Source organism: Brachyistius frenatus, unplaced genomic scaffold (assembly GCF_029030835.1).
Source record: "Brachyistius frenatus isolate BFR_SWC_R1_liver_20210118 unplaced genomic scaffold, ASM2903083v1 Contig_141, whole genome shotgun sequence".
Classification (NCBI taxonomy): domain Eukaryota; kingdom Metazoa; phylum Chordata; class Actinopteri; family Embiotocidae; genus Brachyistius; species Brachyistius frenatus.
The window spans coordinates 310,141-382,229 of record NW_027210740.1 but is presented as its reverse complement, the minus strand read 5'-3'; the positions used below and the strand labels follow the sequence as shown (position 1 = coordinate 382,229).

At 39.4% G+C, this 72,089-nt stretch overlaps 1 protein-coding gene across 1 annotated transcript; it reads left to right on the top strand.

Moving 5' to 3' along the window:
* The first annotated feature begins 39,821 nt into the window (after window positions 1-39,821).
* Window positions 39,822-67,778, top strand: rspo4 (R-spondin 4). Its single transcript, XM_069715302.1, has 5 exons — window positions 39,822-39,900; window positions 49,665-49,853; window positions 51,087-51,224; window positions 53,362-53,571; window positions 66,826-67,778. The coding sequence occupies exons 1-5, from the start codon at window positions 39,822-39,824 to the stop codon at window positions 66,957-66,959; spliced, it is 750 nt and encodes a 249-aa protein (XP_069571403.1). The 3' UTR covers window positions 66,960-67,778.
* The last annotated feature ends 4,311 nt before the right edge of the window (window positions 67,779-72,089 follow it).

Below are 72,089 nucleotides of genomic sequence, written 5' to 3'. Positions count from 1 at the left end.
CTCAATTGAATCTCTTCTTGGCTTTACTAGGTAACACTGCCCACCCATCCCCCCCCCCCCACACAATGCTTCGTACCTGCTTTTCTAGTAAATACACATTCCTGGACACACACAAACAAAAAGAAACTGAATTACAGTTGGAGGGGAGAAAATGATTACGAAAGGCTTTTCATTTTATTTTTTCCTCTCTCCACTCTTCGCCTGCGTTTCTTTTCTTTTTTTCTTTTCCAAGATGAGCTGTGAGAAGCGACCGTCGCAGCGATATTGCTCCTCTTTGCTTAAACGGATATCGGGGAGGAATCAGATAAAAATGCTATTTATTTCTCATCTCCGGCCGCTTTGCTGTTGACTTTTACGAAAGAGACTCACAAGCAAAACAAATGTACAAACACACACACACACACACACACACACACACACAAGAGATAAATACACAGAAAAAACATACAAGCACACGATGCAGCACTGGGCATTTACACACACAAAAAAAAATAAACGTGTACACAGATTATTTGCTGTGTACATTTTTACACACAATTTCACAAGTGCTTTGTTTTTTTGTATTTTTTTCATGAGAGACAGAGTTGCACCGTGATGCAAGTAGCAAATGTTTGACTGCTAAAACTCTCTCATAGGCTCTTGGGTCAAGCTCTGCTGGATGTCTGTTGACCAGTGTGGCGTGGCTTGGTAAGGTCAATCCGTTTAAGCGGTCATCATGCGAGGGACACAACACACACAGACACAAACGCTTAGTTCTCAACACACCTGCGTAACACCTGTCGAGACGGAGATTCACCTGTCATATCAAATTATGGCACAAAAAGGGTAAAAAAAAAAAAAAAACACAAATAAAAACAAAACAACAGTAATACTACGAGCGGACAAGAAGTGAAGCGACAGATTGTCCAGCTCATTGTTGTAGACTCTGACCCCGTTCACCTGGCTGGAGGTGTCAATCCATTTAGTAGTGGCTTAGTGTCACCGGCAGTCCAGAGAGAAGTCACCCATGACTGCCGTGGAAGCCCAGAGGAAGCGATGTCCTAATCACATACTGGCTGTTACCTTTCCATTTGAAGGACACATACACTGTGCAGCATGAATATACGATTCAGAACGGCGCACAAAGGCTCGTTCTACAGCTATCTGCCACTGCTGATGTTAGATCTTGAAAACATGAGCAAAATTGTGAAGGAAAAGGGTCAGAGCAAAGAAGAAGTGACTTGGTGGCGAGTAAATCAAAGGGTTGAAAAATCACCTCGAAGAGATGTAAAAGAAGAAACGACGACGGAAAAAATCACGACAAATACTTCAAAGAGAGGCAAAATTACCGTAAAGACAATAAAAACAACCAGAAGGAGATAACAACTACCTCAAAAGAGATTTAAAAAAAAACAAGCAGTAGGAGATATAAAACAACCTCAAAGGGACTAAAAATAACCAGTAGGAGATAAAAAAAAAAAAATTAAAAAACAAAAACAGATACAAAAAAAAAAAAAAAAAACAAGCAGTAGGAGATATAAAACAACCTCAAAGAGACTAAAAACAACCAGAATGTTTAAAACAACTTCAAAGAGACTAAAAATGACAGAAAAGAGATTAAAAAAAATAATTCAAAAGCGCAAAATGAGAAAGAGGGCTCAAAATTACTTCAAATAATGTTCCTGCTTTTAGTTTGAGTATCTTACTTCTATGAGGTTAATGGGGGGGGGGAGGTTGACATTTATGCCCAGGGGCCAATTGTCTCATAATCCATCCATACATTAAATAAAAGGAGTTTAGTCTTAACAGTCTGTGTATCCTGACCTGTTTTCAGGCCTCCTAGCTGTTCATGCAGGTTTAACCGAGACAGATCTGTTCAAGTTGCTGTTGCAGATTTCCTACAAACTTATAAGAGCCACTCTGAGAAGACATGAAGGCCCAATGGAAATATCTCAACATCATCATCAAGGTTGCAAGAACAAACTTTCGTTCTGGTTATTTCTGTCTAAATTTACCACTTTGGATTTGAAGAGGGGAAAAAAAAACATGTCTTTTAATCATACCAGCTGTTTTTTAAGCAGATCCACCAAATGTTGTCTAACCACAGATTTTTGGGGGGTTTTCTTTTGAAATATTAAGCCTACAAGCTTTGAAGCCTTTTTTGTCCTTTAAATAAGGGTTGCAGAAAAAAAAATTAACTAAAATGAAAATAATGAAATAAAAAAAAGGGGCCCAAAAAATGAAAAGCACAATGCCAAAGTGCAGCTGCATCTGCTGGGGAAAAAAGAAAAATGACGACCTGTGATCAATAAACATGGCATTTATAAAATAAATAAATAAATAAAAAAAATTCTCAGATGACATCCGGAGATCACTTTCCCACAGGGACACTTAGCCAACCCGGAGGTCAGCGGGGCCGTTTTCACCGGTATTACAGCCACGCCACAAAAAAACCCACGAATGCAAACAAAGAACGGTTTTAATGTATTGACCATCTCGTATGAGACGGAACGGAGAAATGAGTGTGCTCTTTGCCTGACTCCACTGACACAGTGAGGATGATATACATAGCTGGAGGCTAATGGGGGTCAGGTGCTGCTTGTTGTCTCATTGGGGGGAGGAAGGGGGAGGAAGTTCCTCATCTCTACAGCCATTCTGACCAACGCTCACCTCCAATCCGCGAGACAACACGCTCAATAACATACTCCATCTCTGAGGAATGTTTTTAATAATGTTTTCCGCCAACTGTCACCGAGAAGGAAAATGAAAGAGTTTCTTTCCGAAGTGAGATAGCGATTGACCTTTTAAATCAAAGTAAAGCGGCACAATGCTACGAGATTGAGATGAGAAGCATCTCGGCACTCTTGCCAGCTTCATTTTTTAAAAGGGACGAGTGCACACTTGTTTCCACAAAATGACCATAAAATATTGAATATAAACTGTAATGTTTGAAACCTTTAATCGCCGCTTGTGTTAATGATAACTGCCGCCCGAAGAGGAATGAAACGAGCAAGAGAAAAAACAAGTTTTAGAACTTACCGTCTTCAATGTCCTGTCGGGATTGTTTGTGTCTTGTCTTTTGTTTGTTGGCCTCCAACTCCACACAGGCCTGTGTCACCAACTGTGAAAAGAAATTGCAATGAAGAAGGGTGAGGAAGGCCATGGGCAGACATTTTCTAGTAAGAATAAAGGAAAAAGAAAAAATATGGAGTAATTTTTATTTTAAAAGTCTTTCAGCAGCAATGCAGTGTTGCTGGTTCCTTTTAAAACACCTCCATTTTGTATATGTGAGCCCCGCCCCCATTCTGCTCCTATATATAAAGTGAAAACCTGCATTCCCACTTTGAACTTGTTTATGGCTCAATTCTCAAGTCTCCACCTGATTGGCTTTTTTTTTTTTTTTAATCTTTTTACTATTTATCTTTTTGCTTCCTCACACAACCTCCATCCAATCAAATCTGAGATCTCGCCTCCCCATGCTCACACAGAGGTCGTTCTGTTGGGGTGCACTTCCTCTTGAAGCACAAGTAAACAGTTTTTCAAATTTAAGTAACACCAAATTTGTATTCATCATAATTTCTGTTTTTATAATTTGAATAATTACTGATTTCTTAAAATAATACACCACTTCTGTCCAAATGTATCTTTAGGACTTGACTTTTGTTCATGTATTCTCCTTTTGCTTGTTGTGAGGTTGTGTTGTGTTTTATAAATGTTTTTTTTTTCTAAATGGATATGTCAAGAAACACACAGAGAGCGAACATGAAAAGTGGTCTCATTCCATCATAGAGGAACCGTAAGGCTGCAACCATCAATAAGTTTCCGTCTAAATACATGACATTATTTATCAATTCATTATTTTTCACTGTAGAAAACACAGATGATATATTCTCATTGGTTTTGGTGTCCGACCAGCTGTCGAATACTCAAAGGTTACATTTTGTAGAAAACTGAAAAAAAAAAAAATAGCAAATACTCACCCACAAAGGCTGAAAACAGATTTTTTTTTTTTTTTTTTTTTTTTTTGTATAATCTCAATCTCAATATTTTTACCGATGATTTAATAACAACTCGATAAACAAGAATTGTGGGCAGTTAATTTTCTGCCCAATGGCTAATTATTGACTCAAATAATCTTATATAAAAAATAATATATATACTTATAATATATATAAATAATGACTGCCATGTAGAGTGGAAACCATGAAAGACCCTTAGGAGGTTAAACCGGCCTTCTTATAAGAACTGTAATACGGGCATGACAGAAGATGACCTCTTTCCTCTCGGCAGGTTTTTCTAAACAAAGTGGTTTCCCACCTGTGTCAAAAACAGAATGAACAAAACTATATAACATGTTGTTCGTTGGGGAGTCGGTGCTTCACTTCCACACTGCATCATGTTTGTTATCCCATAAATAATCCACAGCTTTGGAGCCCCAAAAAAAAGAAAAAAGGCTCTGAACTTTTGACTTTTCGCCCAACATTGACTGACCTGAAAAGACATTCAGTACGGAAAAACAAAAACACAGCCTGAGGATCCGTCCAATACAGCTGCACTTCTTACTGGCTGCGGATTCTGCACCGGTGGCCGGAGCCAGTTCTGGTCATTAGGGTCAACACAGAGAGGTCAGAAAGTCTCTTTAACTGCAGAAATCTCTGGAGCCGACATGTAAACTCATCCGTGGGTCCGACATTCATTTCCTCCGGCACATTGAGGATGTACTGCAGTTTAAAGTATCAAAACGTGTTAAATCTGGGGTTTGGTGTCTGGGAAAGTTTTATTTTCTATCCCCCGTTGGAGCTTCTTGTTAAATTGGAAGGCTTCAGTCAAAAAAATAAATGTCTGTGGTTTAAAGTTTGAAAGTTTGAGGTCTGTTTTGAGTGTGTCTATTTTCACTAAACTTTGCCTTTTCTTTTTTTTTTTTTTATAATTTTGCGCTGCAGGGATTATTTCTAACTCATTTTAGGGCTCTAATATTAAATTGGAAATACTGTTATGTTTAGACCAGAGGTTGGTAGACATGCAAGTGATAGAAATGTAATTTACATGCCCAAATTCTCCAGACAGTTGCATTCACATAAAAGGCTCAATCGGACATTACCTGAACTTCATGCCAGGGAACTTACAGGGTAAAAGGTTGTTTTATTGTTTATTGGACACGTGCATCTTTTTACATACACCTCCTTTCGGTTATACCAACATGAGTTCAGGGTTGCAGTAAAACAAAAAAAATATGTGAAAGCAGCTTTCAGCATTAATCCAGTCGACCACTGGTGACTTCATCAGTCGGTCTGGTGTTATTTGTCCAACCAATGGTGTAACTCAATCAGCCATTCACTCACTAGTTCCCTCACTTCTCTCAGTGAATGATATTCATGTTTTATAGAACCAGCCCCCCCCCCCCCCAAAAAAAAAAAAAAACCTACCATTTACTAAATAGAAGGGGAAAAAAAGCCACAGATTGCACTTTTAAGGCAGCTGCCAATGAGCAGACTGGTAATCATTATGCAATGAGGCATTATTTCTGAAAGGAGTCTGACCCATTCTGTCCATGTCAGAGGCAGGTCAATCTCATTAACACCTGGTGACGTAATCTTACTGACAGTTCGCTCCACGTTCAGCAGCTGAAACATGAAAAACCAAAAAGGTCCACAGGGCTTCTGATTCAGTCAAAATCTGCCTTTGACATTTATATTTCCACTTTTTGTCGAAACCATTTCTGGTGTCGATATTAGATTGTGTCTTTACTTTGTCTTTTGATGTATTGGCTGGCACTATAAATGCAAATGTACATCTCTGAGCAAGTGACTAACTGAGAGATAAACTTACATTACTAGTTGGCTGAATGCCTGATGAAGTCACCACTGGTTTTTCCCACGAATGCTTCAACTTCCTGAATCCATTTCAAATTAAAAGTTCTCATTTCAAATTAAAAAGTCCTCCAGATGACGTAATTTTGTTTGTAATTCGGAGTTGTACGCTGTGTATTGTATTGGCCAAAGGATTCAGCCAGCGTGTTGTAAATAAACTTAACCGTGTTGAAGTCTGTGGCGGCCAGTCCATTAAGCCTGTACTGTTTAGTCAATTCCACGGCCTGGTGTGGCCAAGTCAATCCGTTTTTGGTGATCTGTGACTTGGAGTCAATGAAAAGCTCTTACACAGAGGGATAATTAAAGCCGAACACACACTAAACACAGCGCATGCCATTTAATTATTAACTGAAATGAAGAGACTTTTTCCAAAATATTGAAATAAACAATAAATGCTCTGTAAAATGTCCTTATATTATATATATGTCTCATACAAACCTTCAAATGTGTAAAAATGGATTTTCTTGTTGTGTTTTAAAGCATCTTGTGACTATTAACTGCTTCAAAAACATACTAAACATAATACTACAATACAAGTTAACATCACTTTTTCAGGTTTAAACTCTAACTGAAAGTATTCACACATTTAAGCTTTTAGCGTTTCGACGACGCTTTTTATCCGTAACAGATATGTTGAATCAAACTTACTGCCTGAAAGCAGTTTGCAATAAGGAGGGAGCATCAGGGTCCGACCTGCACATGGCAAACTCGTGCTTTAGTGCTCCCAAATGTCACTGAGAGGTAATTGAGCTGGTGTTTGTTTTTTCTTGTTTCAAGGACTTCACAAAAATTACACCATTCAAATCGATAGTGAATTTTAACAATGCTGCAGTGAAATTTACCCCAAAATGTTTTTGATAACCAAAACTCAACACGTCATCAACTCTTGAGTTACGAAACATTTTCAAGTGACTGATTTTTGTCATTGAATGTGATGCAGCTCATAATTGGTGCGTTTGTGAATTTACGTCACATGAATGAGTAACGTCATTGTCAGTTTTACTGATTTTCACAACCTACCCGACCAGCATTAAAGTAATAACAGTAAAAACACATAATCTGTGCGTATTGTATTTCATTTGACGATTACAAATACCACCACTAGGGCTAATAAACGAACTGTTTAGATTTGGTTTTTTTTAAAACACTACGAGTGGTTCCCAAGCGCCCGAAAAATTACATCATTTGCTTCCATGTTTAAGCAGGTTCCAGTAATTACATTGTAGGTTAATCTCTTTAATGGCTAGAGATTTACCGACAGCTTTAACACTCCTCGTTCGCTCAATTCTCCTCCCTGAGGTTAAGAAATGGTCTGTTAAGTGTTCGGCTACAGATCTGCTGAAATGTTCAGATTGCGGTCACATCGAGGGCCTTGTTTGATTTTCGGGGTGACATTTGCATAAAAACACAATTTTGATTAACGCCGAGCTTGTTCATTGGATAGTTTTGTTGCTTTGCCAGATAAGGGATTTGGCAGCGTGGGGTGTGTGTTGTGTGTGAAAAACAAGTCTAATTTCAGTCCCTCTAACTTTAGAGAGCTTAATGAACGTCTGACATCTCGCCGTGCCAATGAATGAATGAATGAAGAAATAAATGAATGAATAGCGGCACATTAAGAAGCGCATCCCGAAAACCTTTTTTCCCCCTTTTCCTCAGTCGGTTGAAATTAAGATTCTCACTTAATAATACATTTTCAACAATTTTCAACATTTTCAAGGTGTCGAAGTGCAAACACTTGGTGCTTAGCGGTATAAATGGCATTGTCTGGAGCCTGAAACCGCTCCAAATGTGCTTGTTGTGAAATTGCTCTCGGCCAGGACGCTCTGGCTGACGGGGTGGGGGAGGAGGGTGGAGGGAGAGGTAGGGGGAATTGCACTTGTCAGCTTTCCATTACACAACAGTCTCCATGACCACTGGGCCAGCTTTGTCCATTACCATTATGTTTGTTCATTTTACTGCTTCATTTTTTGGCACGCAGGTCTCAGCAACTTACAATGAGCAAGCTGGCAGTGAGTTTGATTTTTTTTTTTTCCCCCTCGGAGTCTTTGAACACACAGGCTGTTTTCCAGAGGTCAGATCTGTGACTTTTTTTTGGGGGGGGGGGGGGGGGGGGAGACAAAATGAAATGCTCTTTATTACATTGACTTGAGAGCCTGCAATGGATCAATTCTTTCAAAAATAAGTCCACCACACCAACGTACAGGATTACATTCAACACAACTTCTGTGGTTTTTTTTTTTTTTTTTTTAAAGAACGCTCCGCTCGACTCCGATTTGTTCCGGTTTCCGAGCCTTGCGGAGGAGGGCGGGGGGGGGGGATCCTTTTTAGTCGCTGCTGAGAGCCCTTACACCAAGAAGTATACGCAACATGTCGGGAGTCTGAAGTTAAAGCCAGAGGAGGATCAGAAGGTGTCTAAACCTGTTAACCGCACCAGGACGCGTGCCAGCGCTTTACATAAGCTATCATGACAGCTAAGCGTACAGCTCCAAAAGAATGACGAGTAGAAACAAAACAGAGGAGGACAGCGGCTTTTAATCTTTGTTTCTTTCTCCTTTTTTTTACCACTAATTAGCTGATCTTTTTAGGTGCTGTAGACTATTAAAGAATGAATGGTATGTTTTTGGAATTTATTTTTACAGATATATATATGTATGTGGGAAAGATGCTACATTTTAGAAAGCAGAAAAGATGAAGAGATGACATGGATAAGAGGAGATAAAAAGTATGTAATAAACAGAAGGAAAAAAAAAAGAACCTAAAAAGAGATCTTGTGTTTACAAGGTTGGGACCAAAGGCTGTATATAAAAGTAGACGTAGCTTCCGTCTCTGAAGGCGGAAGTGACTTCAGCTGCAATACCACCGAGTTCCACAAGAGGTCGGCTCCAAAAAGCCTCCATAGACTCCCATTCAACATAAAATTCTCAGTCAATAATATTTCTTTACAAGTTTCCTGTACGTCATTTGCTGAATTCACTCTTCCAGATTAGTTTATAAAAATCCCGTCATTAATGATAACCCCCCCCCCCCCCCAGCTTGCCCAAATATGGTCACTTCCTGCTCCAAACATAGCAAGATGGTGCCGGCCAAAATTGCGAACTCGAGGCTTCATAATGGCCGTTCGCAAACCAACGGGTGACGTCACTGCCGGATATAGAGGCCATTTAGCAGAGGAGATGTTGAGAGGATGTAGTGGAGAATGAGGGAAAAGTTTTTACACACAGGAAGAGACAAAAGCAGAAGAATTATCAACCAGAGGGAGGCGAGGGGGAGGCGAGGGGGAGTTGAGGGGGAGGTGAGGCGAGGTAAAGGAAGGGAAGCGACAGTGGTTGTCTGGGAAGGAGGCAAAGGTGAGGAAGGTGACGGTGGACATGAGGAAAGAAAGTTTTGCAGGTAGAAAAAAAAGGAAAAAGGAAAAGAGGAGGGAAGAGGAGGAAGAGATTGGGAGGAAGAAGGAGGAAAGGGCTGCAGACAGACTTCTGCAGGTGCAGAAGAAGAAGAGGAGTGTGGAGGTGGCACAGATTGGAGGAAGATGTTCAAAGAGTGTGTCTAAGTGAGCTTCCCATGGTTGGGTTTTTCTTCCCTCTTTATCGTCTGGCACTCTAAGACCTCTTCACCGCTGCAGATGGAAAAGAGAGAGAGAGAGAGGAGCACTTACAGAGACAGGCAGCGAGGCAGGCAGTCCTTCGAACTGGATAATCCTCTCCACTAATACTAATCCCTGCTCCCTCACTCACACATACACTTCACGGTTTTCCCACCTCGCCGCTTGACGTTTGCGGGTTGTTTTTTTCTCCCCGCGTTTTGTGTTGACACGCGCAAACAAATACGCCCAGATTTAAAGATACCTTCCTAAACCTTTGTCCGTTCACCTCTTCGATCGTGTATCAAGGTTATGCAAAAGTCAGCTCATGTTATATAAGAAAAGACTTTAAAAAAAAAAAAACACAAACGATAGGTTAAAGACAAGCACGCAAACTAGCGAGTATTCTGAGAGGTCATTTATAGGTCACCGAACTTAAAGGTCCCGCGTACAGGTCCCAGATCAGATATTTTTTTTAATTTTTTTTTATTATAAAGCACGTGTAGGTGCATTCAGACGACGGAGAAACAAACACGGCCCCGCTTTCAGCGACATGTGCCGTTTGGACTTTGGCAGGTTTGTGATGTCACAAGCTCCTGTTAAATGTCTCAGCACAGTCCACTGAAAAACCTTTTATGGGAAAGAAAACTGAGCCAGCAAACTACAAGAGGAAAGAAAAACTTGTGGTTGTGGCCTCGGGCATGTGTCACTACAGAAATTAGCCAATCAGAAGAGAGGGGTCATTGATAGTAAAGGGCCTTAAAGGTACGGACACAAAATAGCCTGTTCTTCGCAGAGCTCCGGAAACAAGCTTAACATACAACATAGATTTAAAGGGTACTTGAAACCACAAAAGAATATCCTTCTATCGATAACGACTTGCAAATAAACCTCCAAAAGAAAAGTATACAAAAGGGGACCTTTAAAATTAAATCTGTGGAACCAACAAAGACCAATAATACAGAAAACAAAGAAAAACCTTCAAATTAACAAGAGCCGATAAAAAAACGTAAAAACAAGAAAAACTCACCAAAAATAAAACGCAAACTCACACTGTACCTGTCAAAACAAAACAGAATATTACATTTAATTATATTTTCAAAATAGAGTAAAGTAACAGTTAAGAGTCGAATGTTAGCCACCGTCTCCGTTTTCTTTAATTGAACTTCCCAAATTTATTTGAATCGTACAGTAAGGTGAAGGTGGGACCTTTGATACAATTAAATAAGAAAATACTTACTTTCTAATTATTTGTATTCATATATCTATATTTGAATATATAAAGATCAGCGAGTTTTAAAGCTAGAGGGTTTTCTTGGGTCACCCATTCTTTTGAACTGCTGTTTTGAAAACTCAGTTCTGACATTTTTTTCTTCGGAGCCGGAAGCGACCGTACGATATTCGGACGAGCCGGATCTGAATGAGAGCCCAAAGACACAATGCTCCATTTATTGACTTTCATGAGAGAAGCTGATAACTTCTTGAATGTGAGTCTGGCAGAGCCAAAGGTCTTTTGTTTTTTTTTGGAGCCAGTGTTGTTGCAGGTTAGTGTGTGTGTGTGTGTGTGTGTGTGTGTGTGTGTGTGTGTGTGTGTGTGTGTGTGTGTGTGTGTGTGTGTGTGTGTGTGTGTGTGTGTGTGTGTGTGTGTGTGTGTGTCTCTCTCTTTGAGCTCCCCAGAGTCATTAATTATGATACGCACCTACACACATGCACTCAAAACACACACTTGTGCGGAGTGATGCTACACAAGGTAGAATCTTTTCACACAGACACACACACACACACACACACACACACACACACACACACACACACACACACACACACACACACACACACACACTGCCACCTCCACGGCTAAGCAGATAAAGGATTAGTGGTTGATCCTGTTTGAGCCAGGCTGTTTGGCTGAGCTGACTTTCACACTACCAGCCTTACACTTACACGCACACACACACACACACACACACACACACACACACACACACACACACACACACACACACACACACACACACACACACACACACACACACACACACACACACACACACACACACACACACACACACACACTTCACCCTGTGACACAGACGCACACACAGGAGGTGCCAAGTCACATGGAAAAACACAAGAACACGTACACACACACAACTGTGGTCGAGTGTTTAGCGTGATAATCTCAGTGTCCTCAGAACACATGAGCAGGTTTGTGTGCAAAGACAAGAATCCCCCAAAAAACACACAATTGAGTCGGCACCAAACCTGACAAAGGTGTGTTATAGCGTGTGTGCGTGTGTGTGCGTGCGTGTGTGTGTGTGTGTGTGTGTGTGTGTGTGTGTGTGTGTGTGTGTGTGTGTGTGTGTGTGTGTGTGTGTGTGTGTGTGTGTGTGTGTGTGTGTGTGTGTGTGTGTGTGTGTGTGTGGAATTGGGACGAATGGATTAGAAAGGTGGGTAGATTGACATGCAGTACGGTCAGACAGACAGACAGAGCCCCCCCCCCCTCATTGAATGAACTGCCTGCCAAAGCATGCAAGGTAATTTACTCCATTGAAAAAAAAAAATCGAAAAAAAATCAGGAGGTAGCAGATATCGAATTGCTTGTTCAGCTAAAAATCTACTTAAACTTTTCAATTTAATTATTCTTTCGTTCCCCCGGCCCACATCAGAGTGAACCCTCCCACCTAACCATTATTTATTTATTTTTTTTGTAATGCCACAGATCTTCTTTAACAGAGGAGGACAGGGGAAGCCCAGGGTCTAATTCCCACATTTAGATTTTACTTTTAAAAATACCGACGTTTTAATTTAGCTTTCAATAAATTTTTCCATAAACTGCAGCAGATGAATTAAAAGGGCTTCTTGTTAAAAGAAAAAGGTGGATTTCCTTTTCTTTCTAATTCCTCCACGCCTTATCGGGTGGTTTAAGGAGACACAAAGCGGGTTTTCATGGCAACCCCAAAAGGAATTCGTACAAAAAGAGAAAGCGGCAGATAGGGAGGGAAACGGGGCTGATAATAAGTACCGACTGAACAGAGATGAGCTGGTCGCTTCTTTTATATACAGTTTTTTTTGCAGACATACAAATGACAACTCTGTAACCTAATCACAATTATTAAAGGAAACCACACAGAGGAGTCACATTGTGCGGAATAACAATTAGCACAATGTGTTGGCTTTAAAAAAAAAAAAAAACTCTCACAATTACCACTTTTTGTGTGGCTTTTCAAAGCTACATGAGGAAACATTGTTGAGTTGTAAAAATAAATAAATAAAAAAAAGGTGTAAAAACAGAAATCTTTTAAACTGAAAAAACCCAGAGGGAATTCATTGCCAATGTGGCTATGACACCAAAAGTTATCACGCCTGGAAGTTCCAGCAAAAAAAACCTCCCCTGTGTCCTTTATCAATCAAGATAGAGAAATACTAACAGGTGCACAGGGTTTCTATATATTCAAGGTAAGATGCTACACCCCGAACTATCAGGGGTGAAATCCCTCCTCTTGTGCCTGTACTTCCGCCCTTTTTAATCCATTGAGTGTACATGCCAATTCCCCTAATTGCATCCATTAAAAAGTCATTTTTCCATCATATTTTTCCCCAATGGTATTTGCCTGGTGCCCTTTTAATTATGTTACCCTGTCGTGACCTGACAGCAAAACACGGAAGAAAGCTCTATAACATGACAGACAGTCTCTCAAAATCAGCTTTACTGAGTCCAATGGTGTCTTTTCAGTAATTATACGGATCCTGCTGGACCCACCTGCAGAGCTGAGCTTATGTTTATGCAGATCAGAACTGCACAGGTGCTTTGGAAATCCTGAAACGTCATGTGCACATTAATATGCTGGCAAAAAATATATCAAATTTAAAAAACAGTAAAGCCTCCCCTACCCCCACCCCAGAAAGAAAAAAAAAAAGAACTGCACTCATAGAACTACAGTTACATCCAGTAACTACTATTTTTTTTTCTTTTGTTCCTGTTCAAATTTTAGACATTTGCCAAAAGACTGTTAAACAATGAGACAAAACGACATATTTGCATTCCAGATTTAGATGCACGTCAAAATTCAGCGACGGCGGGCGGAATACATTAAGAGGTTGATTGATATCAATAAAGTCATTAAGGACCGCAGGTCTTTCCGATTCACTTGATTGAATACCCGCAATCATCATACATCACCGGGATTAACAAACGTGCTCCATCCTGAGTCTTTAATGCGAGGGACGTGCTGCACGCAATTACAAAACAGCATGGGTACGCTCATTAACGGTTGGCGGCGGTTATCATCAGCGTACGGAGTGCATGACCTTCAGCGCTTCTCCGCAATGATCAACTGTGGGACGGCGTTTTGTATTGTTTCTCTTCAGATGACAACAACTTCTAGAAATTAACATTTCTAGTTGTTAAAACTTTTAGTTAGGGAACTTTTTTTTTTTTTTTTTTTTTTTTTTTAAGCAGGGAGAAACCCTAGGAAAGAGACATTTGCCAAAAGACTGTTAAACAATGAGACAAAACGACATATTTGCATTCCAGATTTAGATGCACGTCAAAATTCATTGTTAGTGCTAATAATAAAAAATGTTTTGACTTTTCTGTTTTTTATCTCAGCCGGAGTGACAATAGATCCCCTCAATGACCTGCGGTTTCATGTTGGTAATTGTCATTTTTGAAAGGCACAGAAGTTCAAAATTAATGAGTGTGAAAGCACTCCACAAAAGAATATCAATTGCGTACGCACATCGGTATGCGAGGAAGGAGGGGAGGGTGTGATTGATGGTGTGTGCGTGTGCGTGTGCGTGTGTGTGCATCCCGATGTGTCCCGTTAAGCTGTCAGTGTGTGACTGGCACCGCCCGTTCTGAAGATTACTTTTAACCTGATAAGCACATACATATGATCTAATGAGTCAAATTAGATCACACCTGCAAGCTATACAGTGTGTGTGTGTGTGTGTGTGTGTGTTAGACGATTGTGTGTGCGTATATGTCAACAGTGTACAGTATTTATTTAGGAAATGAAAAGTCATCTTGATTAAGGTTTTCACCGACATCACGAGAAAACATTGTTAATTAACACGTCTAGAAAGTTCACAAAAAGTGAAAATATCCACAAATGTTTGCTGACAGCATATTTAGTTTGTTGGATGCTTACTTTTTCAAACTTCTGACTAAAACCACGACCTTTTCTTAACGCCTCAATAAAGTGTTTTAGCTAGCCACCTAACCTTAAAACTGCTTTGCGGAACATTTGTCTCCCCCTTCTGCCAGTGACAGTAATTACAGGCACATATGTTCACGTTTGAGGCTCCATAGTAACCTCCTTCGGCTGCTGCTGCAGATGTAAAATCACTAAGAAATTCTTCTAAGCTTCACAGAAATGGCTCGTTTCATTATCAGAATTTTATCCGTTCAGTCCGATAACATTTTTGAAAGTTCATAACCGATTGAAGAATTTCATCCGCATCCAAAGTCAGCGAAGGATTAAACCAGAAGTTGTCCAGCTTTGTCGTTAGAAGTCATACAGCACGTCCAGTAGGTGTTCATCAGGCCAGTGTGGGAATGAGTCACCAGACACCAGATTTAGAAACTCTATTTGCAGAAGCAAACATTTTAAAACTGTATTTATGGGACATCAAAAAAAAAAAAAAAAGGTTGCTATTACAGATAAAGTGGTGTTTTCAGAATCATGCATGTGCACTTACTTTTTTTGAAACCCAAACCATGAACTTTTTCTCAACCTAACCAACTAAAACTGTGCCACAATGTTGTTTTAATATTACTATAAAGAAAAAAAAGGTCTGGTCCACTTGTCGCTGTTGTTTTCCTCCCAGACTTTTAAAAAGAAGAGGCCACTTCTATGGGAGTGATGCTGTTTGATGATGACCACTTTATGTGTTGATACCATTTAAAGCAGTTGCTGTTAGACCCTGACCTTTAGCCAGTACCTTCCACTGCCTGCCTGCTCCTTGTCCATTCTGCCTCCCTTTTTGATGATTCACTGCTTGTTACTGAGCGCTGAGTGAATGCGAGTAGAGTGCTTTTAGGTTATCGTCCTGTTTTTGGAGCCGTTACATATTTTTTCCCGAAAAAAAAAAAGGCAAAACAACGTTCACTCCTCCCTTGGACCTTTTTTCGCTTTCCACTGGGCTTTCGGCTGAACAATCGCTCACCCTGAAAATTGTGGCCTCTCGGTCTCTGATCGTTGAGGTTTAACTCCAACAATGACAGCATTTCTGTTTCCACAGCAGCTCAGCATTTGAGTTAAATTTACATGACTGCGTGTAATCGTGCCAGTTAAGCCAGAAGTTGAGTGATGGACTCAATATTTTGGTTCCAGTTAGAACGATTTTTACAGAACCCCCATTTTTAATGGTTGTAACACATACTGTCATAGAAGCATCGCAGATCCACATACTAACATCTAGACACGTAACACTACAGACTGAACCACAACAGCACACGAAGTCCGAACAACGACCACACCGCCACAGCTTCACCCACCACAGCCGGCAGAACACACTGAATACTGTTGGACATCTGCCTTTTAAAATACATTTTATTATTATTGTTTTTATTATTAAAATTAATAAATATGTCCCATCATCTCTCCTTCCTGTAGTATCTGCAGCGTGTTTCCTTTAACTGTTAGTTTTTTTATAGCTGAACTGGACCAACACACTGTTCAGAGGGAACAGAAGAGGGAAAGTATTGCAAAGTAACTCCAAAGTATTACGAGGTCACTCAAATGTATTTCGAGGTAACGCAAGAGTAACTTGAGGTAACACAAAAGTATTGCAAGGGAATGCAAAAGTTGTCCCTCAAAAGATTCTCGCCGTGACCCTTCGGGGGCTCCGTACTTTTGTATTTATAGAATAGGAACATTTTCAGTCCTTATAGGTTAGGTAGTTACTTAGCAGTTATGAGGACGATGTAAAAAGGACGATGTTGTAATTTAAGAGCTGGTGGGTCTTCTTCTGTCCTCTTACCATTTTTACCGGTCACAAAAATGTTAAAAATGAAAACCCTTCATACGGGAAGCCTAAAACAAGAAGATTAAAACGTGTTTCTGCAAACACAAAGGACGATGGAACCGACAGAAACACGATGCGTCCGAAGCAAACGACCAGTAATTGCATGCAATCAGTGTACAAGCGCTAACTGTATCAATGCATACTCATCAATTTATTCATTGGGTGTAAATGACTCCTACACATGTGTGCGTTCACGTGTCTGTGGGTGAGAGTGTGCAACGCTACCTGTTTCTGAGACGCTCAGTGAAGTGTGAAACACAAATTGTTGTTCTGTTAATTAAGATCCCACCTCCCTGCAGTGTGTGTGTGTGTGTGTGCGTGTGTGTGTGTGTGTGTGTGTGTGTGTGTGTGTGTGTGTGTGTGTGTGTGTGTGCGTGCGTGTGTGTGTTTTTTTTTCCTATACTTTTTGTGTCAAAATCTGTCGTCAGCTTTTCTTTCGTGGTCGCTGTCTCCAGTTTTTACTTTCTGTGAAGCGACTCCAAAGCTTTTCTTTTTCTCCAACAGACAGACAAACCATTTTTCGTCAACATACAGTATGTGTATTGCTTTATCTTTGTGTGTGTGATCTTTCACGATACATAATCGGCTGATTGCAATGAATCGAGCATAGTCGTCAGAATAGAATTAGCGCCACCGACTGATTATCTCAAGTGCTCACGACCTCTTAATATTTAACCGACTACATTTCGATGAGCGCCTAGAAGACGTCGTGGATTCGGTTGCAACGCCAATAAACGTCTTTTCTTTTTCATGAGTCGTACGCATATTATTAAACAACGTTAAGGCTCAATGGAAAACAAAATTACTCGCAAAAAAAAAAAAAAAAAAAAAAACGGATTAAAATTTTGTGACAGCCTAATTTGTGTGTTTGTCATACAGATTGTATTTATTTTGTTAATTGAACAGGAAAAAAAAAAGAAAAATGGTTGAACATGATTGTATTAACTGCGTCTGCATTTTGTCTTCATGTGTATGTGTAAATTCTGAGTTGTTGTGAAGTGCGTTAAATGTGTGTGTGTGTGTGTGTGTGTGTGTGTGTGTGTGTGTGTGTGTGTGTGTGTGTGTGTGTGTGTGTGTGTGTGTGTGTGTGTGTGTGTGTGTGTGTGTGTGTGTGTGTGTGTTTTGGCTCTGGCTAGTAGAGGCCCCCCTCTCTAGTACCCCCCAGCTCTGTCTCTCCTGCCAATAGCTAATTGATTTGGCTCCATCCTGCCTGCTCTACTTACTCAAGTAGTTAATTAACTCAACTTTTAATTCATTTCCACGCAGCGCCCAAGTAAAAAACATAAAGCTGACACCGGCTGTGGACGACCACTAACTCTGTTTTTTTTTTTTTTTGTCGAACAGAGCACGCCGAGCCGGGACTTCTTCAGCTTGTAAACTGACCTGCAGGGGTCGAGAAGTTTGCTCAGAGTTTATTTTAACATGTCAGGGAGCGGCCAAGTTTGCCCGGCCTCACTCCCTCACTCAGTCAAGCTCTTCATATTCCTCTTCTTTTTTTTTTTTTAAGCTAATACTCTTGCCCTTTTCCATTTTGCTAAATTTTTCTCCTCTTCCAACTTGGAGATGGTTTTCTCTGTGAAATGTACATTATTTATGATTATAATTGGCACATAACACAAAATTACCATACTTCATCTGCATGGGACTGATGAGCTTCTTGATTATTAGCAATTATTCTGCAATTACTTCGCCAGGTGCCGAGATTTCTTCCCTTCAGAAGTCATGTTGGTCCGTACTCCTCTCACACCTACACACATTTTTTTTTTTAGAAGCTTAACAATGAATAATGGTGAAACATTTTTTGTAAGAAAACCAAGCAAAGCATGCCATATCAAAAAAAGGTCAAAAGCCTTATTCACGAGAAAGAAAAATCAAAGGACGAAGTAGTGAGATTGCACCACTTCAGATTCGAATATATTAGCGCTTTACATTTCATTTGTGAAGAGGACTTTGACTGAGTATTGTCCAATATTACTGAAACTGATTTGTCAGTGTTACAAATTGTTATATTAAAAGAATCTTTATTGCAAAGTCCAAAACAGCAAAAGCATCTTCTACATGCAGTTTAATGACATTATGTCTACAGGTCGGGATGTGCTGTGCCACAGGACCGAACAACATTTAGGGCTTTTTTTTTTTTTCCACGTTAACTGCTACTTGCCATAATAAGAAAAGCACAGGTGAGTAAAGCAGGTAATCTTAAGGTTAGTGATTGAACCGACAACCCCAGTTCCTCCAGTAGAGGGCAAGACATTGAACCGCAAGCTGCTACCAGTGGCCGGTGAGCTCCTTCCATTGGTGCGCCGGTGCGTGGGAGGCAACAGATTGTTAAGTGTTTTGACCAATCAGCTGAAACTGCACTCTATAAGTCCAGACAATTCAAGTTGTCAGTTTCTGTAAGTTCGTGAGCCAACATGCATTATACAGAACGCTGGCTCACTGTACTTAGCCATAATTTGCTCACAAATCAGTAATTCATTTTTTACTTTCATCTATGATTTTGAAAAAAAAAAAGACAGCAGCTGATGGTACTGTACAATTTGGGGTGCAGTTAAAATGCGGGACTAGAAGCGTCTTCACCTCAACAATCCAGCTCTGACTTGGTGTGCGACGTTTACGACACCATTTTCCATATAAGGTGGACTCTGTAACTGGCCTTCCTGCAGTCCAGACCTGTCAACCCATCGGAAACATTTTCCACATTATGAAATGGACACCCTGAGCTGCTGAAATCCTACATCAGGCAAGAATGGCACCACATTTCACTTTCAAAACTCCAGCAACTGGTCTTCTCAGTTCCCCAAACATTTACAGAGTGTTGTTAAAAGAATAAAAGATGCAAAGCAGTGGTAAACATGCCCCTGTCCCAACTTTTTTTGAAACACGTTGAAATAAAAGTGAAGCTGCACATTTCCAGCCAGTTGCATCCAAGGTGGCCTTGGTAAAAATATAATTATGTTGCCAGAGTAAATTTGAAAACAACAACAACAACAACAACAACCAAAACAGCTTGTTCATCTTGTTCTACGTAACTAATACATATTCTATCCAATATGGAATCATATTAGAACGCGTTTTACATCATTTATCCATTAGCCATCCAGCGCTAGTTTCAAAGACAAAGCACATGTAGGTATCAACTGGCAACAACATCTTGTTGCAACATCATGTAAGAACACACAGGGCTTTTTTTTTTTTTATCTTCTTTTCCCAACAAGCAACCCAGCAGCTGCTGAATCTACAGGTCACCTGTTCTTCACACTTATTTTTGAACTTTACAATCAAGTCCCTTCCATTTTTTTTACCAGAGCAAAAATACATCAATCCATTTAAGTAATTTTATGGCATGTGGACCATCTTGTTTCACTCTGGCCGGTCTGTCCGTCTCGGGACATCTCTTTCTTCTTCGTCCTTGTTTTTGTCTCCTCTATTTTTTTCTCCTTTGGGGCTGTCTGTTCATTTGTCCCTCTTTGTCCTAGTTGGGTGCAAAGCATTTCAATAACCCTTTTTTTTTGACACCACTGTTTATCAGTCATGAAAACGTTCCAGAAAAAAAAAGAAAAGCTTTCTTTGCCTCTGTTGGTTTGAAGATAGAGAGGTACATTCTGCTGTCACTCTGGGGGGTCGGACACTTTGTCGAAATCCTGCCAGTGTTTTTTTTTCTGCAGACTTGTTTGAATCGGTGTGTTGGTACAAGACACAGCCAACAGTTCAGTGTTTTGTGTATGGGCCTTTTTGTGTATCTATTCATGTTCAACATTTGGCACGTTTATTTTCAAAATGAGATTTACAGTTTTGAGGAAAACATTAATTTACCAATTAGCAGCATGTCAACACGATGTGGAGCTAAATTATACCACAGCAATCCGACAACCAGTCTGAGGCATTATGGACAAGTAGATATTACTACATCTTTTTTTTATGAAACTGAGTTTTGGTCTTGACATTTTAGTACCTAATATTAGAGCAAACTACAGTAGACCTGTTTTGGTCTCCACCAACTTCTAAGGAAAACATTGAGCTTTATAGTGACTAGATGTTCCACTTTGCTCACTGCAGAGTTGCTGACTTTGTCTGATATTTGAAGCTGGACAAGTAGAGATTAGCTTGGATCCTCCAGACTACTGGTAACAACCTCAGTCTTCACTGTGATTATAGTCTGGAAACCCTTTTCACATTAATGTTGATTAGCCACTCTGAGTGGCCGGACCAATCACAGCCTGTTGTGGGGTGGGGCTAAGTGCGATAACGTTGAAGTAGTTCCAACAATGGCGGTGGTGGGAGGATTTTGGTGAACAACATATGGTTATATTTTAATCAACTTATGGTATTTAATGGCAATAAATTAAAGACTGCTCCTGTTTTTTCAAAATTAATCTAAAGTCTACATTCATTAGGATGCAATGACTGGAAATAATGATGGGTGCTCAATGGAGCATGGCCAGACCTTGTATATGCAGAACGTGAATCTGGGTCTATTAATACCAGGTTAAGTTGCTATAGGCTGGTTTAGCAGGTTTTTTTCCTTAGAAAAAGCTTACTAGTGCTGCTGGAGAGTTGTCAGAATTAAACGCAAAGTAAATATTCTGTAAAACCAAAGCAATGAACTATAGAAGCTAAAAAAAAAAAAAAAGAGAGCTGCAGACTGTCAGCAACATCTTTTACATTACATGTAGTCCTTTGATTGGTCGTTACACAAAAACAAAGACTACAGGGAGTTCTTAACTGTAGCTTCCATTGCACGCCACTATGTTTTTGCATGTTTAAAAAAAATATAAACTTTTTAGGGTATCTTGGATCTCTTCTCCAAAGTCGTATTGTTGTACCACCACAATGTTAAATTTCAAATAGCTGTTTTATCAGGTCAGTCTATAAACAAAATTATAAATCATGACACGGAGGAGAACGGGCTAATAAGCACAGTTTTAGGCCTTTCTGATGACGTCAAGGCTAAATAAAGACGATGTAATAAGTCAGTGGGACGTCTTCCCCTGATTTTGATTTTCCTGCCGGGAACAGAGAAGAGTTGTCGTGATCTGCAGCTTAATGAGCCTCTTAGGGAGAGACAGATGACACCCTCCCAATGGAGTTCACAATGCAGTCCTATATGCGAGCTTAACATACAGACATGGATAGGCCATTAGTACAAATACAAATGTCTAAGTGAGAAACTAATGACACACAAAGTACAAATTGGTCACAAATGCCCCCAAAAATAACTTCCATGTATAACTGCCATATTGGTCTTTTTTTTTCCTGAATCTGTATGGCTTGATTTTGATGAAAAATGAAGACAACACTGCCATCTGCCGGTCACTTTTATCACCAAGACATTTCAACTTTTGAATTTGAGGGCTTCAACTGCTTTTAATTGTTATTTACAAAGCTCTTTTAGATGAATTAGAGCACTTACCAATTATCGTTTATAACAGCTGGTAGGTGCCACTAATTGGCATTTAGCGGAATATCACCAACAGAGTTTGAGAATTTAAACTTTTTATTTCAGACAGTCAAAAAAAGGTTTTGTCACCTTTTGAAACTAAGGTGAGGGTTTAGTCAACCAAATTAAAGGTAATTGATTTGAACTTTAAACTATTTAATCCATCAGTGTGGTATTTTATGCTTCAGTATCAGTCATGTTAATTTAAGAACAATTCCAATGCAGAAAAACAATAAACTTTACATTTCTAGAGTGCATCAGACCGAGGTGGAATAGATGCTCGTGAGAAAAGATTGGCATTTGTTTACCTCCTAAAATGGGATCTAGACTTGGTTTGAGAATTGAATGTGGGGTAAAATTTTGGGTTTAGATGCTAAAGTATGTGGACAAATGTTCTGCTGTATTGAATAATAGGAGAACTGTGATTGTTGTAAAGGCTTACGAATGAAAATGCACCTTCTGTGTTCGACCAGCAGAGGGCAGCATCATTCACTGTCTACTTCAGCACTCAGCTTTACTTCATCTGTGGAATTCTAAACATGAGTTTTGCATCAGTTGTAAATATGTGCACCTGCTGGGTTGCTGTTTAAAGTCCTGAATTCCTGGCAAATTTCTGGTGGCAGCACTTTATGAGGACAAGGGTTTGGTATTTTGGTATTTTCATGTGTAAATAGCGTTGATTAGCATGAAGTACGATAATACATAGAAATGTGCAAGTGAATGTCAGTGTTTTGCGACATTGTTGCCAGTTTTAGTGAATTGACCTTTTTTTTTTTAAACAATTATGACTAATAAAGTACCTGCAAGAAAAAGGAAACCAGTTAAATGTATCATCTTAAAGAATGTAGTCATTAAAAAGCACGTGTGGCCAATACAGAAAATAACTATTCTTATTTCTGTCTTTGTTGTTTAAACTGAAATGTGGATAAAAAGCTACAGAATAATTACCATGGTAACTACAGGCAATTACACATCTATTTGTCTAGTAAATAACACAGGATATGGTTTATAATCTGTCAGCAGGCTCTTGAAACTTCCTGGGACTCTGTAATCAATTACTGTAGTTTATTTGTGTCTTTACACAGTGAATTTTTTATTGATTTTAAAACTGTACCGAATTACTTATCCGATAATGTGACTTTAACAAGATAATGCAATACATTCAGAAATCTTAGGAATTGCGGCACTCCGGCCAGTTCAACGAGCTTCTTAGAAGAGTTTCATATTGTTTTAGTCAAAATAAATGGAAAACAATAGAAGCTTCGAACAGTAGAAAACGTTTCTCCAACAGGAGCACGCTTAGCAAACAGTTGAGGTGTCACGGTGTCATGGTTCTTTTAATGGAATAAGGTCAAATTTAAAAAAAAACTTAACCTTTACTTGATACGCATTCTTGAGATAATCTTTCAGTATTGTCAAATACGAAATATCATTTTGGTTTCCAAAATTGGACGGAGAAGCTTTTCTCTCCTTCATGAACTAAACTCACCGCCTCACCTTCACGCACCGACACCAACATACACCAAACATATCTGCTCATCCTCAAGGCCTCTCCGACCTGCACGAAAACATCTGGATCCTCTTTACACACACACACACACACACACACACACACATACACATACATACATACACACATCATATTTGTGATTACACAAAGGCATGCATTCGAACCAACACATGCTCCGTCTGTGTGCGTTTTATCACCACCACTTGTTGTCTGGTAGTTACTTCTCCAGCTGTCTCTCTTCATCTCTGTTGATCCTGGTTTTCATTTGCTGTTTTTATGAGAGACCTTTAACCTGTGTGTGTGTGTGTGTGTGTGTGTGTGTGTGTGTGTGTGTGTGTGTGTGTGTGTGTGTGTGTGTGTGTGTGTGTGTGTGTGTGTGTGTGTGTGTGTGTGTGTGTGTGTGTGTGTGTGTTCTCCTTTTGCTGTTACTAAATTTGAATAAAAGAATTCGATATCAACATCATATCTGAAGCCTTTCATGTGAAGAAATGTCCAATGTGCTTCTCCTCTGTCATTATTATTAATATAATTACTATTATTAGTAATATTTGTTCTTAGGGATAAAATTGATATATAGTGACATCATTAAAACAAAGTTCAAGACAAGTTGTAAACACCCCCGTGTTTACCCAGTAATCATTTTGGCTGTAAACATGGCTTTTGCTGTCCTCTCCACTCAAAACAAAACAAAGCATTAAAGCCGAATGCGTAACTTATTAGGTAATCTTTTAATAATTCATAATAAAACTAAAAGAAACAAAGAAAAGGAATCATTGAATGTGTTGGTATCCTTTCATGTTTGACTTTAAATGTAGATAAACCAGTTTAAGATATTAGAGGGAAAAGAACTGAATTGAACTGGATATAGAATCCGTTATTATAAAAGGGGAACTTGGTGACCAACGGTTCACTCTTTTATGATTATGCAAATTTTAAACTGTGACCTCTGAATATAATTAAAATTACAGTGATCATGTTATTGTACCAGCTCAATTTCTCCCCAAGAAACAGAGACACCGGTGGGCCGGCGGATTGTCAACCATGACCGTAGTCTGTGTGCCTGTTCTTCAGGGTGTAGCGGCGGGTCGAGTCCCAGCCGATAAGTCCGGGATCGAATTTATTTTGCTGGTATAACTCTGGTGCTCAGTGACGACTGCTTACTGTATTCACTTGTAAGTAAGTGCATTTGCGATCCCCGAGGATTGCTGGTGCTTTAGAATGTAGATTGCGGTGTGGTGTCACGATAGCTAGTCCCTCAATTTACGTACTTCATTTTAGTCCAATAGAAGCATGGTTTCGAGCACAAACTGTTCATGAATAAATTGGTGAAACGGTAGAGTTTTTTGTTTTTTTTTCCCTGCTGCGTGCCAGTGTTTAGTCGGGAAACTGGGTTTTCCCACTGATGTTTTTCTGCTCAGCTATAAACTGTTTTACAAAAAAAAAAGTCTTAAAATCAGGGACTGACATTAAAACAATGGCTTTGCTGGAACCGTGGGATTAGAGGAAGCCACGATCACAACAAAAGCACCTTCACAGCTTGTAATATTATATAATGTGCTAGAATGTCAAACTAACGAGCCTAATCATTCCTTTCTGAAGTATCCCACTGGTTTCCGGCTGGGATGCCTGCTTCTGTATTATTGCATGATGGTTGAAACTCTGCAGTCGCTACAACTGTTGAGCCCTTCAAGCAAAAAAAAAAAAAAAAAAAAGAAAAAAAAAGAAAATCTGCACCCTGCACATGGCCCTACTGCTAAAATGATTACATCAAGCTTGTTTGTTTCTTCCAACCTCGGCACAGCGTGCACTGTCTTTGTTCCTCTCTTTGCTCCTGTCATGAAACCTGTGTGGAGAAGGTTGCATGATGCCCCTTTATTTCCCACTGAGATGATTGAGTCAAGCTTGTTTTGTCAACATAAGAGGAATCTGGGTTGGGATGCTCCATGGGAGCTCCGCTTCCAATCCAGCACAAACTGAGTCACCGCACCAAGGACTTGATTCCTTCCATATATCCCTAACTAGATAATAACATGGGTTTATTGGTCTCTTTGGCTAATGAATGGAAGGCTGGTACATTTAGTTTGAAGATTGGTAGGCAGGTACTTATTGTGTATTTTAGTGGATGCTGTTATACAAAGCACCCTTCAGAACACTGAGGAAAACTTTTATGGAAATTTTAAATTGCAATTAAACAACTTTAGGGTCTAGCTTTGGTTAACATTGTAAAACTATTACAACGATGGCATTTTCTTTAATGTCTTCTTCTGTAAAGTCTAAGTTGTGGTTAGATGTTTATAAAACCCAAAACGTTGCCAGTGTCAGTGTAATGAAGATATAAAGTAAACAATTAGCAGCTCTGGACAAATTTTACTACATTCTACAAATAGCTATTATCAAGTAGGACAAGCTATTTCAGGAAATGCGTAAAAAACAAAAATGTTATTTAAGTAGAACAAAGCAACACAAATAAATCTACTTCTGGAGTATGATATAAAAATGTGACAATATTTGGAATTAAAAGTAGCCGGTAAAAATGTTATGGTAAATCGGGCTGAACGGCCAACTGCAGTGGGATTGACTATTTGCATGAAATGTGTATGGAAATTTATGTAGTCTCAGAGTATGAAACCTAAAGCTATTGTAGAAGTGCTTTAAATTGCAATTCCACTAAAGGCCAGTAGGGGCTGGTTCCCATTCAAAAAGCATCAAATTCCCTCATAAAATACAAGGTCAAAAAGTCATGATGGTGTCAGTAGTTTAATTCCCTCCCTCTCATCAGTGTTACGCAGGTTCCTCTGTAAATAATCCCATTATATTTAAATATTAATAGAGAGAGTGGGGGGCGTGGCTGGTTTGATTGACATGCCTGGGGTGCAGTTATAGGTGTGTTGGCATAGAGTTCGTGGGTGCTGTGCCAGATTGACTTCACATATCATTACAAATGAGTGAGTTTGTTTTTTTAATAGTATGTAAAATAGTGCAGTGTCAAATTTGGCTTCGCAGCTTTCCAAAGTTGCACATTTTTGGCTTAAAAACACCACTCAATGAGACATTTCTTTCTGAATAACACAAAGGCTGAGTGCTGATGTTCCCTCGAGGATCCTAATTAAAGAACACTTGACAGCGTCACTCACTGACTACGGAGGTTTTCCAAAAACACTCTCACTGTGTATTAACCTATTCAACTGTATTGAAGAGGATCTGCAGGATAATATTGATGAGATGTTTCACAACGCTGACATAGAACTAATGAAAGCTGCTATAACCAATTCAAAGTAAGTTGCTGGGGATTGATCAGAGTGTCTGTGCTCCGGGGGGAAATATGAACCATGCTTATGGGGAATCTGACAAAACAGTCCTGCTGTTGTGAAATAATAAAAATAAAACAAAATAAAATTGTCGCCAGTATTCTTGTGCCAATGCCTTTTGATGCTGCACACCGCCTCCACCACAAAGAAATTATGTGCTTTTTTTCGTTATTGTTGGTGTAACGAAGTAGACATGTCAATGAATGTGTTCATTAAGAGCAGATTAAAATTTTCAAAAAATAGTTTTTTTTATTTCTTTTTTTTTTACTTCATTTTGATATTAATAACTGGGTGTTTTTATGGGTCTACCTTCAGCTTTTTATTCAGTGGAGTGTTGTTGTGGGGTAGCTGTATTATTAGTCGAACTTCTCGAAGCCGTGGATTGGTCCGCTTCTAATTGCTTCCTCGCCATCGCTCGGTAGATTTGGGTGTGTTTAAAAATATATATATTCTTGTCTGATTTCTGAAAGGATTTTCCGAATTTGGGGGTCAATGTCACAACTTTCTAATCGCATCTCATGTACTCCCACTTCTCACCCACTTCTTGGTTGCCAGATTGTTGACGTCTTCCCAGATTTGCCAAAGAGTTCTCCGTGTTAAGTTTGGCTTTTGTTTTCTTACCTCGTGCCTCAGGTGTCGTGCATTTGGATCGTCTCCCTTGTGAAGCCGCGGCAGTGGCTGGCACCGCATTTCCATTCATGCTTCTGCAATGTTCAAGTCATGTCATGAGTTAATGTCAATAGTCAAGTTTCCAACTGGTAATTACGGACTCATGTCAACATCCAAGTCGTGATTACAATTAGATGTTTCTGAAAGTGTCTGAACAAGTAAACAAAAATGAATGGCGTACATCCACAACAACAACAAAATGGACTAGGCTCTTTTTCATCCCTTACAAAGCCCAATTTCTGACTTTACCTCAGCCAACATTTTCTTTTTAGGGCCCGAGCAGTGACTGGTGCGAAAGCCCGATTGTAATTCAAGGACTTATTATTCTTCCGCTTTCTTATCTTTACAAAGTAGTCGCCTTTTTGGCGGCTTTAACATGCTCAAAAAGTCATGAAAGTTGGTACACGCGTCTCTCCTGGCGAAAAAAATTACGTATTTTAGTGGTGTTGCGAGTGGGCGTGGCCAAATGGCTCCCTAGCGCCCCCTAAACTGATGCCCCGTCGGCTACATTTACCCACATTCATGAAATTTGGTGGACGTGTATCATGCCAAGATGTACAAAAAAGTCTCTTGGCACCATTACCTCAACTTAATAGGAAGTCCACCATTTTGAGGTTAGTATCCATTTTTGGCAATTCGCACATGTCGTACTTTAATGAAGTCATCCTACAGATTTTGTCGGACCGACTTGAAATTTTGTCAGTGCAATCTTAACAAATTTGCCAGTTTGTGTCTTCAAATAAATTGTAAAAAGTCCATTTTTACCCAGACTGAATGTTAGCTTAGTTCGTGTGAGCGTGTCGAGATAGTTAAAACATGGTGTATAAAATTACCATGCATTGTTTAGCAATCGAGTAGTGCGTGCTGTAGGGCTATACATCTCTTCACACAGTCAAATTATGGGAACTCAACTCTCCCAAAGCAAGTGAAATTTAGGTTGACGACTTGTTGGTTTAGGTTTGGCAAGGTGTAAATACACATGTGCTGGAGTTTTACCCTTGAGCTATGAATGTACGTCAGAGTTATGTCCTCTGAAAAGACATATAAAAGCCATAAACTTTATATAGGTCTGTTTACCTGTCTTCCCATTTCTTTTCACTGCCCGCCATAACTCTTAAGAACCATTAGCATGAACTGAGCACCTGTCAATTTAGACTCTTACATTTGTCTTTTATCTTTGTACATCAAGGCACGAAATAAACATCGCCAACTGTTCTCCAGAGAATAAGAGATTCAAAGGTTCCAGTAATGGATGAGGTCTTTTTTTTTTTAAACCCGGGTCTCTTCCACTCAAGGTTGTGTTTTTTGCGTGAGTGCATGTGTGTGTTCATATGTCTATATATTCAATTTATGTTAATGTAGCCTTTTCCTTTATGGACTGTCTTTTTACAACCAAAGTCCAGCTGTGCCAAACAGATAGTTTGAAGAACATAGAAAGAAAATTGGAAGACCGGGAGGACACTGAAGTGAAAACACATGCAAAGATATCAGAGCCTGAAAAAGAGCTCACATTCCAGTTGTTCTCTGTATCTTGTATAAATATTGTCTAACTTTATGTATAAGTACCTAATACCAAAACAGTACTTTTTTGTTACCTTCATTGTGTTGCTTTATCGGGGTTTTTTAATTACAGAAATTTGTCAAATTGCAGGTCAAAGTAACCTCAAGTCGTCCAATTCTCGGGAACACGATATCTTGGAAACACCTTGAGGGTATTTTTTTAAATATAGAGCCAAACCTTCACTTAAACTCAAGGAGGAACTTATTCGATTTTGACGTTTAAAAGTTGTATCGTCCAATATTGTATTTACGATGTACTAGGAACAACTTAATGGAATTTCTTCTAATTTGGCACAAATGTTTACGTGGACTTAAGGAAGAACTGATTAAGGTTTTGGTTCCTTTGAGGTCATGTCTGTACAAATATTATGAACGTGATGTACCAGAAACACCTTTGAGGAATTTCCTCGAATTTGGCAAAAACATTTACTTGGGTTCAAGGGTAAACTGATACGTTCTTTTGGTGGCCAAAGGTCTACGGTCTCTGTGACATTACAACAAAAAAAATCATCACAAAATAACTCAACAATTGATACACTAATTATGACAAGTTTTAACGCAAATATCGAGCAGGATAAAATAGTGAAGTGATGGCATTTTATATCCAAATCTCAACTTCACTGTGACCAAATAATGTTCAGTTTCTGGCCATTATTTTACACCATAACGCAGGAACAGAAGCTTAAACTCAGATACTGAATTGGTGACAATGATGTTTGGTCTCCACTTTTACACGGCCGTGTGATATATGCTTCTTTGCAGAAAAGGCCACATTTAAAGCACCAAAGTCTGGACAGACACACACTCTGTAAGTTCACTGGCGGCAACCTCGAAGAAGTAATTATAGTTGTAAAGAAAACGTTTAAAAAGTGTTGTATTATGCTGTGAAGTACACGAACACTTGACAGCTCAGGGTGGCAGAAGTGGCTCCTGATCCCAGAGGTCGGTAAAAGTCTAGAGGAGCCAGTACAGTCTTCCTCGTGGAGGTTTTTATTACTGTTGCATGCCTCTCATATCTGTACAGAAAACGACCTTGGTGTTCAAACCTTCCTTAGAACTTCCTGATTGGAAGAATTGAGAAGGTGGAAAGTACCCCAGACCAGACGTTTATCTGACACTTAACAAAAACCATATGAAGGTTACAGTAAAGTTAAATGACCTAAAATAACTCTATTTAATGTCTTAAAAAAAAAGGTACCTACAATATCTTAAGTCAACTCGAAACTTGAAAATATATCTTCACGTATGTCTAATTTGCGTATTTCTGCCTGCGTGTCTCTGAATGTGGATTATCCATCTCTCGATTGTGTGGTATGTTTTTGGGAGGAGGTCGAGCAGAGATGCTGGTCTTCAAGTAAAACAGAGAGGGGTCGGGGTGTCAGAGATACGATGTGCAGATAAACTTACGTTGCTATGGCGTGACACTAAACAGCTTATAACTCTCCATCTCTCTTAAACACACACACACACACACACACACACACACACACACACACACACACACACACACACACACACACACACACACACACACACACACACACACACACACACACACACAGCATCTGTTGTGCATTTTCCCTGTGGTCATGGCCTTGTGGAGCCCCTTTGTTTCTCTTTGCTTGTCTTCCTTGTGCACGACTGCTTCTCCGACCACTCTCGTTCTTTTCCTCCCTCCTTCTGTTTTCCACAGCTTCCCTTTCTCCTCCATCTCTTTCCCTTTTCTTCTTCTTCTTCTTCTTCTTCTTCTTCTTCTTCTTCTTCTTCTTCTTCTTCTTCTTCTTCTTCTTCTTCTTCTTCTTCTTTGTCTTCTCTTCATCAGCTGTCCTTTGTTTCCTCTGAAGTAACAGATCCATCTGCGATATGTCAAAACCTGAATATTACCTTTGATGATGTTTTTCATGCTCGAGCCCTTATTTATATAAAAGGGTATTTTAGATAAAAGTAGTAGTAGTTTGAGGGGATGGTTTAAGGAAGTTATTTTCCTGTTAATGCCTCCATGCGCAAGAAATTAAAACAAAAAGAGAGAAGTTTGTTTCTAATGTTTTGTTCATGCCATTTATGTCAATGAGTATTTACAAAAAAAAAAGTACAAACAGATCTCATCAGTTTTAACTCAATGAAACAGCTCCATTAAACTAAAGCCGGCAACAATGACCATAAAGTTGAATGAAAACCCCTTTAAAAAAAACAAAACAATATTTTAACATTGATGACAGTTGGTTTTAATAAAGTATAAATGCTGAAACAATGACTTGAGTTGCAAATAAAAACACATGGCGGTGTCCATGGCGGCTACCTTGCTGCAGCTCGCTTGGGTGTGTGTGTGCATGTGTGTGTGTGTGTGTGTGTGTGTGTGTGTGTGTGTGCGTGTCCACAGTAGCCGTGTGTCTGCTGCGGCGCTGCTACTTCTATTCCTATCTGTTCTCTCTACACGGAGTTTCCCTTTAATGACCCGCCATCGGTAGTTAAATGTTTTGAGGTCGGACACGTGATGAATTGAAACAAAAAAAGAGTAAATGACTATATCAGTGTCGCGATATAATAAGAGCCGACCATTGTGTTTCTGCAATTATTATATAGTACACGAGTGATTGAAGAGCTTTTTTTCAACGATTTGTACGCGAGCACAAACGCAACCAAATACATTTTCTTTCCCCTCTAATATAAAATTTGAATGATGATTATTTAAACCAACAGATCCTCCACATCACACAACACAATAAAAATAATCTAGCTTGTTTTTTGTTGTTGTTGTTTTTTTTAAAGAAAGAAGCAGAACTAGCGATGTTGAAACCCTTTGTGGTTCAGACTCTTAATAATATTATTCTTTCTTTCAGCTAGTAATAGTAAAGTAATTTTTTTTTTTAGGTTTCCATGTTTTTTCAATATTCCGCACACAAATGGCACCAAAGAAAACCCCAAACCAAATCTCAATGGTGGAAACATTCCAGACCTTCAAAACAGATCTTTTTCTGGTCAAGGATTAAAGCCACAAAAAAAACAGACTCAATCGGTTTCACACATATGCTCACACATATACATATATATATACACACACACACACACACACACACACACTGGAAACAAACTCTAAGTGACCTTGCCTTTGAATTTCCCTTCCATTGCTGGTTTCATTCATCTACTCACTGTGCTGACAATGCGTACAGTATTAATTTTTAAAATGTTATTTATTCTTGAATTTTTTTTTCTAGAGATGTATAAATCTGTGTGTGCGTGTGTGTGTGTGGTGGGGGGGGGATAAAGGTGGGGGGAGGGAGGGTTTACTATATAAAACTGAATTTATGGCAATTGCATACAATCCCATTTTCACACTCTCCTCTTCCACCAATGGGTCTTTATTTCATACTAAAAGGTTGAATGAAAGAAGAAACCGGTGAAATGTTTATATCTGACATTCAATTCATCGGAAGATTTTTTTTTTTTTAAGTGAAATATAAGATATCTTGGAGAGTAGCTGCATCCATCATTTTGGTTATCAGGGGGAGCCTCGAAGTCTTTTAAATTCAAATCCACAAAAAAACAACACCAAACATGGTGCTCAAACCCAGATTCGGAAGGTACTTCAGGATGTCTGAGCTTCTGTTTTTTTTGTTTTTTTTTAATCTGGAGCGATTTATTTCGACTCCAAGATGAGTTCTTTCAAAGCCTACAAATTGATGAGGCTGAGTTTCAATACTGTTAACAGTACCGATACCTTGACTTTGATGCCGGTTACTAAACAAGACTTTATTTAATACCTTTTTTAATTTATTTTTTAAACAACTCTAAGAAGAGATAATGACATTAAACACTACGGTTCAAATGTTGAATTTTCATGCACTTTACAGGGGGAGAGTGTAACTTTGTTTTCTGTAGCTACAATTGACAAGTTGATCCCTTAATGCCTCATATGCTACTAGTTGAAACTAACTAGTCGGCTGCACGCGGAGAAGCTTCCAGGTACGGCAGCGCACGCAAATCAGACAGATGTTTGGCTAAATATTGGTTTGAAAAGAGTGAATAATTAGCAGTTTGATTCTGGATGCAAGCCCGTCTGTCCAAACTCCCCCACCCCACCGTTAAAAGACAGAACAGCGTGTTACCACTAAACAGTATTTGTGTGGTAGTTATATTATCTGGAAAAAACACATATGGCAAAACAAATTATTGGTTTACGAACATCATTTCCAAGAGGAAAGGTTGAGTCCGGGGAACAAATGTCATTCTATTTTCATCATCTAATTGGGTCTCCACCTCACAGCTGTTACCCAGTAAACTCTTTTGCTTATATGCCTACCTTTCTGCCAACAAATGATCCGTGCAGAACAATAACTAAACATAACTTTTTTCATTCTGTTACACAGCTTTGCCACTAATAACGCATTTCCACCGTTGTCAAGACGCCCACCTATACCTCCGCTTCATCAACTAATGGCTGCAATGATACTGCGGTGGCATTTACAATCAATGGTTTAACATTTGAACACTATTGTTCTTTTTTCTCTTTTACATTTTATGTATATCCTTTTAAATATCAAACAGGAAGATTTTGTCTTAAATTTCACACCCTGGTTCGAATCACTGTCACATCACTTCTTATTAGAGGGTGGGCATTTCAAGCAAAACTGCTTTTCTTAAATTTGCTCGGAATTTTTAGATTTTTGTTGTCGTTGTTTTTAATCGGGATAGCTTTACCTGCAAAGCCCTTGATGCGTGAAAGCAGCGTGTTCTCTACGTTATTTAATGCGGCTGACAGGCAGCCTTTAGGCGCACTACCGCCCCCTTCTGACGAGAGTAACGCATTACAACCAGGCACGGTGAAAATAAACGGGAAAGTACAGAAACGACAGTATTCGATTTTGGAGATTATAATATAACTATTTAGAATATTCCAAATTCGTGCCACATCCCTACTTATTATGTGATATCTATACAAATAATTGCGCAAAGTATTGGCTTAATTGCATTTTCAAAGTGGCACACACTTGGGATAGGTACGCCTATCCAAAAAAGACAAAAAAAAACCTAAATTGATGTTTCACATGAAATGATGAAAAACTACAGACCGCTGGGGCCAATTTTGGTTGTTTACTGCTGGTGAAAAACCACCACAGTGAAGAAAACCCCTTCTCCCCTTCAACCACTTCGACCAAATCAGCTGCCAACTGTGTGTATCCGCGAAGTTAAGTGTGTGCTAACAAAGTGTTTAGAGGCCATCTGTCAGCAGCTGGTTGAGTCTGCGTCCGTAGGCTAAACAAAAGGTCTATCAGTCAAGAAACAGCCGCTTTGGCATTTTTAATAACCTGCTTCGGTGACTATGATGGATGGTGAATCAGCAGCATTAAGGTTTAAAAAAAAAAAAAAAAAAAGTTTCCTTTAACATAAATTAACCATTAAATGTGTTTTGTTGTTTATGTAGCAGCTTCTGTTAGATGCATTGATGATTTATGGTTTATCAGGTGAGCTTCAAAAGTTCCTGGTCAAAACCGCACCTGTGAGGAACAACAAAAGTTTCCACTCGGGCATTTCTTCTGACTAAAAATTTACAGCGTTCCTCAGCTTTGAGACTCAGGAAACGCGTGCATCGAAGCATTTTCTGAAACAAAGATCAAAATCCTATTTTTCTTTTTTGGTGAGCGTGCGGACCCTTTTTATGGTCATTCACCTAATTGTTTTTTTGGTCTGTAATCCCCTGAACTCTGCATACTTCAGTGAGTTGTTTATATGGTTTTGGAGTCCTCTCCTCTATAAAACATATTTTTCCCATTACCGAATGACATTCCAGTTTTTTGTTTTTTTTAAATGACGGGGGAGATGCACAGTGCTGCACTAACAAAAATAGGCATTCAACCTGTTAACAATGCATTTGTTTTGAATTAATCATTTTAATGACAGAGATGGAATCATTTGCAGTGAAGGAAAGATTTATAACGAGCGTGTCTCTCAGACGTTGCCAAACGATACTGTCTTCACTTCCAACTTTTACTTTCCCCGTATCTGTTCCTTCAAACTTGTGTGCTCTCTTTCCTTATTTTTAGATCTGTTAAGTCTTATTATAATTATTTGAACACATCCACCTAATGGCAATCTGTAATTTCAAAACTAGGATTCATTTTGGCATTTTAAAGTAAGCAGAGCGGCTCTGGTTAGCAAACATTTTGCAGGTGAATGCTACCTCGTCACTAAAAACAGCACGTATTATGTGATGTCAGCACTGGATATCAAATATGGTGAATTTGAGTTGAAAACAATATTAAAATCAGGTTGTTATAAAGCTACTTTTCACGACTGTACTGTTGGTTCGGTTCGCCCTGACTGCTCTTGTCAGACGCGGCAGCAGCCGTTTGTAGTGAACAGCTTTGACAAATCTTCACACCAGCAAACAGCAGACAAAGATAGTAATTGCCTGAAGAGACCAGATCACGACTAGAAAAAGGTAGACACAAGTTCAAACAAATGCATATATTGTTTTGATGAGTAAACAGGCTGTTCCACGTATCCCAGTCGATATGAAACTGAACATGAACATATGGCAAAACTTGCATTTTGTGGATTATCACAGGCCACTGCGCCCAATATAGCAACTATGGAAAAATAGATTTATATGTTGGTGAAGGGGGTGGCATACATCAGAATAAAGCGACGCTACCTCAAAAAACTCAGCAATTTTGTGCTTTAAATTAAATCAAAATTAAGATTTTTGTTTTGTTTTGTTTAATGATATCTGAACACGTATTTAGTTCGACATTCTTCTGCTGTGCTGGAGCTAAGAAATCGTGCAAATCACCGTCAAAGCCCCATTTCATGTTATTGAAGGAAACCATGTTGTCATCCTGAACCGTTTTCTTTGTGATCTCAGAATCAAAGAGACAGAACGTTGCTTCAACACTCGGAAAACCCTAAAACTAAAATCCTCTAAGAGTGAATCGCCGTCATCTTCTTAAAGCATATCCTCGGGCTTTCAAACAATGGAGGCTTTGCAGTTGCTTATGTTGCTTAAATTGCACATATACATCAGGGGAACAGCCTCTAAATCTTCCTCTCTGCATGTTCAGAACAGCTAAATCTCAAAGCCTGAATGTCAGCGGTGCATAGGGAGGCTTTCAGACACCGGGAAGAGTTCTCCTGACTTGTTCTAATTTCACCACAGGCCACAGTTTACTCTGTCCAACCCCTTAAAAAGGCTGAAGCTGCAAAGCATCTCGATAAAAATTACAACCAGGCTTAATGTGACACCCTGACAGTAGAGAGGATTCCAATACTGCTCAATATGTGGCGAGGGAGACTAATTTAAAACCTTGTATCCCAATACGAGTTATTTCTGTTGGAATCAAAGAAAAACAAAAGATGTTTTTGCAGACTCAAAACTCTTGTTTTCACAATTACAAATTTAAAAACTCTCACCTGTGTTTTTGGCTAAAATCGATCTGGAACGGCCAACATAAGAAGGATATGAACAGATTTCAATCAGTACAACGGAAAAATCTAAAGTCATACAAAAAAATTTAAAATTTGGCTCACTGTTAAGTTTGAATTATAGTTAAATTGATGACTTGATCCCAGAAGAGAAAATGTATTTCTTTCAGATGAAACAGAAAAATTACAACTCCGTTTCCAAAAAAGTTGGAAACGCTGTGTAAAATGTAAATAAAAACAGAATGTGATGATTTGCTAATTATATAAACCCAGATTTAATCGACAATGGACCAAACACAACATATCATATGTTAAAATTGAAAATGCATATTGTTTTAGGACAAATGTATGCTCATTTTGAATTTGATGGCAGCAACATTTCACAGTGTCACAACTTTTTTGGAAGCGGGATTTCTTTTTTTTAAAAGAACATAAAACTTTGACGGTGACATTTTTGGTGTTTTTGTACACATGAACAGTAATTGAGGTGCTCGCTTAATATTTTACTGTACTGTCTGACCACTTTCATTTTAGATCTTTAGCCTGTGCTCATCTCTGGATCGACTTCTACGGAGCAGCTGGATTCAATGTCTTACTCAGAGGCACCGTAGAGATGGCTCCATTAGCTGCTGCCTACCTGTGACCTTTCATTTATGGGTTCTTGGGCCACCCTGACTGCTGAAGCAAAAAAAAACCCCAAAAAAACCTCTCCTGTTTCAGAGCCACAGTGGTGTACATGTAGCACCTTTAAAGATCATGGAGGATACTCCAAGATCTATATGGCCTCCTGAACAGTACACAAATATTCTAAGGATCTACTGTATCTGGAATATTTGAAATATCTTAAGTTCAGAAAGAGGAAATTTGTCAATGATCCATCTGGTCTTTTTCCACTGGAGTCAATCAAAGGACTCAAACAGTTCCTTAAAGCTATTGTTGCTTTTTAAAAGTACAAAAAGAGATTTTCTTCTGTGGTACATAAAAGTGCACCTTTGATCTGGTAATGAAGGCTGCTGTGAGTCAGTCAGCAAATCAGTTTTAGTTGAGAAGAAAATTAGTCTGAAGAGAGACATGACATTGAACATTAAAGTGGTTCTGAATAAAAGAGCACGAAGAAGGGAGTACAAACAAGGGAGAATAACATGCAACAAAGGTTGTGAGTCAAAGTCCAAAGCCACAACACTGGAACCACATGGTGTGCACTTTTTGACCCTAATGTCCCCAAATATAGATTTGATTTAAAATAGATTAAGAAAAATTATTGTCCACATCTAAAGGGGATTTAATAATCTGCTGAGAAAACAAATAATTGGATCATTTTCATAACGAGAACGACATCATTGACAGACATGTTATGCGGCACTAATTAGCAACAGCCAAATACAGTTCAAAGACACTTCTGTTCCTGGCTTGTTTTTTGGGGGGAAGTTGTTTAATCAACGTAATGAAAATAATGAGGACAAAAAGTTTGAACAAAACTGTAATGATGTACCAGAACACAGAAAGAAGTCGGAATTATTTAATGTGCTGCTGTTCGCCAAACTTTGAGAGCAAAAACTGTCCAGTTCTTTCACAGTATAATGTCGGCACACTTATTTTATACTAATATCTTCTGTATTATAAGGTACGACGCTCTGTAGGTGATATTGAGAATGTTTTCTTATTTGTATGTGCTCAGGAGCTACAGATGTAAATGAGCCCTTTGGACTAATGCTGGCAAATTCCCAGAAATGTAATAAATATCATGGGCTGTCAAACAAATAACAACTAACTGACTTTGGTAATGACTTTGGTTTGAAATATTCATTCAAACCAACTAAAGCTTCAAGATAAACCTTTTTCTTGTGTACCTTTAGCCTTCAGTTAAAGTACAGCAAATTAAAAAGTGATTTAAAGGACAAGACGTCAACAATCGAGCTAAAACAGCTGCGGTTGCCTAAACTCTGTCAAAGCTGTACTCTTTTATTGTCAAGTGTTCACCCAAACTCGTGTATGTTATATAAATGTGATACTTTTCTACGCAGCAATTTATGCTTTCTTTTAAAAATGTAACCAAGAAAACAATGAAGTCGTTTACCATCTTATTTTGTAGGAGTTTTTAACGTTCGAACCGCAGACTGCTATTAATTAAGTGTTCATATACGTCGACTCGGAGTTACTTGCATTTTTGCAGTATGGATAACAATATATCATTCTACATTACAATAGAAGTATACATCTGGGGGAAACTGGTGTCACGCTGGTATCCTGTGATGAAATTATGGGCATCATAAAGGATGTTGTGATTGAGGCAGGTGGTTGTTTTTCTTATGAAGTCACCGCGTTTGAATCACTGTTTCATTATGGATTTTGTATATCGAGTGTGCTGCATTTTAATATATGTGTGAGTTTATGCAGCTGCCTATACTGTATCTTGGCCCGGTGTCCCTGAGATTTTTGATCTCAATGAGGAAAAAAAAAGTCCAAATCAAAAATAATAATAATAAATGAATGCTTATTACAGGACCTCCTCCTCTCAAGACTTTCTACTCGCTCTACCTGAATCCCGACTTTTAAACGGGCACACCAAATCAATTGGCAAGAAAAACATTACAGCCTGTAATCAAATCTTAAGACTCTCAGCTCTGCTGTTCTCCAGCTGTTTTTCCGTCTCTCCTGGTGGGCAAACGAAGTTCACCGTCGGCTCACGTTTAATAGGATTGCCACAGAAAACAAAAGCAGCCCCACGAAAAGTAAACTGATAATAAAAAGAAGAGACTGAACAACAACAGATAGAGGCAGGAGGAAGAGGAAGAGGAGAAGGAGGAGGAGGAGAGGGAGTGTGGGGGGAGGAGGGAATGAGGGGATGTGGGAGGGGGGTGGTAAAGATCAAGCTGGAAATATGGAACCACTTAGAGAGCGCACCCTTTAAAGGGTTAAAGATGGCTATGGGATAAGTGGAGCTCATTTATCGCAAATTTGACAGTGGTTGTTAAAATGTTGAGTTTTTCCCTCCAATCTGCCAGTCTGACTCCTCCACTCTGCTCACCTCCGCTCTCCACACCCGAGCTCCTCTTTTGTTGTTTACAGCCGCCCTCATCTCCTCATCCGAGCCACCTTAAATCATCAGCGTGAAACCCGGATGCAGAAGAAGAGGATTTCCTCTTTTCGTCCAGTCCTCTCTTTACTCGCACCTTCGCGCTCATCGTTTCCATTGCCGCTCTGAGGTCCCGTGAGATTATCTCCTCCGCTTCATCTCCATCCGCCCTTTCATCTTTTAAACCCAGAATCGTTTCCTCCACCCCCCAACCCTTTTTTTTTTTTTTTTTTTTTTTTTTTTTTTCCCCTGTCCCGTCTCTTTCCCTGCGCCTCTTACAGTGGAAGTAAATTTAGTTTTTTCAACCTGCCACCCCCCCGGAGTCGCCTGCAGATGTCCGCAGCCCGGCGCTGAAGTGGGCGCTCGCCAGCAGCCCAGATGCCTTGGCGACTCGTTGTGATGTCCTTGCTATGTGAGGTGATCAGGGTGGGCTCCAGCGTCATGCACAAGCAGAGCGGTGAGTACGCTGGGGTAAAAACAAAAACACGTAAAGAGGATTTTTTTTTTTGGGGAGGGGTGGGTGGGTGGGGAGGTTTCTATCGTAAAATTCATCCGGTCAGTTTTTAGATTGTTAAAAATAACTGAACTTACTCGATTCTGTATTTTAACATTTTTTTAAAACATGCAATATTCGTCATCAAAAAAGTAAAGGTGAGACCAACATTTCATTATTAGATTTTAAATTTTTCTGTTTACACCATAAAGCAGGTGTTAAAAAAAAAAAAAATGCTGAAGTTGATTTGACAGTATTTTTCATGTAACATTTGACAATAAAAGAGAAAAAAAAATTGTTTCACTGGCTTTTCACTCTGCCGTATCATTAGGCGATTTAAAAATGATAATAATAATTTATGTGGTCTAATTATTTGTATATTTTAAGAAAAAACAGACATTAGGAATACTTTAAATTCCATGGCAGTTTGTTTTCTTCCATTGCTCCAAAATCAGAAAAAAAAACCTAAATCTAAAAGTAAAAAAAAAAAAAAAAAAAAAAATCATAATCCCATTTTGTTTCATTGATATTTAAGATTTATTATTGTTTTTGTCTCAGTATTCAGTGACTCAACTGTCATGTCACTCCTTGTTAAGCTCTGCACCAGCAGATAGTCAGCAGTGGTTGGCAATTCGAAAAAGCAAAAAACAGACCCGAGTGCAGCCGCCTCACAGGTACGTGGTGACCCTCGCGCTCGCCGGTGTCTGGCATTTCCTCAGGAATTTTAGGACTAATAGAGGCGGATCCGGTTTCAATTACGTCGTCATTTTGGCTTCCGGGTCCCTCTGACTCTCGTTCAAGATAACAGCTTGTGACGGCAAGATTATACCGACTTCAACTGCGGGTTTAAAAGAAGTCAAACTGACTCAGGGGGGTTGAGTTCAAGGAAAACATGTAGTGCAAGTAGGTGCAGAGGAAAACAGAAAAAGGCTGCAGAAAAGTGAAACTTAACTCAATTTAAATGATAAGTTAATCATCTAACATGTAAAGAATACACATGTTTGACAAACTACGACTACGTCAATCTAAACAAAAAAAAAGTCCTCAAAAGAATATTTTAAAAAAAGAAGCTAATTCTGCATGTTGTAGAGTGCCAAGTTGCACAACATTTTTTGTTGCCAAATAGTTTTCAAAAATATAAAGCAACAGAAAAGAACAGCTTGAAGCTGGACAGGGTTTATAGGTCTGAAGGATCAAATGCTGGCTGAGGGAGCGGCCGGTTGACCCGCTGTCAGAATCCATCTCTTCACGTCACAGAGATTTACGTTGTAGTATACTTCCCTCCACCCCCTTCCTCCTTTTTTTCATATCCCTTTCCCTCCATTTGGATTTCATCTGGCCTGGGTTCCTTTAGCTGTTAACACACACACACACACAAACACACACACACACACACACACACACACACACACACACACACGAAAGAAAGTGAGAACGAGCTAAAAAAAAAAGAAAAAAAAGGGCTCAACGGGAAAGCTGAACTCCAAAGGTCAAGAGGCTGAAGCCATTATTGTGTCCATTAGTGCCGTTTGTGTTCCAGTACGGTTACTGTAGGTAATTGTGAGCACCTGTGACAGTTTTACAGCAGAACTGGAAGAGAAAAGGGAGGAAAAAAAAAAAAAAACGGATCCAAATTGGAGATACGACGCCTCCCTGGAGAGACTAACTCATGTGGTGCCAAGTCTGCTGTTTTTTGCCACGTGTTCCTCTAACACAGTAGTCGAATCCATCAATGTTACACTTTAATATAAAGCGTAAAGATTAAAAACAATTAGAACTCTGAACCAATGATAATAGTACACAAGTCAGAATTAGTTAGTTAAATTAGAATTTAACAGTGTACGTGTTAAAAAGTGTAACTTCTGAAAATTCTTTGTCTGTGTCCAATTGAAGTTTTGTAAACAGCTTATTCCAGCTGTCATTTTTCTGTGAACGCTTCAAGCTTTATTTTGAAAGAGAAGCTGTTTTGAGTGTTAGAGAATCCAAGACATACTGTAACTGCCAGTTACTGATAAGTGCTTTTTTGTGTTTGTTTACAGGCATTAATAGATCCAAACACAAGTTGCATCATTCATTTTGAGTGCAGATGTAGAGAAGCTTTTCCTATACAGTCACTTCACTATGTAGTAAGACGAGCAGCCAATCAAATTGGGTCTTGGCCACTTTATACTCCACTATGTACTGGACGAGAGGACAATGCAAGCACACACTACTTAAGGAAAGTAATCGTAATCAGGTACAAGTGTTGGTGGTTGTGCAGTTTGGACATGTTGGACTTTGCAGCAACAGCCGTGACAAAATATGACGACAAAGCGTTTCATTGAAACGCATATCAAACACTAATTGCTCAATGTTCTGCAGCTTAACTTTAATATGCAGGGATGTGTCGCTTCATTTAAATGTCCATTTAAGTGAATCCAGTTTAATTTCAGTTTAAAATAAATGACATAATATGCAGAGAAACATTTGGTATTTCTCAAAAACGGTATAATCAGGAAAAAAAGCAGCACCCAGAGTCAAAAACAGCTAAAATACTTCTGTCAATCAGGAACACAAATCGGAGGTGTTTATCAAAGCTTTATTAAAGCGTTTTTTTAAAGGCTCACTTGGGTCTACTGATCAGCAGGTCCGACTTGCTTCCGAGATCTAAACTGACTACAACCGGGCCAACCGGGCCAAACAGGCCTTCTACAAATCAGGCCGTCAATCTCCAAACCGGTGTTCAAAAAACGCGTTTAAAAAACCAATTTTATTGTTTTTTCCACATTAACCACTAGTTCAATGTTTTATTCACTGCTGCTAACATTTTGGTGTGCTTTGCTTTTGGCTTAAATCTTGGTTTCTGATTTTTTGTTATTGTTTTTATGGCATATTTCTGCTTACGATGTCGTCTATTTGTTTTAATTCTGTTTGTTAATGGAGCAGCACTTTGGCCAACCTCTGGTGTGTTTAAATGTGCTTTAAATAGAAATAAATCTGACTTGCGCAATCACAAAGTATTATTGCACTGATGAGAAAAATATAGACAGTAATCAAACATACACAGTGCAAAGAAAAGTGTGTGAATGCTGCCTTTATGTTGTCCCTTTATTGATTTGGTATTAATTGCCTTAATTAGACAGTTTACATGTCCTACATTGTCGTTGACCGGGATTATGCCGAACAGCGATCAAAATGGCAGAGCGTTAAGACTGCAAGAAGCTCATTCAGGATCATCAAGGATATAAAAATGTAACAGAAGCTATCAAATCCAGTTGGTGGAAAAGCACACTAAACAGCAACACATCTTAAAGCCGACTGCTATCTGGATGAGCACATGTCATGAGGTACTGCACAGCTTGTGTTATTTTAACACGTCACCCCCACCTAGCCCATTTGTTTCTTGTTAATGTACACATGATGGCGCATCGTGGAAAGTTTTGGCTCCATCTAGAGAAATGGCGGCTGCTGTTTGTTACCGAGGAAATCCACCCTAAAACGGAATTCTGGCTATTTCTTGACCAGCGAGGCAGCGAAGGGTAAATCCACCTGAACTCACCTTTTCGATGCACGAGCACCTTCACTATCGTACTCCTTCATTCGTAACTAATGTGAAGTTTGGAACAAATGTTAGGAATTGTAGTAAATGTCTTACATTCTGTGGTAAAATAATCTCAATTAAAATAGGAGAAATACAGATATTTGAACTATTCTTAAATACACGCACCCCAAAATTTATATTTAAAAGCATAATATCTTAGCTAACACAACTTGGATAAGAGAAATGTAACAAGCCACGCTGGAATGATTCTTTATTTACTGATTATTAAGTCAATACGCTGATTCTTGAATCAACGTTTAATCTACTGTTTACAACGTGGTCGTGTAGTTGAAGAGCTAGCCAGTTAGCACGTTAACTAAGTGTTACCGAAAAACTGTTGGTTTTTTTTCGCACAACAACTACATTGACACTTCCTGCCCAAAACAAGCTGATACTTCCTATTCATCTATATGCTGCATGGATTTTTTTTTTTCTCATTATAACTGTACTTTAACTTTCTAACTTCATTTAACTGGCGTGAAGAAGACTGAAATATATATTATGTATATATGACAGATTTTTCATTGTGGCTTTAATGATGATAAACTGAAACCTGATGTGCACTGGAGATGTGACTACACATAATGTCTATAAGATTGAACTTTATGAGCCATGGTTTAGTGTTTAAAAAGGTAAATAAAAAGTGTAACAAATTGTAATATTAAATCGTAATATTTAATTCGATTGCAGACCAAGACTGTACACAAAAATAGCTTTTTAAAAAACGGCTCTATCTATTACTACCTTAAAGCTCCACAAATTAAAAACCATGTCAAACTCATCGTTCAATTGAGTTTGTTGTTGTTGTTGGTAAACATGTAACAAAAAGAATAGAAAAACTGACCTATACATTCTGTAGTACATATTTCCTTGGTGTCCATCACGACCATTAGAAAACACTGCTTCTGTATTGCTTCTGTTCAGACTTTACTCGTGCACCTTTACTTTCCCCTGTGCGTCCCACGTTTTTGTGAGTTCAGTTTTTAGGGTGGAAGTCCCTTTTTAAATGCTACCATGTTTCCCCTGAAACCCCGACATAGCATGTTACACCTGGTGCTTGTTAAAAACCCAGGGCAATCCCATGCAAGGTTAAAGGTCACCGTTTTTACGCTACCTAAACCTGCCGCTCCTCCGAAAATCCCTTAAACCTGCAGATCGATAGCATATGTTGAAGAGAACTCGGTTGTCTTTTTTCAGACAATGGGTTGAGACCCTCGCCGGGTCCCGAAGTTCCAGTCAAACGGGTCCCCGGACTCTTCTTCATGTAGTGATCATCTTTTCACCTTCATTCTCTTGAGCTGAGATTACGTGAAAACATACCCTGAGAATATAAAGGTCAAAGGTCATAGACCGAAGATGAGTTTGTGACAAAATGGGAGCGTTGATTAGTTTGGAATAAATATAATATCTTTGGTTTTTACACTGCATTAATGTCTTCTTAAAGTCATGATTATTATTGTTACGTTTTTTGTCTTTGTCTTTAGTGTCTATTGTGTACGTGTGTGTGTGTGTTTTGCTGCATTGCATAATTTACCATATATTATCAGTAGAATATACTGTTGAAGGCCTTTTCTAACAAGTTGTCGATTACATTCCTGCGAAGTTTCTAAAAAAGTGTTTCCCAAATTACAAGTCGCTGGTAGAATTTTAACGAGGGCCCGTCCGGGTTCAAAGGCTCCTTCAGATGTAGCGAGAGGTTGCGGCTCGCTTTAGCATAAATTCTTTTATCTTTTGTTGTCGACTCGGCTCTAAAATCTAGAAATATCCCGTGCATCGTTTTGTCACTTTGTATCCAACCAAGCTGCAGTTTGTAGAACAGTTAACGGTGGGTTTCAGACTTTCAAAAAGCAGCTGTGTACCAGGTTTTTTTTTGCCAAATTGAGTGCAGACCTCACAGCAGCTAAACCGTGGCTTTGACATTACACAGCTATATATTATGGAAGTGTGAGTTTTTTGGATTTTTTTTTTTTGTGCTGCTGTTACTGTATAAGAAGACAAGTCGGACCTTTCATGGCCTTTAAACATCTCTTCTACTGCATCTCCAGCAGGTTTCCAGTAAACGAGAAGAGTTCAGATGATTTCTATGGGAAAAAAGATGCGGTTAAAGCCACAGCATCTGGGAGGTTTTGAGTTACGATGTGACTTGGACACACGCAGGTTTTCAAACCTGTCATGAGCTTTAACTCACAGCAAAACTAATATCGCAACGCCAGACCGATCTCCGCCGCGCTGCGCCGAGTCAGCGCTGTATAACAGGAAATAAAAAAAATGACTTCCTTGCGTTGGGCAGCAGAAAGCGCCGAATGCAGCAACGGTGCCCTTTGTGAAATAGTGCCGGACACGTCTGTTTGGTTACATTCAAGCAAAAAGACCAAAGAACCGAGCAGGACTGGCGATTTAAATGAGCCAAAATCGTTTCCATAACATCCCATTTTTTTTAAGCTGTTGATTGCCAGCTCGGATGGAATTTTTGGAAAAAAACAAGTGAAATATTTTCTCCAAAGGCAGGTTTATAAATGCGGTGAGTCGGACAAATAGCAGAGATAATGACAGAGCAACAGCCTTGTGAAAATGGATCACAACCAAGACACGGGAAGACTTGACTTCCTGTGAAGTGCAGGATTCGTACATTACCACTCAGTATATAATCAACATCAAATAGTTAACGTAAAAGAGGTAAGAAAACAGTTTTAGGAATACCGTGGAGATGAAAATTTATGAGGTTATATTTTGATGGCTAATATTCACTAGTATTTATATAAACCTTGTTGTAGTATTAAAAAGATTTTGAAAAATAAAAAAAAATGATGTTCAATACTGCCTTTTAGCGGTGTCGCGTTTCACGAGATATATTTCGCTAACGCCGGCAGGACATCAAGAGAGTTTTGCAGAATCTTTTGCCAAGAAAAAACTCTACAGAACTCAAATTGTTGATGGACAAATTGGCTGTTAAGGATTTTTTTTTTTTATAGTATAAACTGTATGATCGGTTGTTTGCGAAACGACAGCTCTGAAGTGGAGCCTTTTGCCCTTTCCAGCTTGATTTGACGAATTTTTCAAGAACATAAATTAAAAAATGTGTTCCCGCTGATGAATTATTTTCACACTCAGGAGCTGCCGGAGTGAGAAAAATTACAGTCCGTGTCAATGAGCTGCTAAAGTGAAGTGCCTGAGGTTAAGAGGCAGGTAAAAGAGCTTTGAAGCAGCTGTTGTGAAGTAAATTTCTACAATCAAACATAATGTATGAGATTCTTCAGAGTTTACGAGGTCAACAGACTTTTTATTCCTCTGCAATTATTTGATCTGCTCACTGCGACCCCAATTGAACAAAGTCAGTTGAGAGTTTTTGGAAGCAATTTCTGGATTCAATTTTTTTGTTATTATTTGCATTCGGGCCCGAGCACTGAATGGTGCGAAAGCTCTTTTGCTCTTCAAGGATTTCTTCTTCTTTTTCTTGTTCCTTATTCTTCTTAAAAAATAAATTGCCCTTTTGGTGGCTTTAAAATACTCAAAAACTCACAAAAGTTGGCACGCGCGTTTCTCCCAGCGAAAGATTGCGTATTTTAGCGGTTTCACATGTGGGCGTGGCCAAATGGCTCGCTAGTTATTATTTGTTATTATCACTATTTAAACTTGTTGCATTCAATTTTTTTATTGAAATATTTACAATAAACTAAGCTCAGCAGAGTACAGTGTTGATGTGTACGATATTACCTTGTACAATGTCTCAGTAGCACAAATCAAACACAATCCATTTAGCTGTTCTTTCATTTATCACCTGACATACTTGCATTTCATCGAAGATTTAGATTTGTATCGTTTATTTCATTTAAAAAAAAAATTGTACCTAATGTTTTACAACCACAATGCGTTTCAGTGTGGATACTGTACAGTATGTTACTTGTATGACCTTTGAACTGAATAGTTTTCCTTCACTCGAATAACTGTCAAAATTAGTTCACTGTGGCACAACAACAACAGCCAATATGCTGTTTTGCCCCATTTATAAGCAAAATACCAGATTGAAATATTTATAACAAACAAAATAAACAGGACCATCTATAATCACGATTCCATTCAGAAAAAATTTCATAAATCTCCCTTTTGACTTTAAAGAGCAGTTAATCCTACCGTGTGTGGATGTTAAAACGAATTGTAACGTCGAGGATTAACTCAAAAGTGTAAAACCGGCTACAGTTTTTACGAGTGAGTAAACAAGTCTTCGGTGTAAACAAATAAATTCGTCATTTAATTAAGAGTTTATAATGATACAAAGTGGATTGGAAAACAAAACAAAAAAACTACTTTCCAGAGTCTATAAACCCACATGATCTTTTAATGACTTCTCATTTGTGAACTGATTGAATGCGTTGCATTATTCATGTGTCAACAGTTTCACACTTGCTTGAACTACCCAGTTGTTCACACACACACACACACACACACAACACACACACACACACACACACACACGCACAACCACACACACGCACAACCACACACACGCACACCTACCGATGCACTCAGCGAGGGATGCTGGCACTCAGCCACAGGTATTTTGCGAGGATCAGACGGCGATTGCTCAGACTCAACGCACTCATCGCCTGCCCTTCACCTCCTTTAGCAGATTCAATCCGTCTTTCCAAAACCCTCTTTTGTCCCTCGTTGGACTTGAAGCATTCCTACTCTGTCCAGTCCTGTGTGCGTCCGGGAGAAGACATCACAGCTCGCTTTGTGATCACACTAACACTTACTTTGGCTTAGACTTAAACCTGAATGTCAAACTGAAACTTCAGACACGTATATATTTTAGGATATTTTATGTACTTGGAAGTTCGCCAAAGTAATTTATGTTGCTGTGCAATATTATGTGGTTAGCTATCATTTTGTGATATTTGTTCCTACCTGCCACTGGTTTTATGGGGGACGGTTGAGAGTGTAACACCTACAACAGTAGAATGGAAAGTCTGCTGTGAACAGAAAGAGGGTAAAGTTAGGAGTGTGCTGTCCTGCCGATTTAATGCAAGTTAAAGAAAAAAAACTGCATCCCACTTGTCAATCACGGCCCCGTATACAGACTGTATATAAAAGTGGATGTAGCTTCAGGGTCTGAGGAGCTGCAATACCACCAAGTACCACTAGAGGTAAAAAAAAAAAAAACCTCCAGTTCCATAGACCCCCATTCAACTTCTCTCATGATATTCGAAGTCAATATATTTATGGTTATTTTGTTTTTTATAGTTAAAGTCACTTCCTCTTTTTTTGTTTTCTGGCCGTCCATCTGCTAACAACCCCGTCGTTAATTCAAAAATAAACCTGAAAAAAACCTGTTTTTTTTTTTTTGGGGGGGGGGGGGGAGGGGCATGTCTCTTTGATTGACAGGCCTGTGGTGCAGTCTGGTTGCAGGCTAGGGTTTAGCATTTCAAGCAAAACTACTATTCGAAATTCGCTCTGAACTATTCGATTTTTTTTCTTCTGCAGCTTTTAGACGCGTTACCGCCACCTTCTGACGGGAGTAACGTATTACAGCTAGGCGGCGGTAAAAAAAAACAAAACAGGGGAAATAAAAAAAGAATGAAAAGTCGCGTGAACTAATTGGTTTTGGAGATTAAAACAACTAAATCGAATATTTAAAATTCGAGACCCATCGACCCATCCACCAAAAAAATCAGGGTGACGCTGCCGACGCGCGAGAAAAATCTACGGCCAGAGCACCACGTAGAAACCTTGTTAGGACTGAACTCACTTTGTCTACCAGATGATTTACTGAATGCCTGCTGACACACAGAGTAAAAGGAATAATAGCTCTTAAACAGACAGTAGCACACTGGGAGATATCTGGCTTTTGCCAGACGGTAATCTGTAAACCCTAATATGGTGTTGGACACCTCGTTAAAGGGGAAGTGCACCAGTAAAACTTTAACATGAGAAAATCAAGAAAAGTAAACACCGGTGGCAAAAAAAAAGATGAAGGTGGGCTACATGTGAAGCATCTACAGTTCAGTATTTCAAGGACCTTAGTGGTCGAGGATTTGCGGCGTCTTCTTTTTTTTTTTTTTTTTTTAACCCTCTTTTGTCTTTTTCTATTAACGTCTCCTCTAACTCATCTCGGTTCTGACCCGATGTCCTCTCCGCCGTGTCCCCGCAGCTCGCCGAGAGATGTCGGAGGACTGTCGGAGCTGTCTGGAGTGTTCCCGTGACAACGGCTGCGTGCGTTGCTCGGAGCGACTCTTCCTGTTCCTGCAGCGGGAGGGGATGTCGCACCACGGAACGTGTCTCCACGCCTGTCCCGCTGGACATTACGGACAGAGAGGGAAGGACATCAACCGCTGCATGAGTACGTTGGACTTCAGACCTCCTCTTTTTTTTTTCATTCAGGTGCACCTTTGGCCTTAATTCACCCCCAGAAACATACTGTCTCAATTAGACTCCCCCCCCCACCCCCCACACCTCCCTCCCCTCGAATGCAAAATTTTATAATTTAAAAGTTTAAAATCTTCTGATCTGAAACACTTAAGAAAAAAACAAAAAAAAGGATTCATCCTGCAAGGTCAAAACATTGAAAAGTTCTGTATTGATACTCGAGATGATACAAAATAGGGACCTGGCAGCAGCACAACACTTCTTTTGTTGTCGGACGGACACAAAACAACACGCAGCCAGAGATGACTCGATAGAAGGCTTGAAAGGGAAATTAAAGGAAGTAGCAGGTGAAGATCAACAGCGCCGACAGTGGAGACCGGTAAACATACAATACAAAAAATATTACCGGTTTCATAAATTACTCGTCTGAGCATTTTTTTTGATCCACCGCCTCTTATTGGTTTGAGATGAAGCAACTACAACAAACCAAATGACAAAACTCCAGACGAGCTACTCTCATAGGCTACAACCTCAATTAAAAAAACAAAAACAAAAAAAGTCACAAAAAATACTAAATAACTCCGGCCTTATTTAATGTGACGTTCACTCAAAGTTCACCACACATCAATGGTCTCCTGTTGTTTTATGATACAAAACCAAGTCTGGATTTTGCATCATTTTTATTTTTATTTGGAAAAACAAATTCAATAACTTCTTTCTTCTTCTTTCTCAGTGTGATGTCACTGAAATCACTTCACATATCAACGATCTCGTGTTTTGTTTTCCAAAAAAGAAAAATTGCAGTAAAGAAATGCAGTAAAAAAACAACATGGGATCATTAGTGTGTGAAGTGATGCAGCTGAATTAAAGTAAAACAGGATCAAAAAATCTGGATTGGATTTTCACATTTCACTGTATGTGTGTAGTTGTGGCCGCGTATATTTTGTTGTAGTTGTGAGTGCACCAAAACCCGTTCCTGAAAACGACCACCCGTCGCGTTCAAACAGGAAAAACGTCCTCTTTAAGAAGTCGACGCCTCTATTCTATCGTTTTTGGTGTTTTTGGCGTTTGACTTGCAATTCCCTCACAGCTGCAGCAAAAATCAGTGTAACTAGGTGGAAAAGAGAAAAAGCAGTGTTCTGCATTATTTGTGATGGATGTCCGGTTGTCCTCCCCCCCCCACCACCCCTTCCTCCCCCCCTCTCAGAGTGCCGCTCCTCAGACTGCGAGCACTGTTTCAGCCGGGACTTCTGCACCAAGTGCAAACCCGGCTTCCAGCTGTACAAAGGGAAGTGTCTGACCCGGTGTCCGGCGGGAACCTTCGCCCACCACACGGACTGCCTCGGTAAGTCACGCGGGGGTTTCTTTTTTGGAGCTCCTTAACAAATAAGTATCGTAAGGTCTTTATTATTATCGAGTCCAAGAAACGGCAATTTTGCATCTTTGCACACTCGTCGCCTGACGCGTCCCTGAATGTTAAGTTACCTGCCGATGAAGACGATGTGAGGCCATTTTAACTATAGAAGACAATTTAGAGGACGAGGCGGGAAAAAACAAAAATTCTACTTTACAGAGGTTTTTCTGAACCCGTTTGTGATCCTAAAAATATATATTTTTTATCTTTACAGAAGCTTTTATCAGATAATCGTGTCTAAACGATTGACTAATGAGCATTTCATAACTTTTAGAATAACAACAATTGGAGATGTCCTCTGTATCTTATTACAAAATTCCCCGACTGTGGGATTAATAAAGTCTAAATCTAATGTAATCTGTCAGTAAAATACCACTCATCTGCTTGCGATCTAAAACTAAATTCCTCGTAAGAAGCTTCAAAAGTGTTGTTTTGCAGGAATGCTTCGTCCTGGTTTCCTACTCGAAATGATTACACGCTCACTTGTCTCTTGTATATCAGGTTTTTAAGAGTGTCTGTTCACGATAAACATGCCGGTTTCAGAAACTTTGCTTTTGAAGGATCCCAATAACACTAGAACAAAACTGGTAAAAAAAAATAAAACAGGCCACCTCAGCAGTATTTTACGTGTAAACGGTTGAGCGTTTTAAAATGATCGCGGTTTGTTTGTGTGGTTGTTTTTTTCCCTCATTTGATTTTAGTCAAACAACGTGACTAAATTAGAGATAAAGGTCTACGCGTCTTCGTTTCAGGGAACGACCGGTGGAAACGCATCTTGAAATCAAATCAAATTTCTAAAAGAAAGCGGCGTTTGTCAGAATAGATTTGAATCAACTTGAAATATCGCCGACGGCTTCACGGCACGTTTCAAAAGCTACAAATCGCGCCTTTCTCTGGGACACTTTGTCATAAAAGATCTCAAATCCTCTCATCTTCACCTGGATCCTGTGAACACTCATCTTCTCCCGTTTCATTCACTTCATCTGTTTCTCGGCTTTTTTTTTTTTTTTTTTTTTTTTTTTTTTAAGATGGGGCCGAACTCTTCGAGCACATGACACATGATCCGCGTTAAAAAGTCTTCAGAGGCTTTCAGAATATATCTTCATATCATCGCCGCCTTCCTAAGTGAGCGAGATATGTTGTTGAACCCACTCATCATCTTCATCATCATCATCATCATCGTTTCTTTCTTTTTTTTTATCGACACCGGCTCTCTCCTCTGCCGTCCACCTGCGCCATCTGCAGCTACTGTTGTTTCCTGGCGCGGAGACCACATCTGGTTTTCATGGCCACGTTAAGGTTTCCCGCTGTTTGCTACACACCTCGAGCTACAGTCGCTTGGAAATCACTCCGATTCCGTAATCTGACAATGATAATGATGATTACCGAGGTTGCCAATTTTCCGTTGGGGGTGGCGGGAGAAGGGGGGGGGGAGGGATGGGGGCGGGTGTGGCGGGACTCCCGCTTGGAAAAACTTGCAGCGATGGACTTTTTTTTGTGGGTGACGTCACCCGTCGGGCAACCGGTTACTGCAAGTGTAACGTCCCGCGTATTAATGCTTCAGCTGGCATCCGTCGACCTTAAATCACAGCAACGTGGTCGCCAAGCGGTCTCAGGAAAACATTCACGTACCGCTGCCGAAGGGGTCGGGGTTGGGAGTTGGTTCTTTTTTTTTCTTTTTTTAAATCTTTATCATCCTCTGTTTATTATCTCTACTCTGGGAACGTTCAGGTTTTTTGTTTTTGTTTTTAAAAGATCAGCAAATTAATAGTTAAAACTGTTAACCGCCTCTGACCTCACAGGGGTCTATTCTGGATTTTCAGGAGCATGTTAGCGCTCCCTGGAATCAGAAATGTGCAACCGGTTAAACACTCGGCCACAACAATACAATTCAAAGATGATCTTTCTTGTCATCTTTGTGTTTTTATTTTTTAAAACCAATTATATATATATAATTTTTTTTTTTGGGGGGGGGGGTTAAAAAATAGTTTTTTTTCTTTTCATGCCTGACCATTTTTTTATCAAACGATTTATTTATTCGATTTGTTTTCTTCTTCTTCCCTCTTAGAGGACTGTCTCCTGGCTCCGCCGGGAGAGTGGAGCGACTGGAGCGCCTGTCTCCGTGACGGAGTCGGCTGTGGTTTCAGGTGGGGCAAGCAGACCAGGACCAGGGGGGGCGGCAACCAGGCCACGAGCTCGCCGGACCAGAGGGCGGCGTTGCTCTGTCCGTCGCACAGCGAGACGCAGAGGTGCCGGATGAAGAAAAAGTGTCCCACAGGTGAGAAAGGAAAAAAAAAAAAAAACAGTGGAGGGAATTTACAGTCGGTGCAACGGTGTTAATAATGAATTTAAAAACACACTAGAGCAGACACAACTAATCGTTTGGGTTTATTTGCTGGACTGCTGACATCTGCAGATTCCCCGTGTTGTTCGGTCTTGTGCTTTTTCCTGCGTTGACACTTTATGATGCCAAACAAGGCCGATTTGGACCCTATAAAGAAATCCAACATGTGCTACCTCCAATTAACACTTGCAAGTCTGATGTTAATGTTTTTTTTTTTCTTCTTACTGGCGCGTTACTACATTGCCGTAGAAGGTGGAGGGAAAGCTGCCTTCCTTTTTGGAGTTTTGTTGTTTTGATGAAAATTTGTCCACAACAGGAACAAACAACACGACAATTGGCCGTATTGTGTTTCCACCAGATTTCGGAGCTTCCCTCTCTCCAAAAAAAAAAAAAAAATCAGTTCCATCCAGCTGTCCTCTATTACCGTTGGACCATCGCAGCACAACACTGAAACTTGAGAACGAAGCAGTTCAAGTCAGGATATTCACAATAACTTCCTCTTTTCGGAGCCTTTCGTTATAAAACTCACAAACACGGAACGACACAGAGAATCGTTTTTTTTTCTAACCGGGGTTCTTTCAGCCCGGGTCCATATCAAAGTGTGTAATAGCTACGTCGGTACCACAAACGTAGAAACCTCTCGGTTTCAGAAAAAAGGTTCAAAAAATTGTGAAAATGCTAAAAATACAAAGTGCGGACGTTGACGACGGAACGTTTTGTCGCCCACGTGATCTCAAAATCGCCAAAGTAGGGACCCTCTCAATTTGTCGCCACGTCTCTTGGTTACGTCGGGAAAACCAGGACGTTGTAATGGTGCCGTTGTTATTTTTCTGGTGACGCCCTCTGGTGGAGTCCTCCGGTAATAAGCGGAGTCCAAGTGGCATTTACGTGAAACCGACAGTGGGCTACGTTGACGGAATCTGATTTGATGTTGATCCATCCATCCACCCCGACATCCTCCCTAAGTGGACTTTGTCGCTCAATGATAATGTCACTGGACTTGCTCCTTTGCTCCAGACGGACGACCGTCGTATTTCATATTTCATATTTCATATAGCAGCTAGAGGTCTTCGTCTCGAACTAAAACGTGTGTCATCTTGGGCGGACTGATTTTGTCGTTTTACTTGGAGGAACATTTGTGAAACATCCCCGGCTGCTGCAGCTGGAAACTCCCGGGAAAATGCAGAGTTCATTGATTGTTTTTATGATTTTGTGTTTGAATCACGGCAGTGTTTGTTTATGGCAAATTAAATAAGAGACGAACGCGGTGCAAACCGGAGGTTCTTATGACAGCATGCAGTGGAAACCAGGGAAAGGCGGTGAGGAAAAGTCACTTCCTCAAAATTTTTGTGTGTTATATTAAAAAGGACAAAGGAACAAATCCCACACGGGGGGGCGGGGGGGTTCCCGTAAGGGAGATGTTTGTGACGAGGAAGATACAGAAAAAGCGATATCAATTTCTAAATGACAGTTGTGAGTTCGTCACCAATCACAAGATTTCCCCAAGTTTAGTTTCTTTTTTTTTTTTTTAAACAAGCCAAGCTTTGAGTATTTTTCTGTTTGATTAGATTTTTGGACTTTTAAGAGAAACATCCCTCAAAGATGCATCTACAGGCTGTTATTGAGGGTTTATTTTTTTTATTTTTTCCCTGAGCACCAAGAAAAAAAAGTTACAGATGGAAACCGAAGAGGAGTATGGAGGTGAAGAGAAAGATAACAAGGCCGTTTGTGCGTGTCCAATTCGCTCGGCTCCCTGTGGCTAAAAAAGGACTCGTATTTCTTTATGTTGGCTTCTCCGCCGCGAGATTACATCTTAAAATATCACACCTCCTCAAGTTTAATCACACGTTCACGCATTTAAGGTTGCTTCCATCCAAGGATATCCAACCTCTGAGATTTGGTGTAGAGATAGAAGTAATCTCGTCCGGGGTGTAATGCTCATCATGTATTTCGTGGTCCAAAGAAAACCTAAAACAACAACAACAACAACAAAAATGGCTCCAATTGAAAAAAAAAAAAAAAAAAAAACATTTCGAGAGCCCCGTGCTGTGGAAATGCAGATTAAAAGTGTTTAGAAAAAAAACACAGATTATTTCATTATTATTTAGGGCCATCATCATCAGTACAACTGGAGACAGAGCCTGGCTTCATTTTTTTTTTAAATTGGTGATTAAATTGATGATGAAATTCATATGGATATGCAAAACATAAAAAAAATTAAAATAAAATAAAAAAAACTTGCCAGTGGTCCTCCGAAACCAACTGGTTGTTGTAATATTTTTATTGTCCCATATTTTCTACCTCTTACACAAAACATGTGAACAGCTGGAAGGGATGCCCGACGCTGCGTATCGTTTTGTTATTTTTGTTTTGTTTTTGCGTTTCTTCAACGATGGAAATGGCATGTCATTTTCGAGTAATTATCATGATCATTGTCAGATCGTGTGTCCGGTGGCATTAGCGGAGGAGGAAACCTGATCCAGCAGGGGTCTGGTGCGTAGGATCTGGCCCGTGGACCTAATCGCACACATCTGGGATAAAAGAGCGCTGTGGCATCTCCCTCACATTCCTCCGTTGTTCCAGATTAGACAGCTCTAGTCCTTTAATTCCCACCCTCCTTGTTATCTTATTGTTTTCAGATGACGAGGAAGGACACAGGGCTCCTCTTCCATCCGCGCTTCCTCCTGTGGTTGTCTTTTCTTTTTCTTTTTCTTTTTTTACTCTCGTCTCTGTGCCGTCCCGGGTTAGACAGAAGTTACTTGTCGTTTTTTTTTTTTTTTTTTCCCCCTGGCGATTCAGCAACATCTGACACCAACCGAGTAACATCTCTGTCTAACTGTCTGAGAATGTCGCGGCTTCACAAATATATATTCATTCTTCTTTTTTGTTTTTATCTTATCAACATGAAACTTTTAGTGAGTGGTGGCCGGGGCTCTCGGATAAAGAATCTTTGTCACAGTTGTCAAGTGAACTGGCGATATAAATCTGGGCTGGTCAAGTTGGGGGGCGAAAAAAAAAAAAGAAAAGCAGCTTTTTATCCCTTTGGCTTGAGATGGCACTGAGCAAACTGTCCTGGAAAGAAATGAAGGTTAAATAAGACTCGCTGGCATCTCGGCGGTGTTTTCACTTCTACAGATTTATGAGCTCCTGTTCTGTTTTGTCACACTACAACATTTAGATTTTAGGAAAAATAAGTTTCAGCCCAATTTTGAGGACATTTTATTTGAAAATAAATTCAGTAACATCCCATTTTTTTACAGTGTAGTGTCACAAAAAAAAAAAAAAAATCTCTCCACATGTCAATGGTGTCCTGTTGCAAATTTGTCTCTGATAAAAGAATACACTGCATGCATTTCTGTCACGGCGTTGGGACTAAGCATCTACCAATTGCCTGCCTGCGAGGCATTTAGGGAACGTGGTAAATTATAGCATCTACCAATAGTTCGCCCGTGAGGGAACTTTTGTAAATTGTAGTAGAAAAAAACAAACAAGGTTACACTCTCCCCCCTCTAAACTGTATCTGTGTGCACATCGGTCACACACACCACACAACCCACTACAAGTTAAATGTCAAATAGTGAAAAAACGTTGCAATAATGCGCATTAGAGTGAGGTTTTTTTTGTTGAATAATGAACTTGATATACCGGCGCGTTTCGATTAACTGACATTCAACCTTTAATCAGATTTAAGAATCCCCCCCAAAAAACAGGTTTACTTTTCTGCCTTGCTGGCTGACGTTAGGTATCAACTCCCAAGCAAAACAAGTAAAGCAGATGACAAAGAGCGCAAACATTTTTATTTATTTATATTTTTTTTATCCAATTGTGTTTAGCACACCGCAAATCACTTGGCTGTAAATTCAGCTAGCATAACGGGAGAAAAATAACAAATCACCGACTGTTTATGTATATTCTGTCCACATGCTGACAACTCAAACAGCCCCTTTCAAGTTTGCTCTGCATATACATTTGTAAAATGACTTTGCAGCTACGGACACATGTTTGGTGTTAGTACGGAGGCTTATTAAGTCGTATTTATGGCAGCGATAACCTCCCGTAGTCGGACTGATTTACTTAGTTTGCTTTTTAAAGTGCAGCGCGGCTCTTATGTAGGACAGAATGCATTTCCCCCACCATCAAAATAAAAGAGGGGGGCTGCATAGCCTGTGTTTTACAAATGTAAACTTTTGGTATCGTTGGTCGAAGCCCAGCAGCACGCATCTGTCTTGCATCTACATTACAACAGACTAAAACAACTGTGACTGAACTGCCCTTTCAAATGCCCATTCTTTATTATTATATCAGTGCAGTGTATTGTTATTTATTATTATTATTGTTGACGTAAAAATAAGCTTGACATAAGCCATAACACAAAACTGCAGTACCTTGTGGCTTGTTGCCCGGTCGTTACTTTGGCCCCCGTGAATGCTGAAAAAAAGAAGAGCAAATGCTTAATTCATCCGAGGAATTTTATCTTGGGACGAGAACACGACTGCAGCTGTAGTACTTCAGTGTTTAATGGACTTCAAGCGGCAGAAAATCAAGCACAGACTTGGTACGGTCCCACGGTACACTCCCGGTTCTGCACGCCACAGCTAGCCGGGCCATGAACCAAGTTCAGGTCACAATAGGAGGCGGAGAACCGGGCTGGGATTAACTGGCGATGCCGACTACTATCCCGTAGCGCTGACGGTAAAACAGCTGGACGTGTGGAGCTGGAATGTGAAAAAAAAAAAAAAAACACACCAGCCTAATTTTCGTAAGGATGCCGATCAAACTGCGACATCGGACGACTGCTCGCAGTTCTGATTTTTAGCCGAGCTCAGCGGACGGCACATTTTTGGACTTTCCATCTTAATTCGACCAGTGTTTCTCTTAGCGGGAGCGAGGTGGCCGAAACTGTCTGTGTGGTTTGTTGTCTTAGTTCAAATGGAAATTCACTGATGGGCATTTCAAGCAAAACTACTATCCCATTTTTAATCCATGTTAATTGAAGTGCTTACTTAAGTTAACATGAGTATTTCATTCAATGCAACTTTATGTTTTTACTCTCCAACATTGTTTGGGGGGAAACTGTCCTTTCTACTTTACCACTTTTTTTTGAACAACACACAATGACATGACACAAAGGATGGGGATAATATAAACAAAATGAAATATTTGAACGAATTGTTAACGAAACAAAAACTGTTTTCCAAACTTTTTTGACTTCTGACATCTTACAAAATAACGGTGTGTAGTTGAGATCATATTGTAGATGTCTAAGTTGTTATAACAGCTTCAACAAATAGTGGTTTGTTTGTTTTTTTACCCCTCTTGACATTGCACATGGTTTCATTTTAATAAATGTTCAAATGATCCAATATCGCACCGAAAATCAGAGTTTGGACAAAAAGTTCAAAAAACTGGAAACAGATTTGTGTGTATGAGAACTTTGTTTTGTCTTCTTTCCTCTTCCAGTAATCATCTCACGACAGCTCTGATTCAGCTGCTGTGCCTGCGTATAAAACTGTATTTCAACTGGTTCAAACTGGTTCCACCTTTAGCAGCCACAACAACAGCATACTGATGCGTCAGTGTTCATTTAATGATTATTTCAGTTGAAAGGACCAAACCTATACTTTTACTGTCTTGTGTTTTTGCTTACTTAAGTTTTTTTTTCACATGGAGGACCGTGACTTGTAACGGTGTATTTTAACATCGCTCAAAAGGCACTTTAACTTTTTCAAATCTGAATTGTATAAATAGTTACTCCACCTCCGGGTGCACGTGACCGAGTTAGAAACTCTAATGTACATCAACAGGGAGAAGAAGAAAAAAACAGAATTAACTGACGGTCAGGTATCGATCTTAAATTTGAATGTTAGGGTTGTAAAACATATTCGTACGTAAAATCTGACATCGTTCAAAAAGCCGCTAGTAAAAGATTTGGCCGAGTCTGTAAAGATATCCAGGCTTCAGGGTTGATGGCCCAGTCTGGGTCAAATTTCCAGGGCCAGTTTTTCTGGACTTAGAACAAATTCACATGAGCTACAGCAAAACTGGGACATCAGGCAGCAAGGGAAGCATCTTAATCTAGATTTGTTCCTATTTTTCCTTTTCTATATATCCAACAGTCAGTCAATAAAACATCCGAGCATTGCAGTGAGGTAACTCAACCAACAGTGTGTTGGATCGTCATGAATTTTCTCAAATTAGCACCTCTAACATTTAAAAAGTTATTGTGAGACTGTGGCTGTATGCTTTTTAAGCAATATGTAATATTTGCGATTATACAACAAGTTACCAACTAAATAAAATATATGTCATCAAAGGGTACTCACATCGTGGGGCAATTCGCCCTCAGAATATAATTTGTTTGTGCGATCTCCGTTTCCACGGCAACACGTGGAGTATGACTGAGCAACTGGAAAAACAGTCGCGTCAGCAGAAGCGAACGTGACGAATGCAACGTTCACTACTCCAGGAAGTAGGCCGGCCCTTAGCAACGACCCTAGCAACAGAGACGAGATCTAGTCCGTTTTTATTGCTTTCCAGATATCAAACCGAGTGAATACAGCACGTAGAAACACTGAACTGCCGAGTTAGCTCGGTCCTGTAAGTAAGATATCCGTTGAAAAAAGAAATCGACGGCCTCGTATTTTCACGAATTTAGCACCGTGTCGTGTGTTAAAACCAAACCGGCCGCTGGCCTTCTAAGCGCGAGACTGTCCGTGGTGTTTTGCGGTACAGGTGCTCGGAGCAACAACAACAACAACAACAACAACAACAACAACAACAAAAAGGGACCAAAAGACACCCGATTTCGCCAAATGGGTCACATTTAATGGACTTAATGGATTTAATATTTTAGACACTGCTCCTTTAATATGCAGCATGTACAGTGCAGAACTCAGTGGCCCGCTCATCCACCAACACGTGGATCTGGGTCGAGTTTGCAGTGTAACCCAACACAGACAGCGAGCGCAGAGTACATTTTCCCCAAGTATCACATGCATTAAGTTAATGCGTAGCCATGGCGGTGCAGACGTAGCCTCGGGGCGAGCAGACCGCCGGACAACGGGTACTGATTAGAGAACAACCAGTTTACTGCACACCGTCTTCCTTTTTTTTTCTTCTCACTTTCTCTTCTTGATGTCTTTAATGTTTTTTTTTTATTGTTTTTTTTTTTAAATAAAAAAAAAAAAAGAGGCAGGCCTGAGCGCAGAAAAGCAAGAAATAAGAGTCGGCCCTCAAAGTGGGCAGAGATGAGAAAAGTGTGTGACGTTGTCGTGAGGTTTTCTTATTGTGTGACTGATTCAATCTGGCTGGATTCATTCTACTCCAATGTACTGTTACTAAAAACATGTTATCTGATCATCCAGAACTTGGGACATTCAGTACGCTCCACAGGTGGTCCTTATATACACCTAATGTATCAAAGATGCCCCAATCTTCTGCCTCTACGCTTATTTCACAACCAGCAGGTGTCGTTTGGCCTCTGAGAATTATTTACTGCACGACATAACACCTATTTAAGCCTTTGGTATCTTTTGGTAGACTGTGTGGGATGGTAAACAATGCGTGTTTTATGTCACGTTGTCGGACTGCAATACAGTGCCAGCAGGTCTGCATGTATGTTGGGTCCGTTGAGTAGTTATTGTTAACTTTAGAGGTTTTTTGTGTGTGTAATATTTCAAGTATCCCTTGGTAGGAAGTCTAAACCTGTCTGTGCGGGCGAGGCCAGTATGTTGCATGAAAAAAAAACCGAAAAAAAAAACACCGGGTGCAAGTGGCTGAATGAGTGAATCGTGAGATGAGTTCAGTCATTTATATCTCATCTAGACAAACCGAATTTCCTTTTTCTTTTCTTACCTGACACTCGCTTGTCTTTGAGAGGTTTTATAGGTCACCAGAGGGGCAAACGTTAAAGAGTATTTGAGATGTGACTTTATCGAATCTAAACGAGAAATGTTCTTTCCTGCTTCTTGAAAAATTGGACGTTACAAATATGGCCAAGATGCGAGAGCATCTGGCTCCTAAAGGGAATAGTGGACGACACTCTGATTGGTTTGTTTTAACCCAAAACACACCTATGATTAATCAAGAGACCGAGTACAACCCCTTCAAATCATGACTTTGCACTGAGATTATCGGCCATTAAACTAGAAAAAGGGGGATTTGGACACGTCCCAAATGCACTTGCGCAATAGGTTTTATACCATAGACTTCGATCAATAAAATATGTTTATTTGCTTGTGGGGAATTTTGTTTGTGTTTGACCCAATAGTTGGTTTCACTGTTTCCCAGGATGTGTGTGTGTGTGTGTGTGTGTGTGTGTGTGTGTGTGTGTGTGTGTGTGTGTGTGTGTGTGTGTGTGTGTGTGTGTGTGTGTGTGTGTGTGTGTGTGTGTGTGCGCGCGCCCACTTGGCTCCACGCTGCTGAAAAACGTTATGCCGATTTATCTTCCGTAATGCCTATGTACGGGGTTGTTGTTTTTTTTTTCATCCACCGCAACATGTGGCCCCGAGCGCAACTCCATGTTGTGCAAGGAGTCAGGACGGGCTCAAAAGGATAACGCTGGCATTTTTTGAAAAATCCTCGTACCTTTCGTCTTTGTTTAGTAAAATTTTGCCCGCTGAGACCTGGCAATATCGCGCGGAGATATTATCTTGATTTGAAAAGTCAGTTCATATTCTCTCACTTACCCCTGCTGGGATCAAGGCTCACAGAAAAACAGTGGAAGTAAAAAAAAAGAAAAAGAAAAAAGAAAAAGAAGTATATTTGTGCGCAAAGCCCTCAAAATGACAGAATAGATTGTCATCAACTTCTAAAACTTGACCTCTAAAAAGGATTTACATGTTTTTCTGAGCTGCAACATAAACAGTGAAGTTTTTTTTTTTCGAGGATATCAAGTGTAACCTTGGGTCGTTTAGAGGTTTTGAACAAATGGTGAGAACAAATTGCTAAATTTTTCCGCCCCCGTTGTCGCTTCCTAGAACCGAAGTTGTTTTGATAACCAACCGATGCCAACGTGGAAAGTTTGGACATCAACAGCGACAGAATTTTCTGACTAATTATCGATATGAATAATTGACAAAAGGATTTCGGTGAACTAACGTAAAACTAACATCTAAAACGACAGTTACACACACACACGAGCACGCGTTGGCTCCGACTGATAGTCCATGTTCATGAACGCAAAGGAAATGACAGGAAGTCAAAGACGCCTCGATCCTTCAGCCACAAAATCTTTGCAGTTCATCCTCAAGTCCGAGCGAACATTTCTGCCAAATTTGAAGAAATTCCTTCAAGGCGCTCCTGATAAATTACGAGTCACAGTGACTTTGAACTTTCACCAGCAAAATCTTTTCAGTTCATCTTCAATTGCTTGTAACAACTCGAAGGCGTTCCTGACATGTGACTTTCATGAAAATGGGACATACAAACAACCCGTAAACATAACGCCGCCGGGCCACGACCGTCCCCTCCGTGGAGGTGCAGCAACATTATACTTAAGTTGAACCGAAACCAATAACAGCTGTGTGCAGGAGCCGTGAAACTAAACTGGGTGAGGGAAAGTCAAACTTAAAGTGACTAATCTAATCAAGAATGAGCATAAAAAAATAGACCAAAAAAAAAAAAGAGTAATTAAAAAAAAAAAATCTTGAAAGTGGCTAAAAGTACATGCTCACGTACACGCCTTCCTGTAGTATAAATATTTAAAATGTACGCGGAGAGAAAGCAGAGCGGTATTTCAGGACAGCCTGTCTGAATTCCCAATCATCAACTTGTCTTTAAAATCATCAATTTTAAGTCCAAAATCGAAGCCGTTGTGACAGCATCACTAATGAAGGACAGATTACAGGACAGAGGAGGGAAAGGAGAGGAGGAGGCGCGGAGATGGAAAAGAAGAAGAACTGATTGATTTTTTTTATTTTTTTTTCAGGAACAATATGAGGAGATGAGACAGGAGGGGATAAAAAAAAAAAAAAAAAAAAGAAACACAACAATAAAAAATTTAAAAAAAAGAATCTCTAAAAGACCGGTTCTCATTACTAATGAAGGGCAGATGACAAGCGTGGAACTGCGTCTTCCTCTAACCGAAGGGGGAAAGGATGTAAACACACAAAACCCTGAAACATCTTTCCTCATCAGTTTGGCCTCTTGACACGAGCGATAAACAAAACGAAATATGGCTTCAGAGCGGCGGGGCGAGAGGCGATCTGCGACCGACCTCCAGCGCGGAAACCAGATTTTTCGGCCGCTCAGCAAATGATGCCGTGGACCAGCTGGCCTGAAATCACAATGACAGTTTGAGACTTTTAGCACTGGTTTGTGGGCAGAGAGAGAGAGAGAGAGAGAGAAAAAAAGACCTCCCCTCCGCAAAAATGCAAGTGATATGCCCTTGAGCGAGGCAGTTACAACAGCACAACTGTGGAGCTGTGCAAAGGCAAACCAGCGAATCAGTTTGATGGATGTGAACTTAAGTGGATAGCGATGTAAAAATCCCCATTTGTATTTTTTTTTTTTATTTTATCTGTGTCATAATTTGTTTAAAATGGGATAGATTGGAAAAAAAAAAAAAGAGAGAGAAAGAAACCGTAATTATTTTTTTTTTTTAAATCACTTGGGATTTTCTCAACATCTTCTCAAGATGTCAAAATTCAACTACATTTAAAAATTAAAAGTTAAACGCTTCACTCGCAATTCACTGAAACAGTTTAGATTTCTGTTTTTGACAAATGTTGAAACTTGACTGCTTTTAAGTCTAAAATATATGATATACATATAAATAGAGAATTTTTTTTCCCAAACTTTTTAGTCCTCAGGTACTGACTGTCATTACAGGCTTTTTCTATATATTATATATAGAAATAAAATGTTTTTTCTTAAACTTTTAAACCTTATGTACTGACTGTCATTACAGGCTTTTTCTATATATTATATATAGAAATAAAAAAAAAATTCTTAAACTTTTAAACCTTATGTACTGACTGTCATTACAGGCTTTTTATAATTATTATATATATAAATATATATAAATATCATATTTTTCCCAAACCTTTTAGACCTTATGCACTGACCGTCATTACAGGCTTTTTATATATATATATATTCTGCTATATTTCTGCTCTTTCCTGGTGTTCTGCATGTATTTGTTTTTTCGCTCTCTGAAGTCCAACCAACCCTTTAAATCAACTTCAGCGCTGCATATCACAGAAGATGAGTCCACTTTTAAACTACAGCCAAAAAAAAAAAAAAAAAAAAAAAATGCTGAATCTCTCCTTTACTGAACATTAGATCCACATTTTCTATCTGGGCTAAAAAAAAAAACCTACTTGGATAGCGCGAGACGGCTATCGGAGATATGTATGGTCGAGTTTGATCCCGGCGTGTCACAATGTGCTCTGGAACATCAAAAACATTCGAGTTCAGACGCACTAAAAGTTTTTATCTCGACATTAAAATCTAAAGTATCTGTGCTCAGAACAAATAAAAACTTCAGATCTGTTTATATCCGTCTCCGTGTAGCCAAAACTGTCAACCTCAAAACAGCGATTCATCACGGAGAATATTTTACTGACACTCGTCAGATCTGGGCTCCGCAACCGACCGTCGACCGGCCGAAAACAGCACACGAGTTCGTATAACGCTCGACGATAAATGATCCTGGACCCAAATCTGAGGTTTTCACACACCTGAACGACATTTACAGCGAGTGGAAACATATTCAGCAACCTTCATGCAGGTTGGCACACTTTTTTCTTTTCCACCGTCTTTTGTGAAGAAATTCATCAGAGAAAAATGCAACAGAGTATTTTTTTTTTTTTTTTTGTAGTCACAAAGTAGGCAATTCTGGTTTTTAGGATTTTCACAAGGGAAATAGTTCACGTTGAAAAAGAAGATGTATTTTAAAAGAACGTTTTGTGAGAGATACTTTCAAGTCTATCTTATAATGGCTAAAACAACATTTCAAAGAAATCAGTACGGTGGAGTCCAAAAGTCTGAAACCGTGTCAAACTGAGTGACTTCAGTTGTTTACAGGATGTCATAATCAATACATAATTGCCTGATGAAAGATTATTCCAGCTGACTGAAGTCATTTTTGCATAATCGTTGGAATTGTTTTATTTCATCTGAAATAAAACAAACAACAAAAAACAGCTGGATGAAACCGACAAAATGTCAGATTTTCATCAATATTTCTAAGCCGTCTTCCACAGTTTGAGGTTTGACGGGTGCTCTTCTGATACCCTTCTTCTTCTTCTGCGGTTTTAATGGCACACGAGTGAAGAATTATTTCCACCAGCTGTTTATCTTGAAGTGCTTAACTTCTACTTATTATTTGACATTTCGATGAATATCTATTAACATCGTGGATGTAGTTGCAAACCCCCCCCCCCCCCAAAAAAAAAAAAAACGCAGCCAATAAATGGCTCTCGTTCTTTATGAGATACAATTTATAATATAATTATAATACCATACAAAATTATAAAACTATGATGGCGGCATTGAGCGAACAAACATAAATAAATCATTTTTAATTCATATTTTGTATATTATTCGAGCATTACGTTGGTTTATACTGTCAGGAGTGCACTGGATATTAACATTGCATTTGAATGTCACTAGGTGTGTATTGCGAACTTGACTAAATATGCATTATTATTATTATTATTATTTTTCCTGGCCTTGAACCTTCCAAAATACACTTCAGATCTCCATCCAGCCTCTCAATGCACCTGACCTGGCAGCAGCGCTCACACAGGTTTGTAGTCCCCCTGGTGGCGTGAAGGGGTCACTACAACAACAACAGCAGAATTGATTGCCGAGTCTCTGAAAGATAAAGTTTACTCTCATAACAAGAAAGGATTTATGGGAACAAATGAATATTTACATGGAGGGGAGGGGTGTGGGGGGGGGGACAACAGTCTTTTTACTTCATGTCTCTTCGTTCAGCTTTATTTGTTTGTAAATTATACTAAAAGAGGGCATCACTGCGTTTGTTGTTCTACTGTGAGCTGGAGGTGAGGTTGTTTAGCAAATAATCAGACAAAGTATGCGGTCGCACAGCTGTAACCAAATACAGATGTGCGATGGACAAAACACCGGCCCGAAACACAAATATTTGTACTATTTACCTTCTTCTTTTTTGTTGTTTTTATATACTTTGCTATTTCTTTCTTTCTTTCTTTACTCTGACAGAAAGAAGAAAGAATAAAACAGAAGGACTTGGAAGGAGGAGGGAGAGAAAACTAATACGGCTGCTCACCACCAACAATACTGGAAACACACACAACGGAACTACACACACCGCTGGAGAGCAGGGAGACGCCTGAGGACAAGATGGAGACGCCTGAGGACAAGATGGACACACACCCTCACACACACCCTCACACACACACACACCCTCACGTATCAGAAACCTGCAACCAAACCATTGTTTATGTTTCCAAACACCCTAAATTTTAATCTCAGCATCAGAAAAAAAAACAATTTAAGGAGCAATAGAGTAATTAAGGACTAAAAAAATAATAATAATAACAAATTAAGACATATTAAAATAAAAGGTTAATGTTAAGCCAATTTGAAAGAAAATGGGTGAATGAAAAAAACAACAAAAAACAAAAAAACAACAACAACGTGCCATCCAACATCTCAAACTATAACTTTTATAAACAAAACTACAAAAAACAAGAGTGTCTTTCGCACACGAACACCGCACCAAATAACCAACGGACGTCTTTCTCTTTTCACGCACGCCACGCACTGCGTCATTAAAAGCCAAAGCTGGCATCATTAAATGAAATAAATCAATTAAAAAAAAAAACACACACACACACATAGCTTCACCTTTTTTGTTGTTGTTTTTGTAGAAGAGTTTGCAGGCGGCGGCTGGTCGCGTTGAACCTCCGGAGGACGGCTCTCCTTCCGGGGTGACGTCCCTCTCAAACGGCCGCCGATATGAACCGCAGCACCGGCGCGAGCACGTGCGCCCAAATGTCACGGCCGGCGGTCGGGCGGGCGCACGAGGCGTCGCGGTCCGGATTGCGCGTGCTCGTCTTCCGCTTCATGTCGGCGCTGTTTCAGTCGCGTGTTTGTTTCGCTCCTTTCTTCTGTTGGTGAAGCTGCAACCGTGTAAACATTTATTGTTTTATTCATTTCTGTTTGAACTACGTGCGTGAATGTTGTTTGGGGAGGAGGGGAAAGGGGGAGGGGTTTAAAACACCACCTTGACTTACCTTTTAATGACGTAACGACAACGAGCCAAAGAAGCCCGGTCATAGGCCAAGTAGCCGACCAATCAGCTTACTACGTCCTCAATGAAATAACAGGTGTTTTTTGTTTTTTAATTATCATTATTATTTGATTAACTGATCAAAACGGATTTCACTTTTAATATGATAAATTTAAACCAATTAATAATAATAATTAAAAAAAAAAATCATACTTTGACCAATGGCTTCCTTGTATTGTGCAGTTAACGAGCAGTTTCTGAAACTGATGTGTTTAACTGGTGATTTGTTTAATGTGAGTCCAAACAAGAAGGGGGGGGGGGGCACGTCAGAATTAAATCATCTCATTAAAGTGTGTCACTTCTTTATGATGAATTAGAAATGCTGCGTGTACAAACTAAAATTTTGCCTTTTCGTGTTTCACAAATTTGTATTTGTCTGCGAAAACAAAAAGAAGGAATAACCAACTCTGTCATCCTCGTTGCAAGAACCTCACACTTTTGCTTTAAAATCACATTTAAAATATACGAGTTTTATATAAAAAAATTTTTTTAAAAGACTAAAAACCGTGCTGTACGCAAACAACAGATGGTCGAGACAAATGTATAAATGTTGTTTATTATTATTTACCGGTCCTTTTATCTACCGAGGTGCAGCAGGACTGACGATGTTGGTATTCCTCCCTTTTTGTTTCTTCCCAGAGCTCATCAACGCTTCTGTCAATTTTATATTTATCAATATTTTCAATGACGAAATGGGATTTTATTCCAAAACATGAATGTATGTTTCAATAAATGTATATTTCGATGTTGCAGCCAATGGTATACTGTTTTGTTTACACTTTTTTTGTTGTTGTTTTTAAGTCGACCGCAGACGCTCAGGTTACAAATGACTCGTTGTTTTCGAAAGAAAATCTCTGATGTAAAACACGTCAAAAGCACGTCGACTAAAAACAAATATATTTGTTCGCGCGCGGGAGCATTCGTCCGTCAAATCCTTTTTTTTTTTCCCAGCATGCACAGCGTTGAACGAGGCCACCTTCAGGGTATAGTTGACACGCGCGTGAAAAAGGGAAATCTCAACGTTTTTGTGAATGAATTACTCACCACGGGCAAAGGAAAGTTGAAAGTCATCTTTTATTGCACAATAAAAGATCACACATACCATGTTTTGACTCATGAGATTGGTCCACATGGGAATACAGAGAGCTATAGTTACAAATAAGAAAAATAAAATAAAAAAAGGAAACAAAAACAAAAAATAAAAAGATAAAAACCCCACCACATAACTTATTTATTGATGACCGGGTTTCTGACTGCAGGATCAGTCAGTATTATTGTCTTTTCTCTCCTCTTCAGAAGAACATCCTTCGTGAATGACTTCGGTTCAGTGACGATCTGTGAACTGTTCTTAGTTATATTTGAGGTGATTTCACAGACCGCACGAAGTCGGGTGACGTTTTTTTTCTTTCTTGTCGATATCTAAAACTTGCGTTCCTCCAAAACTTATTTTTTTACAGTTTTCTCAAGTGTCTTCGTTGTATACTTTTTTTTTTTTTTTTTTTTTTTTTAACAAAATGCGATTATTTCGGGTTTTTTTAAGTTGCGAGTTAGCTTTTTCTCTAACTTTAAATGTCAGTTGTTGTTTTTTTTCCCCTTCAGCATGCCTCTTGAAAACAAATGTTAACAATAAGCTAAAAGCGGATCGGAGAAGAATATGTCACGGTAGTGTTAATGAAAGATCATTTGAGTTTTAGTCACTCTGCCCTCTGTGATACGCACATTTTCCCAGATGTAGTTAACCTGGTTTTTTTTTAAAGTGGGAAATACAAGAACACCCAAATAGTTTTAACCACATTAACACGCGAATCTAAAAAAAAAAAAATGGAGAAAAAAAATTAAATGCAGATGGAGTGATTTCTTTTATAGATTTGTGTCTTCTACCAAAAGACTATTTCAGAGTCTGTGAAACCAGTAAATGAACTGAGAGAGAAAACCACAAATTTCTCCAGCTTTTAAACCAAAAATTTACTTTTAAAGGGAAAAACAGGTTTTAATATTTATATTTTTTTTAATTAGAAAAAAAAAATTAAGATTAATCCAGTTTGGCTCCGAGTTTGGGAGCGAAAACTCTTTTGACTGTTTTTGGATGTTGCTTGATTTTTTTTTTTAAATTTCCAGATCTTTTGTCTCGTCGCAAACGTTCCTGCTGTCGGAGTTTGTTTTTTCTTTTCTTCCCAGCTCTCGCTCACGTCGAAATCGTTGAATTGTTCGGGTTCCTCTCTAAAAAAAAAAAAAGATTTGAATTGCCCTGAAATAACAGGTGTTGTGATTTTGGGGCCATATGAATCAAATTGGGATTAAAAAAAATGTCAAATCTAAACTGGTCTTGTACCGAGGAGGTCGAAGGTCACAGTCGGGGAATGAAGTGTCTTGCTTGAAGACACTTTGGCTGTTTATTCAGTCTCGACGGATGTTTGGTGGGACGAGTCCTTCCATATCTATACCAGATACCAATTATGAGCTTTATCGCCAACTACGGCTGCGGTGTCGAGTCCTTAAATTCGAAGTGAGCGTTGCCGTAAAGGTCCCGCAGGCTGCTGGTGCTTTCAGGGACCTAAAGGAGACGCCCGATGCGTCCCTTTGAAATTCTTTAAAAACACAAGGACTCGGGTCTTTGGTAGAATATCGGAGGATCATCAAAAACCGGCCGAAGGTTCAACCTCGAGAGGGAGAAAACGAGCGACAGTTCCCGACCAGGAAGTCCGAACGCGGACATTTGAAATTAATAATCAAAATTGAACTTGACGTGACCAAGAACGGCGTGACGGTGGGAAAAAAAAAAAAGCAGACAGTCAAAATCAGGTTTCTCAAACTCACGTGCGAGGCAGACAGCAGAGAGAGGACATCGGTTTGGTTTTGGTTAACTGCTGACTTTCAACAAATCAGACCGAAAACCAGCTGGAGGATGAAAAAAGGCTGCGAAGTCCAACATCTGTCATCGATCTACATTTATGAATGTTGCAGAAGTCAGAAAATCCAAATTGTTGATTTTTTTTTTTTTTTTGCAACTTCAACCGGACGTACACGATCCGGTGTTTACCAAGAAATAAAAAAAAAAAAAAAAAAAAAAAAGGAAATAAAGAGGTATTCTAGCAACTCTTTGTGATTTCGATGTAATTACATCGAATGACAACAGATTAGAGGGCGTTCAAGAAAAATACAATAAAAAATAAGCAGATAGTTTGAACTTCCATGTGAACCAAAATGCTTTCAGGAGACGTTCCAGAGTAACAAAACCATCCCATAATCAGTCATGAGACAACGATGTAAAGACAAGAACTGTACAATAAATACATTATTTATGATAAAGAGATAAACGTTTACATTATGAGGTGACTGTTCTGAAGAACATTTAAGTTAACCCAAAAAAAAAAAAAAAAAAAAAAAAAAGGACTTCAATGAAAAATAAAAAATACTGTTAAAGGCGGCATGGTGTGACGGGAAGAGACGATACCGAGCCGTCCGGCTGCAGTCGACATACTTTTGCACCTACGAGTTCGTTTCAAGTTTTTCACAACGAGAACAAAGTCTGTAACGGGAAATGATGCGCAAGCATGACCTCCAGGAAGTTTGCTCTTTCCTTTAAAAAAAAAAAAAAAGATTAGTTTAGCGGTGGTGCATAACAACCGGGTTCCCCGCCTGCTTCAAATAACACACGAGAACAATCAGATACTTGGTTGGATAACATACTGTGCACGCTTATTTGTCCTACGTGTGCTGGATACCAAAACGCAAAAAGGCCTCGTGCAGTCAGAGAACGGGATGAGATTAAAATCGCCATCGTTAAAGGGAAGTTCGGATATTTTGATTTTTTTTTTTTTTTTCAAACGTATTGAAAAGACTTGAGAAGACCGCTATTCAATTTCATGGATGAAAGTGCGGATCGTGAATCCAATACGAGCTTTTTCAACATTTAGCTGTTGTTTTTTTGGGATGCGAAAGTGACTGAAGAAAATACCAAAAAATAAAAACCACAAAGTTACTGCGCTCGTGATCATCCGGTTACAGTTGAGACAATCTGGACCCGGTGTTCACGTCCGAAACGTGAAATAGACACGCCGGTCCGCTGCAGCAAAAACGTGAGATAGCCACGCGTTTGACCTGTCTGGGCGCGAGGGTTAAAGTCCGTGACTTTTGCGACTAAAATACATCGGAAAAATGTCCTTTATTG

Excerpts from the sequence above, each read along its gene's own strand:
- rspo4 (XM_069715302.1), top strand. The coding sequence starts at position 39,822 with ATGCCTTGGCGACTCGTTGTGATGTCCTTGCTATGTGAGGTGATCAGG. Across the intron at positions 39,901-49,664 it reads CGTCATGCACAAGCAGAGCG|CTCGCCGAGAGATGTCGGAG; the intron begins GTGAGTACGCTG and ends GTGTCCCCGCAG. Across the intron at positions 49,854-51,086 it reads GGACATCAACCGCTGCATGA|AGTGCCGCTCCTCAGACTGC; the intron begins GTACGTTGGACT and ends CCCCCCTCTCAG.